A 72089-nucleotide genomic window follows, 5' to 3' on the forward strand; every position below is an offset into this window, starting at 1 on the left:
ACCCCAGGAAGGAGGCAGGACGCAGGAAGTGTTTATCTGGGCAAACCAAGAATTAGAGTTATAACATTAGTGTAGTTCAAATCACTTGCAGATTTACAATGAACCCACTTACACAAATATGGTAGTCAGAAAATGTAAACTGTGCACAAAAACTGTAAACTGTAAACTTGTACAGCACTTTCTTAAACCCAGTTTATAAAGAGCTTTACAGGGAATAGAATGAATAATAAAGCTTATTACATCCTGAGATCTCTCATCTTATTTGCAAAAAATAAAAAGAAATATAAATGAAAGTTGAACAATTTAAATAATACAATGCAAAATTAAAAGAAACATTAAAGGAATTAATAATTTAAAGTAAAAGGCAATTTACATGATTAAGTGATTATAAATAGACATAGCAAATTATAAATAAGAAAAGAGAAGACCTTTCATACAAAGCACTTAACGCATTATGAATGTTCAGAACATTTTGCATCCATCAAGTCTTTATGGGCACTTGTAATACCTTATAGCATTATTTAAAAAATATTTTGTAGTCTACTTTGAGTAAAATGATTTAAAGGATTAAAAGGTTAAAGGTTCTGATTTGAAGCGTCAGTGTCTCACTCTGTCTGGGTCAGAGCTGCTCTTTAAGGTTAAACCCTGCATGAGTTCACATGCCAGCGTTTCTCCAGGATCGCTCTGATGTGCTGCACTCGTCTGTAATATTAAAACCCAGTGACAGAGCAGTGCAAGAACAGGTGACTCGAGCACTAGATAATGCTTCATATCAAAAAGTCAAAGATGAATGCTCATTGGTAGTGTGATTTTGTGCAGTAATACATTTAATATTTTGTGAAAATAAGATAAGGCATTAAAAAACAAAAGTAATAAATCAGCGAAGGTTTAACAAGGATACACATTGTCACTGATGCAAAATGCCACCGTCACAGTATCCCTACTGTATTTCTTTCTCAGTAGCACCACCTAGTGGAGGATTTAGTGCTGGGTAACCTTGAATGATTATGTGCAAATACAAATACAAGATTTTTATAATCCATTCATATTTTAATAAAACTGATGAAGATCTTAAACTGAACTGCTGGCCGAGCCAAAGACTGTCAGATGGAGTTTTTTTATTATTTTTTTTTATAAAGAATCTAAAGTCATCTAGTCAACTGACCAGACAAACCGTTACACTGATAGAATTCAGCTGGTTACTGCTCCAGGAAATTTCTCTCTATTCATATCTGGTCTGACTAAAGAGGACGGGGGACAGTACAGGTGTAGCATCAGCAGTCATCATCTTATAGAGGTCAAACTCCAAGTAACAGGTAAACCAACCTCTTGTATATTTATAGAATGCATGAAATGTTGACTACCCTTAGTGACTGGTCTGTACCAATAACTATTGTACTATGAATAAAAATACAATCAACTAGACAAATATGGAATGCTATTCTCATCTAAAATATGAATCTGAACCCACTGATGCAACACTAATAGATCACAGACCTGAAACACTCAGAAATAAAATATGATGTTCTGTTTGTGCTTTATTTTAATCTCCCCATATTTAGTCCAAGGTGCCTGGGTCATGTGGTCAGAAACTGACCAGTGATAAAATAGTGGATCTCTAACACAAAATATTCATGGCAACAGATAGGCTGTACTTTCTAACTGTACTAGGTGTTTCTATTAGAGTATAAACACCCTGGAATTGTGGCTGACATGAGGCATATAAAGACATTTAGATTTCAGCTCTGGTTGTTTGAGCACCAAGTTTCAAGAATCATTGAGAAAATACACTGCCTGAACAAAAAAAAGGTCACACACTCTAATATTTCATTGGGCCACCTTTAGCTTTGATTACGGCATGTGTAAGCTTTATTATTCATTCTATTCCCTGTAAAGCTCTTTATAAACTGGGTTTAAGAAAGTGCTGTACAAGTTTACAGTTTACAGTTTTTGTGCACAGTTTACATTTTCTGACTACCATATTTGTGTAAGTGGGTTCATTGTAAATCTGCAAGTGATTTGAACTACACTAATGTTAGTTAGCTAATTCTTGGTTTGCCCAGATAAACACTTCCTGCGTCCTGCCTCCTTCCTGGGGTTGGTGAACCTTTGTTAGGAAAGCTGTCATGGTACGGCCCCTCCCCCCAAACGTGTGTGTGTGTTTATCCATATGGCTATGCCCTCCCTGTGTTTCACACCTGCTACTTATTGCGTATCATTAGTATGCATGTATATGCATGTAAGTCTTGTGCCTGAGTATAAGTGTTGTTGATGTTTAAACCCGGTTAGCCTGCTAACCACTTAGATGTCTTTTGTGTATCACAATAAATGTTTGTTGTGTGTAACGTGACTCTTCCTCGCATCCTGCTTTACCTCCTCGCATCACAAAAGCAGGCCTTAAAAAATGGAGCTCTGCAGCCATCACTTGTTGAAGCAGTGTGAACTGAAACTGTGACTAACAGCTCAAAGAAAACTAATCATTCACCATTCTATGAATTTCACAAAACAACTCTCAGGTCTGCTGTGTGGTTCAGTGCAGGAAAAGGGCAGCTGTACTGAGTCTCCTACATGTGCTCGGATATGTAATGTTCTTCTACTCTTTACCAGAGTGCAGCCTGCAGAAACATATAAATTAAACAGTAAATTAAGGTAATCAGGATAATCCTTTTGAAACTTTATTGTGTATTTAAAATTAAGTCACAAAATGCAGGAGTGACCAATGATTATTTGTGAAGCAAACATTGAATCAAATTCTAATGAGAAAGACTCACCGACTCACACATAAATGTACAGTTTCATATAAAATGTAGTTTCGTATCACTCAGCATTAAGAGAGAATTTCACACTCACCTTCAGTGAGATGAAGCACAGTGAAGAGAAAACACAAACTGAAAACACCACTGACCTCCCAGCACACACTGACAACTCTACACCCAGAACTCCACCACCACTGTGGACATTCACCATTCTATGAATTTCACAAAACAAACGTACATAAAGTTAGCTATAAACTTATGGAGTTTCTAACTGAGACTCCAGCATCTGCCATACCTACATAATCTCCATGTTAAACAGACATAAGCAGTGTGCAGATAATACATTAGCATTTATCAAACTCCGCCCACCAATGACATCACCTCTCCACACTGCATCCACTACCTTCATCGGCCCATGCTGTGTCCTACACCATCATCATAGACACGTGCGAAGCCTCTTCTTGTGCTAAACTACACCGTGTGCTTGGATTGGTCGTTAAACACTTTGAAGCCGTGTGTAAGAAAATTGCCAGGAAACTATCAGTAACCAAAAAAACACACTGAGTTCATTCAGATCTTTTGTTTATTTGTTTATTTGAAATTTAAATGAATAACAAAGGAAAACTATGTAGAATTAATGGCACTGTGTGTGTGTGTGTGTGTGTATTAGTTAAGTTTGATGGTGGTATATTCTCTTTTATCTGCAGTGTCTTCGACCTTTGCTGTTCTGGTTGTGTTACTGTGCACTAGAGTGGAGTACATTACATCATCCTGCAGAGAAAATATAAACATTAATACACACACACACACACACACACACACACACACACACACATATATTTCTATACAAGTTCACAATTATAACAGGTCTCAGTGTGAAGTTCTCTGTACGATATCCAGTAATCCATCTCCTGCTTATCTGCTCACCTGGTAGACAGGTAGTGCACGGTGCTGGTAACACGAGAGTCACGGGTTTGATTGAGAACACACATACTGTCATACTGATAAACATGTGAGATGATATTGATAACAACATCTGCCTTATACTGTACATGTAAACATGGACTGTGGGTGTGATAAATTGAAAGTCTGACAGAATAGACCATTTGTGCCTTCAGAATGAAGGAAGAAAGCTGAAAAGACCCTTTAAAATGGGACAGTGTTCAGTGATGTAACAGCTGAGAAAAGCATGCTACCCTGCCTGTGTCCTGCATTTTGAGGTGGCTTTTGTGTGCAAGCATGTTAATGAGCCATATGGGTTCAGCTAGAATAGAGCGAACACAGCGTGCTGTCAGTCTTAAGGGGGAGTGTGTACTCACCTGTGTCCTCACGTCTCTGCTCTCCCTCTGCCCACATCTCTGAACTACAGAATGAAACCAGACAGAATGAGGCACAGTAAGCACAACATATGTGTGTGTGTGTGTGTGTGTGTGTGTGTGTGTGTGTGTACCTCTGTATCTCCAGTAGATAACTCCAATTCCTAACAGCAGCAGCAGAACAGGATAAAGGATGAAGTGATACATGCTGGCAGAATCTGAATCTGTAAGTGGGAAAATATAAATAAGGATGGAAAGTGTGTGTGTGTGTGTGTGTGTGTGTGTGTGTGTGTGTGAGAGAGAGAGAGAGAGAGAGAGAGAGAGAGAGAGAGAGAGAGAGAGAGAGAGAGAGAGAGAGAGAATGTGTGCAATGTAACAAATAAAATGGGAATAAATGTTACTATTTCACTAAAGACACAGCCGAGGTTTCACATTGTATCTTCACATCTTATCAAAACGCATCAGAACTATGACCTCTTACCTTTATCTGGGGTCTCTGTATTGTGTGTTCCAGTAGGTCTTTGATATGATGTTGTAGTTGAAGGTATTGGTCTAGTCTGGACTTTGGTCATTGGAGTAGAGTTTGTATTGAAAGTGGGGGGGGGGGGAGAGAGAGAGAGAGAGAGAGAGAGAGAGAGAGAGAGAGAGAGAGAGAGAACATTAAATCTCTGTTCATCTCAAAACTGCATATGGACTAAATGAAAACAGCAGCAGGTTCATTTACCTGTAATATCAAGTAACACTCTCCTGACAACCTTAGTGTTCAGGGGACACACATACACTCCTTTATCCTCCTCAGTCAGCTGTCATATGAGTAGAAAGACATTTCCTTGAGAATATCTGAGCTGCTGAACTCTGCCGGTGTAACGCTGGGTCTGGTCAGTGGGGTAGATTTCTTTGTCTCTGAAGGTCCATTTAAGAGTGTGTGGTTTGGTGTGTAGTCCAGTCCAGGAGCAGGGCAGTAGAACAGACCCTCCCACATGACCTTGTAGATTCTGTCCAGCTGTGGATGTATAACTGGAGTTTTGGTGTTTATATCAGGTAAAACTCTCAGGTCTGCTGTGTGGTTCAGTGCAGGAAAAGGGCAGCTGTACTGAGTCTCCTACATGTGCTCGGATATGTAATGTTCTTCTACTCTTTACCAGAGTGCAGCCTGCAGAAACATATAAATTAAACAGTAAATTAAGGTAATCAGGATAATCCTTTTGAAGCTTTATTGTGTATTTAAAATTAAGTCACAAAATGCAGGAGTGATCAATGATTATTTGTGAAGCAAACATTGAATCAAATTTTGATGAGAGGAAAGATGAGAAAGACTCACCGACTCACACATAAATGTACAGTTTCATATAAAATGTAGTTTCATATCACTCAGCATTAAGAGAGAATTTCACACTCACCTTCAGTGAGATGAAGCACAGTGAAGAGAAAACACAAACTGAAAACACCACTGACCTCCCAGCACACACTGACAACTCTACACCCAGAACTCCACCACCACTGTGGACACACACTGACTCCAGAACTCTCTCAGCAGTACTTCAGTCCAACAGACCCTAATGTCCACCCAGCAGAGAGGAACTGGGAACAAATGAGCTTGGCCAGACCTCTTCTGTTCTTTAATGTTCTCATCAGCAATTTCACAAAACCAAACACATTATTGTATATTTAATGACATTTTGCACTATATTGGACTGTTTGCACTTGTGTAGCATGTTGTCTGTTGCACTGTTGTTTTTATGTTGCACCATGGTCCTGGAGGAACATTGTCTCGTTTTTGTTGTGTACTTGTATATAGCTGAAATGACAATAAAACCTCTTGAACTTGCTACGTACACACTCTCGTACCTGGACATGCCTAATAATTTAGTCTCTCTTTCTGCCGAGGCTCACCTATCCCTGATGTCATGATGTTATTGAGCCTACACCCGTCTCAGCTGCCATGGCTACTCCCTCCACCCACTGATGTTCCTTGCTGTAGCCCACCACACCTCGACCCGAGCCAACTACTAGATGGACGTTGATGGACGTTCTCTTGCGGATGGGTTTCGGACGCGTGCACTTCATCGGGACAAGACTAGGACATCTAGAAAACTGGACTAGACATTAATTGCTTATTTTTTAAATTGTATTATTAGTTTTTTACTTTTCTCTTAAAATTGTTATTATTGTGGTGACTGTTGTCGGCCAGAGGAGGATGGGCCCCACCTTTGAGTCAAGGTTTCTTCTTCATGCTCTAGGGAGTTTTTCCTTGCCACTGGGGGCTTGGACTCGGACATTTGTAACACTGCTTTGTGACAATTTCTGTTTTAAAAAGCGCTACATAAATAAATTTGATTTTATTTATTATGATACACCATTCAAAAATGTCATATTCATGTGACACTCTGTTTAGGAAGTTACAGATATATGGACTTAATCCCCCTGTGCTGCTGAACGGATGGCTTTAATGCAGCTAGTGAGTCATTAATATGTCAACAAAAGAATAAATAAATGAATTGAACATTTAATATCAGTCTGTTCAGAGTATGACACACCTGAGTGTGTGCTGCGTTCCCAATGCCTTTACAGATTACAGCGGAGTATCTCATTTCTTGATAATCCTGCGGAAACCCAAACGCTTGGTTAAATGAAGAAAGCTGCTGAGGTCATTAGAGTGGAATTAATGTCTGTGCATATGGAGTGATATGCAGTGTTAGCTCAGTGGTTAAGGTACTCAGCTAGTAATTAGAAAGCTGCCAGTTGCCACTGTTGGGCCTCTGTGCAAGGCCCTTAATCCTCAATCGCTTAAATTGTATTCAGTTATAACTGTAAGTTGCTTTGGATAAAAGTGTGAGTTAAATGTTGTAAATGTTATATATTGGCTTTCTGTATTTCTGAACTATTTCTGATTGCTTACTTCTGTTTTGTGCCCCTCCTGGATTTGTCTGCCTAGATATTTTGTCTCTCTGGATTTCAACCTGGACTTTAGTTCCTCTCTGTGATGCTCCCTGGCTCTGTTTATCCTATAGTACTGGTTCTGATCCTTGCCTGAGTTTGACTGTGATGGATTATCCTTTTCTGATTAAAATCACATTTCATTTTATCCTCGAGCATCTAGCTTTCTCTGAAACATCAGTGTCACTGGAGTGAATGTGACATTGTTCCTCAGAATCCCTGCTGAGTCAATTAGTGATTGACTGATTAAACCATGAAGTTCAGAGCTGGATCACAGCAGAACGTAAAGCCCATGAATCTCAAAAAGTAGCATGGTCATGTGTGTGTGTGTGTGGGGGGGCTGTCCAGCCTTCCTGATCAAGTGTGTAGTGACCAAGAGCTGAATCATACACAGAATGAACAAGTGAGGAATAAATAAACAGAAATAAACAAGTGAGCACATTTCCACTCATTACTAATAACCACCTGAGAAATAAATATAACTTCTTCAGATATTATATATACATATATGAAGAAGATTCCAAGTTCCACATCCTGAAAAGCACCTTACTTGTAAGAGATCTTCTTCACACTCCATTTAGGCATCACTGTTTGGTGCAACAGGACAAAAGCAACAAACACATCTGGCACATCTGGGTGATGCTGTTGAATGTGCATGTTCATGTGTTTTAGCACACACACCCTACAACACCAACACACTGTCCTCGTCCACCACTCAGGTCACTGGGAAACTTTCCCACACAGGTGATTTGAAAGAAACAGGTCATAGTGTTAATGATTCAGTAAATGTCACTAACGTGCTTGAGCTACATTTAGCCTAGCATGTTGCTAACTTGCTAATAGATTACATCTTAAGGTTTGGAGTGGAAATCGCAGATGTGAAGTTTGATTCCACATTATGTTCATCAGCCTTCACACTTAGGCTACCGTGTACTCTCCGTATGACTGCGTACAGTGAACTGTAATGTGTATGGGGTGATTTGGGATGAAAACCATTACACTCCTAATATTTATATTTTAGTATAACTATATAGGTAATAATGTCATATAAAGCTGTAGGAAGCCAACTGCCTCAGCTACAACAGCAAAATAAATTCACTTTGCAGAACCTTTTCAACGCAGCTTTACTGCGCTAAGCAACCACCTCCTATGACCAGCCTACATATGAACCCTTTCACACCAAGAACTGGACCAGAGTCACCTGTTTGGGATAAAAGGTGATTTTCACATTTGGTGTTTTTGCTCGAGTCTGAGTGAGACTGTTTCCATGTCACTGATCTGGTTTCACACTGTGTACAATTCTGCAGAACCATCTGCTCTACTTTGGAGTTCAACCCCGGTCCTAAAGAGAAAGTAACAGACAGTGACATCCAACTGCTGTCAGTGAACTGCACCACACACACCTTCATGATGTATGTGGTCATCAGTGGGTATAAACAGAAACCACAACTCTCTGTCCTGCTTTGGCTCTTTATTTATGAAACAGCAATAGACTCTCACAGTGGAAGTGATGCGTACAGACAAGGGACGGCATTTGACTATAAAATGACCTGCTTAACATAAAAATGTGCTACAATTTAAAGATTAAATATCCAAAAATGCTTCAACAGAGATACACAAATAAAATGAAGAAAAAACATTCTGCTGAAAAAATCCATAATATAATAAAACATAATAAATTGTTTTTATTATTGTACAGACATATGATACTTGTAGGAAATGATACTTGTAGGAGTCACAATTATAGTTGCAGACTGAGAAAATTTTAATTGACGTTTACAGCGTTTAACATTTAGATTTAGCAGTTAGCCTCCTTTCCCAAGTAGAAGATGAAATCAAGAGGAATAAAACCCGAGTACTCTGGTTCTTGGAGTGGCTACACTGTAATGTTATCAGTCTTAGTCCTGCCCCTGTCACTGTTAGTCCTCCCCCTACAATTCCTAACTTATGCCAGTCTGAAACCACACCTGAAATAACTAATTAGCAGTTAATTAGCAATTACCAATAGATACAGCAAATTATACAAAGACAGCACTGAAACCAAGACAGAAGAACATAACAGTTCATTGGCTCCCATACAATAAAAGAGTGTGTGTGTGTGTGTGTGTGTGTGTGTGTGTGTGTGTGTGTGCGTGTGTGTGTGTGTGTGTGTGTGTGTGTGTGTTCAGGTTTGTTAATTTAGTTTGATATTGACATATTCTGTATTATCTCCATTATCCATTGCTCTGGGTGCTGGTCTGGTGGTGTTTATATGGGCTACAGTAGAATATATCACATCATCCTGCAGAAAATATCACAATTACAAAATATTAGCACACATACATATAGAATAATGCACACACTGTTGAGTGGATTAATACAAGTGTTAATACAATAAATGTATTGTATTGCAGAGGTGTTAATTGTAATATACATTTAATCCATAAATGCACATGTAAATATAATTTATGCAAGCGTGTGTGTAATCTGTTTTATACATTCACAAACATTTAAACACTCACCAGCCACTTTAATAAAGACCTGCAGTCTGTAATTTAATATGTGCACATGTCTTACAGGTGTGCACCACTGTTTAGTGTGTGACCACAGGAGCACTGCTGAATGGATCCTACCTGGATGGTAGAACACTCTCAACAAACAAGTGTCTCTGCAGTGGTAGTGTCTTTAGGGCATGGATGAGTGTGTAACAAGAAAAGCAGTGTGTCTGAAGTTTATACACAAGCCTGAGGAACTGCACACAGGTATATAATGCAGCTAGCAGATAACGATGTAGTGTAAAGGTGATCCTAATAAAGTGGCTGAGGAGAGTAACCACATACATACATCACCTGCCCTTTTTAATACAAATGATAAATGTGTGTTGATCAATTTTTCTTTAGTTAATGAGTGCTTACTGAAAAGATCTTGAAAACTAGTCAGACCAAAATGAATTTTTCCAGTACGCAAAATATACCCAGATGACGTACTGCTATGGCTAAATAATCCAGTACGTGACCAGGCCTGTCTCCGTGGTGTACTGCATCTCATCATGCAACGGTGGTGGTAAATCACAAGTGGGTAGAACTTCATACGTTCGCGTGACCTCTTAGTATGGTTTGTGTTTTTTTACACACTGGATATTATGCATTATACTACTACAGGGAACAGTAAACAGTATACCGTATATAATGAGTCCAGTATGCAGCATACAGTATGTAGTAAGCTATTTTGTATATAGCCCAAAGGTTTCTTGCCTCATGTCGGTGTTACATGAAGGGATTGGCCAGCAATTACATTATTTTCCTTTTCCCCGGATGGCCAAGACATGTTTTGCTCCTTTAGTTTAAAACAAAAGCTGCTAATGTTACTAACAAACTCTGGAAGCCAACAGCAACAGCAGGTAACAGTCGTTGTAATTAAGTTGGACACTGGAGGTCAACAGCAACCCAAGTATAACCTTAGTACATAATGGTCTTCATACATAAGTTAGATCACTACATGTCCACAAAGCTTTCTTAACCTGCTCAAACCTCATCCCGATTGTAGTGACGAGTTTATTCACTTTTCTAGTTCACAGTGAGTCATACTGCACATTGACTAGTCTGTGAGACCTTTATTAAGATCTGGATGCAGTTTGAGCTGGTTGAGAGTCATCTGTGGGCATGTATTTATGAAGGTTAGATTTGGGTTGCTGATGACCTCCAATGTTTGTTAGCAAACTTAAACAGAATTGCACTCAAAATAATTTTGTCTAAGGGGAAAAATAATGTAAATTAGACTTTTCACCTAAATACTCCTTTAAATGCCTGAGCTGTCTATTAAAATATTTCCCCTCTGGTGCTCTGAAACAGACACTACAGGTAACAAAAGCGTTACTGCATGTCACGTGGTCATCACTAGTTAAAGGCCAGCAGACAACTACTGTTAGCTAGTAGGTAGTGAATAGTCAAATAAAAAAGAAATACAATTAAAAAACTTTAGTCGACTTTAGTTTTTTAGCACTGATTCAGGCACAATTTAGGTACTTGCTCAATTTTAAAAGTATTGTTTTAGCAATGACATCAGAAAAAAATCCAAATGATACACAAGCAGATTCATTTTCCAGACTGTTTGTTCACACCTTTTTATATGGTATGTCACAGAGACGTGTATCTACATGGCTGTTTCTTCTGTGCATGTTGTTCATGGATTCTAATAAAATGACACCTTTTTGATAAACCATTTTGCATGACGCTGATATGACCTGTTAGGATGTTTATCTCCTGTCCCTCTCATCCCTCTAACCTTTCTGGCACTTTTCTACTACTTTGGTTGATTCAGAAGTTACTTCTGAGTGCAGTGAGGTGTCTAAAAAGGCCCAGTAGCATAAAGGTACTGCTATAGAGCAGGTGATCATAATAAAGTCATCATCAAGCATATAGCGTACACACACACACACACACACACACACACACACACACACACACACACACACACACACACACACACACACACACACACACATGCAATGCTTAATATCTCTAGCTGCAACAGTCATAAGTGAATGACTGCTGAAAAGCCACTGGTAAACTACAGCACATTAGGCAAATAAAACTACTCTGTGAAACTACAGAATATTAAACAATTAACTGCTCTGCTAAACTACAGCATATTAGATGATGTCATACTGTCTGTCATAATTTAGCAATCAGAATCGACTGTGTGCACTGCAGTAAAGACTGTAGTGAAGTTCTCTGTGCACACAAGAATAAGGCCCTTAAAGTTTTTCCATACTTTCAGAAACACATGACCTCTCACCAGTACCTGCATAACTTTCACTGGGTCTTAACGTGCAGAAACTAATCACTAATCCAAGCTCTGACACTGTAGAACAGATCTGTGCACTGAATCAGAGTTCACTGATATTATAACATGGATGTGTGACACCCACCTGTGTCTGCTGATCTCTCCTCTGTCCTGTTTGTCCCTCTCTGTTCACTGTCTGTTCACGTCTCTGAACTACAAAATTAACTCAGTGTGAGATGGACAGATATGTATGTATTTATTTATATATAGGTTTTATCATCAAGAGCATCTCACATGTTTATCAGTATGTGTGCTCTCTGGGAAGCAAACCCATGACGGTGTGTTATCAGCACTGTGCACTACCTGTCTACCAGGTGAGCAGAGGTCTCTATTACTGGATAATATTGTGCAGAGAACTTCACACTGAGACCTGTTATAATTGTCTGTGAACTTGAATAGGAGTGTGTTTGTGTGTGTGTGTGTGTGTGTGTGTGTGTGTGTGTGTGTGTGTGTGTGTGTACCTCTGTATCTCCAGCAGATGACTCCTCCTAATCCTAATCTCAATGTCAGACCTAGCTACCATACATCGTACATTCTTTAAATTGAGAACAGCATTTTGAAGTCTGATTTCTGACTCAGTTACTGCTCAAATGGTCAAACCAGAACTGTATACATATTTTTACAATTATGGCCCCTCCACTTACTGGCTTAGAAGCAGTGTTACTGTGATTCTTATTACTTTATCTGACACCAAACCAGAGGTGATAAATCTGATTTTGAATGCTGACAGACTCAGAAGGGCCTGGATGTTGCACCAACTGCTGTGATCAGATCATCATGGTGAATCAACATACAAGACAACACACCGGGAATGCACACCTTGGGACAAGAACAGGACCTCTAGAAAGTTGAACTAGACATTAATTGCTTATTTTTTAATTTGTTACATTTATTTTTCTTTTTAAATTGTTATTATTGTGGTGACCATTGTTGAGCAGAGGAGGATGGGCCCCCCTTTTGAGTCTTGCTTCCTCTCAAAGTTTCTTCCTCTTATTTCTTCTAGGGAGATTTGTCTAGAACTGTTGCCCTTGGCTTGCTCCCTGAGAGCTTGGACTTGATCATTTGTAAAGCTGTTTTGTGACAACATCTGTTGTAAAAAGCGTTATATAAATACACTTTGATTTGAAAGAACTCATTTATAAATGAGTCACAGGTAAGTCAGAGAGTTTCGAGGTTAATGTATATTTGTCACATTGCCACATTTGTTTTAGAATTACATAGTTTCCATAATTTAAGTAATATGTGTATGAAACAATGACAAATATCACCAACATGCCTAATGTTATAACTGCCCCTGATTTGTGTGTTAGAGACTGCTATGATTGGTCTGTCAAAACAAATGAAGACCGATTCAGGTCTCACTCAAATCCTTTATTACCATTCAGATGCCTGAGTTTGTGGACAGTAAACACAGCACCACCCAAGGCCCAGGGCATGGTAAACATTGTGCCACCAGGGCAGAGGGGACGGTAAACACAGTGCCATGTAGGCCCAGGGCACAGTAAGTCCTCACGATGACATTGTTTCTTAATGGTGAGGCCAAGGTTTCTGTCAGATAGTGTAGTGGACAACATACATTCTACATAGTGCAGCTTTCACTTTATTTGGAGAATTAAGTCCATGATTGTAGACATTTATTTAATAGTCTATAGACTGTCAAACTGGTTATTTTAGCTTTCATTTTAATTGGACAGTCCAGTCTGAAAGCAACAGTACATTTGTGGTGTGAGTAGAGTTCACATCTCTAGTGGTGGAGTGACATTCTTACAGAAGGAGGACCAGTTTTTTGGCCAACAAACACGTTACTCCTGCAAACAAATTCCATATCAAATTTGAAACTGATCCACACTAATCAAACTGAACATGTGCAATTAAAATACACCCTGACTTATGTTTCATGCACTGCATTATGTATAAAAAAAAAAAATAATGCTCTGAAATTAAATGCTCCTTTAAATATCTGTTCAAACTTTTTGAAAGTCTCATGTAGCCAGTACTGTGGCTGCTGTAATTCCACATGCTCTTGTAACAGACACAGTTGTACTGCGTCTTTAAGAGGGAGCTTTATGGTAATGTGAATTGAGTAACTGAGAGAGAGTGTGTGTGTGTGTGTGTTTGTGTGAAGGGAGAACCGTCACCTTTCTGCTCGCCTTCTCTGTTTCCTTTATGTGTAAATACAATGATGGTAGCCGTGTGACCTGGCTTTAACTGATCCAGGAGAGAATCAAGTCTTTCAGATTGCCCACACCAGTGTGTGTGTCACTCCATGTTAACTCCACGCATCGCGGTTACCCCGTAGCACCTGTTCCTCACTCCAGGTAAGAAGCGTTACACTTTTTTCATTAATAAGCCTTTGAAGTACTTTGGGTGTCGTAGTGAAATGAACTGACCAAACAGCAGTGAGGGAAGTTATGTTGGGTCTCACCCCCTGAGCTTCTACATCGTTTCTCTGTGACAAAGGACGGAGCCACTTAACTAAGAATGAGACCGTCCTCACTGACAATGTGAGAATATCTGATAGATCACTGACTGATAAGGAAGAAAGAGGAGGTACCACATGACAACTTACAAAACCTACCGCATCTCTATATTTGGTGTGTGTGTTGTGTTGAGGTTAGTTAGTCAGTTTCATTTGAATGCACTTCCTCTCCACTATACGTGTAGCTGGCAGATCATTCAGTAGACCGTATTGAAGAGTGTGTATGGTGTGTATCAGCAGTCCTGCTGTAGCTGTGTGGTGTGTGTGTAACTCAGTAAGAATGCATGTGTGTTTATCTGCTCCTTGTGCTCCACACTGCTGATGGTGAGTGTTACCTTCTCTCTACAGGTGTTGTCATCCTCATACATTCATTTGCACAAAGGTATTTATATCTGGGATAAGCAGAGAGCAGCATCTTACCACTTACCCCAGATTCGGTCTATCTACCAAGAAATGTTTGAAGTCCAAATTTTGAGCTCTTTAGTTTAGAACAAACTCAACTCAAATATAGTCTTCGTAAATACATGCCCACAAACTTCTCTCAAGCCGGTCAAACCGCATCCAAGTGTTAATAAATGCCTCCCAGACTAGTCGGTGTGTCGTATAACTCACTGTGAACTAGACAAGTGAAGAAACACGTCACCGGGAAGCGACCTGGATGAGGTTTGAGGACATGTAGCTCGATATCTGACTTATTCACAAATCCTATTAGCTATCGTTGCTGTTGGCTTCCAGTGTTTGTTAGCAATGTTAGCAGCTTTTTGTTCTAAAGGAGCGAAATATGGACTCGAAACATGTCTTGTCCACCCGAGTTAAGGGAGAATAAAGTAAATTTGTTGATTTTATTTGTTAAGTGGCACTGAAATCTGCGCTGTGGTTCGGTCCGGTAGAGAGGAACCGGTGCTAATTACTTGCTAATTGCTAATTAGTTACTTCAGACCAGCATAAGGTAGGAATTGTAGGGACATTAGTAAGACTGATGAAATTAAGAAAAAGAGTATTGTGACTCTTACAAGCATCATTTTGCCCTATAAGTCTATACATTTACAAAAACAATTTGTTTTTTTGTTTGTTTTTTTATTATGGTGTAGTATGTGAAATGTGCTCACTTGTTTATTTCTGTGTGTGTTATTTATTCCTCTTGCTCATTCTGTGTATGATGCAGTTCTTGTCCACTACCCACTTCTGTATCCAGCTGCCTGTGACAGAGGTCACACCTCATTGTGGTTGATTGTATATGTGGTGCAGTCCTGTACATGTGGTGTGTGATGTATGTGTTTGGTGCTTCTGTGTGTTTGCCCAAGTGGGGAGTGTGGGTGGGTTTGGGGGAGAGACTAAAGAAAATTCTGATCTCATGAATTTTGACGTACCAATAATATCCCTTATTGAGCTAGCAGTCAAACAAGTTGGTATTACTCTATTTTACTGTGGAGACCAGAGGAGGGGCAGAGCTCACTACCTGCAGGTTAAAGAGTTGGACTGGTACTGAATAAATCCATTTCCATTAGGAGGTCTCAGCTATCAGGACTTCTCAGAGGGTTTTAGCCAGACAGCTGTCTCCCACTGTGAAGACAGTTTTTTACTTGTTATGGTTTAACAAGTAAAATGGTTTATTATGGTTTACCCCCGTGCTGCTCAGGGACACTGACTATAGTACTTGCTGACACTTCCTACAGTGTAGTGACTCCAATTAGGCTAGAGCCCTACTCAGCTTTCCTAAAACACAACCCATGCTTAACGACATGGTCAACTAAAGTGGCCCAGATCTCATCCGTGATGGTTGCTCTTCCTCCCCCTCATCCTCTTCCTCATCCTCGCTCTCCAATACTGACCTCCATTGATATCCAACCAAGATATCGAGCCTGTGGCCTCTTTATAGTGCTCAGGTTCTGATTTCTATGTGTCATTAGTAAAATTCGTCAAGTGTCTTCACCTGTGAGTACTGGGTTTGGTTAATTGATAAATGGATGCATCATTTGCATTTGAGGGTTGTCCATAAGAAACACACGTATTTCTGTTGAATGATGTGTCCAATATAGAGAATTGTGTTTAACGTATTGGAAAAAAAAAAATGTGTTTTAGAAATACAATATGAGTGTAAATCAGGGAAGGTGCTTTTGGTTTTGTATAACAGGTCAGGAGATGGGCTACATGAGTTAGTGGTTTCAATTATTGTGTCACATGTCCCCGTTTTTGTGTCTTGCAAAAAACTGTAATATCACAAAAACAGTACAGTTTCCCAGCAAGCACCTCTTCCTCCTTGCAAACTTGGAGCACTGTTTAACAATTTAACAATACATAACTAAATAACTAACACTCTCTCTCTCTCTCTCTCACACACACACACACACACACACACACACAAACATGCACAGCTGCTGCAGGATGGCCAGATCCACATCTGAAGGACTTGGAGAAAGACAATTCTACACACACAGTAAATGTACATTCAAAGTGATACTTGTAGATGCAAAAACACCCCCTCCCCTGCCCTGCCCTGCTCTCTCTCTCTCTCTCACACACACACACACACACACACACACACACACACACACTCAATCTCTTTCTCTCTCTCTCTCTCTCTCTCTCTCTCTCTCTCTCTCTCTCTCTCTCTCTTCTTGTTTGGTGTTTGGGCTTCAAGTTCTCCTATGTTGTTCCTCTTATCTTAGATGCTTAGGAAAATTTACAAATAAAAATGAACAAATGAGAAAAAAAATAAAACCATAAAGACAGTACAGTTTCCCAGCATGCATTTCTTCCTCCTCACATATGTATTACTAAACTTGGTGCACTTTAGCAATACATAAATAACACACACACACACACACAGACATGCATATGTGCATGCTTCCTTTTTGGGTTCGTGAGCTTAAAATGCTGCTGCGCTGTTCTCTGAGTGGTGTGTGAACGACATGTTTACTTCTTTCACTCACCCATGAAGACTGTCAAACAGTCTCCAAATCCTCATCAGTGTCAGTTATCCAGTTCTAAACTTCAAGGTTTAATCAGTCAAACACTAACTGACTCTGGCAGCAGAAATTCACTCCAGTGACTCCAGTTTAAAGACTTTTCTTATTTAGTCCTAAGTTATTCTGTCACCATAGTCATAGCTACCAGTTTACAGATGTGAGAATTCCCAGCATGCACTGCTTTCTCCTCACATATCTATTGCTAATCTGGGTGCTACGTGTGAAATGTGCTCACTTGTTTATTTCTGTTGGTGTTATTTATTCCTCATTTGTTCATCAATTGGTCATGAGGCTTGGACAGCCCATGCTGCTGCGCACACACACACACACAAAACACACACTGTTTCTGTTAGTGCTATTTTTTCCTCACTTGCTCATTCTGTGTATGATGCAGCTCTTGTCCACTACCCACTTCTGTATCCAGCTGCCTGTGACAGAGGTCACACCTCATTGTGGTTGACTGTATATGTGGTACAGTCCTTTACGTGTGGTGTATGATGTATGTGTTTGGTGCTTCTGTGTTTTTTACTAAGTGGGGAGTGGGGGTGGGTTTCAGGGAGAGGCTACAGTGAGTTCTGATCTCATGAATTCTGACAAGCTCATCATATCCAAGACGATACTACTCTGTGTTACCATGGAGACCTGAGGAGCGGCAGAGCTCACTACCTACAGGATAAAGAGTTGGACTAGTGATGAATAAATACATTTGGCAAGACAAGTGAGGTATCCAGGTCCAGTTCTATGGTGGGTGTGAAGACCCATTGTGCAGAAAATGTAAAAATAAAAAAAGCAAATTCATTAGAATTGAAATATGTGCGCTATAGCTCCGAAATGCAGAGCAACTTCAGAAATGCTGCAAACTCAGTCACAACACAACGGAACTGTTTTCTGAAGTTGCCTCGCATTTCCAAAATATAGTACACGTCACTTTGAATAAAGTGTTTTCTGAATTTGTATAAAGTTCAGGAATTTGCATCAAGTTTGTAAACTGTAGCACATGTGTTTACCTTCTGTGTTCTTGAAAAGAAACAGTAAATCAAACATAATGTGGAATACAAGTGTAGCAACAAGAGTGAAGGTGAAATAGGTGAGACACTGATTCAGAGATGGAATTGCACCTTAACAACCACAGCACCACAAAAGATACCAAATACAAACAGTGCAGACGGACTCTGCTTATTGGTTTTGAAAAAGTCATATCTGGGCCCATACCATGAAAAACTGAATGTCACTCACTTTATTGAGATAAATAATTTTTAAGTAATATGTAAATATTGTTACATTTTCAAAACACATTTACTCTCCCATTTCTTACAGTCCATATATGGAATCTAATCTGTAAAAATAGCCTGTTTTGAAATCACTGTTTCTCTGATGTCATGAGAACCAGCTCATTTACTTATCTCTGCCTCTTTGGCCTACAGCAGTTTAACCCCTAACACCTACATTGCAGTTCTCAGGCATATTTCAGCTCTTAGTGCTTTTTAAATTAAGCACAATACAGGGCAGCCAATCAGAACAGAGCTCATTTATCTTACATCTTAAAGGAACAGCAACAGAAACTGCCTGTTTAATTCCAAGGGATAAAGAGAGGATGGAAAATAGTTGTGTAAAATTGAACTGAGACTCTTTTTGGAAGATAACGCCACAAAAACATTGTAAGAAGACACCTAAGAAAACTATAAAATAAAGGATAAATATAGGATATGCGCCCTCTAAAGACCTTTTGGTGTATTTGGTGAGATGGGAAGGTGAGTGGCTACAGCTACAGCTGAGGAAGCACCAGGGGCTTCTGTCTGGGTCCCACTGGGCAGCCATATGCAGGGCAGCTGTGTACAGCACAGGTTCTGAACTTAGCTGAAGGGTGCAGTTTCAGCACCTTGGACAGCAGTCAGGCTGCTTTGGAGGTGAAAGATATTTGGTCTGTGGTACTGGTCTACAACTCTGAACATATTTTATTAAAGTCCTTCCTTATTTGGTCCTTTTAATGAAATCTACATCTCTAAGTACAAACCCCATCTCTAAGTAAAACTCTATATCATCTCTTGGAAACATTGAAATAAAAAATGGAAAAAAATAAATAAATAGCAAAGCATTAGCCATTAGATTAGAACATATTATTCCATCACTGATACACCCTGATCAAACTGGTTTCATCAAAGGAGACACTCAGCCATTAACAGGGTAGACTACTTAACCTAATACTGTGACGGTGGCAGTTCAGAGGGAGCGAGAGGCAAGGTTGCGCCAAAGTGCTCTTTATTTTCCATTGTCAATATGTGACGATACCACTACTAACGACAAACACTACTCTGTTCCAGTAGTCCTTGTAGCGATGTACACGTTGGGAGTGAGCAGCCCAACAGGCCACTAATGTGCTGCACTCTCTCTTGACCTGTGAGTTTAAATAGAGAGAATGAACAAGGAACAGGTGAAGGTGATTAGTAGGCAGGAGACTGGGAATGAGGCAGGTGTTTAGTGTGATCCCTAGCAGGAGTGGGCGTGTCCCTCCCGCTGGCTGCCCGGCCAACCGTGACAAATACGTTACACCTCACTCCACATATTAGAAACTGCTATGCAGAAAAGGCCGTCAGTAAAGAAAACTGGAAGTTTTTCTCCTCACATTGCGTAAAATCTTTAACACCACACCTAAGGCCACAGTCAGTACTAATATAATACCATCACAAAATGTGCATAGAGGTACTAGGCAAGGAAGCCCACTCTCTCTATTGCTGTTCTCAGTTCTTTTATTTATAGATTTATTTATTACTATTTTTGCTTTTTAGGGGGTTTGTCTTTTTACAGTTTTTATTTTATTTTGTTGTTGTTGTTGTTGTTGTTACAGTGCAGTGCACACTAGCCTACAGCCTCAATTAGTTATGTTAAAGATATTCACCATTTAGCAAACAGTTGTTAACCAGCTTTTGACAGCTTTAACAACAAAAAGAACAAAGTAACAAAGAGAAAATGTGAGAAAAAATGTTTCTACTTCCTGTGATAACTGTTGGGTTGTGATGACATTGTACTATCTACAGCCAAAGTGGTCTTTACTTTGGTGACTCCTTTAGTGGTTCTATGTCAGTGGGTGGATTTCACAGCTTCTCTTAAGTAGTTTTTTCTTAATAGTATGACAAACTACAACATGATCATAGACTGCTGCATTCCACCTGTACTTTATGAATAATATGAATGTTATCAGACCATCCTCATGTTTACCTGGTTAAATGATCAATGTTTATTTTGATCAGCATGTAGTCTAGAGCTCTTCCTGTCTGATCTGTCTAATATTTGCTAAGCTACACATTCAGTTTGGTCCTCTGATCACTAAGTGCAGGAGTGAAATGATGTGACCAAACAGTGCTGAGGGGGATCACTGTGTAGCACTACTTCTTACTGCAGGATCACTTTACTGAGATTGGGGACTGAACACTGGCAGCTCAGGAGGAAGTGATGACACTAGAAAGACACTGTTTCACTGTTAGATTTAGTCTGTATGTGAGAGAGAAAGAAGTGGAGGAATAATTTATTTTGCACTTGAACACACGTCCCCTCTACTGTGGACATCAGTGGGTGGTGAATTTCAGTGGAGTTCTACTGAGAGAGTTGTAGAGTTCCAGGTCATAGTTGTGTGGTGATTCCCACAGACAAACTGTAGTCTGGGCTACAGTTTTCAGTGTTCAATACACTGTAGTTTTGTAGAGTGTATAAGATGTGTAGCAGCGTTACTGCTGTAGCTGTGTGTGGTGTGTTGTGGAATGCAGCTGTGTTTTTATCTACAGGTGTGTTTTTACTTTCTTTTTGGAAATGATGTGCAGACGAAGTCCTGTGAAGCGTTTGAGGTTCTTCCTTATTGTACTGCTAAAGGATTCGAAGCATTGGAGCATTGAAAGCTGGTGACAAAACAGCGACACCTGGTGGTTCTCAGAAATTATAGCAGGCATAGATTCAAAACTGCGCAGCACTATAAACAATACAACAGTCCACCGCCTTCATATTTCATTAAAAAAAAAATGATGATCAGTAATGATGATTAGTAATTAAATTCTACAATAATTAGTTTAAAATTATTGTTTCCCCTTTTATGTGAAAACATAATACAAAACTGTACTGGGAGACAACAGGCTGATGTAATGAAACATTTACCCTCCCTTTTGGGTTCTATAATTTGCACATTTCCAATTTTTTAGTAAAAAGATAAAGCTTCCAAGTTATAGGACAGTGCCAAACTTATGAAACAGTCTCAACCTCATCCTGTGTATCTGTGATGTTTGAAGCTTCAAACACGATTAGTCACATGTTATTAGTAACTTTAGTGGGAATGTTAGTGGTAATAACTTTAGTGGGAATGTTAGTGGTAGTAACTTTAGTGGGAAGGGAGAGGGAGAGAAGGAAGGAGGGAGGGAGAGAGACAATCTATAATCAATATAATCAGACATCTTATAACTTGATGGTCATGCATACATCATACCAACATCTATTGGGAAACCTCTTAGTGATTTCCAGTACCATCATCATTTGGCTGGTACCATCAGTACCATCAGGTGACTGGACCTGGAGCAATTAAGTATGTCATATATAATAATAATGGAGTATGTCATATATAATAATAATTAATTATGTCATATGTAATAATAGCCATTTTACATGTACATGTGCAGCCATGTTTAATAGTGAAGGCCTTTATCTCGTGTGTTTCTGCAGGCTGCATGTTGGTAGGGATTCTGAGGACAGACGTCATCACTGCATACACAGGAGACTCAGTACTGCTGCCCTGCTCCTGTACTGACCCACACGCCAAACCTGAGAGTTTCACCTGGCAGAAATACAACACAAGAAAACAAACATGGGACATGATCACCAATAAGAGTGAACAGTATAGAAACAGAGTTCAGCTGGGTACTGCTCATTCTCCAGGAAAGCTCTCTCTACTCATATCACACCTGACTGAAGAGGATGAGGGAGTCTACAGGTGTTATCTTAACCAGTGGAACTATAAAGCCATCAGACTCACCATTAAAGGTAAAACACTGTATTTGATCCAAATCCAACTGCAAATGATAAATCCAGCTTTAAGGTTTTCTTATGTATCCACACTAGCAAAGTCTTGGTTGTCTGAGTTACTTGTAGACTTTCTGCTGTCATATTTGTTGTTGTGCTGTCATCTGTGCACATTACCAGTAACGTTTAGTTCAGTGATGGTCAAATACTCCTTTAATTGTAACAAATATCTTGTGCAGTTCAAGTAAGAATTTCTCAGGTTTTTAACACACATGCTTCTTTGTTTTGGTTTTTCTGTTCCGACCCCTCGTTTGGTTTTTCTGTCACTGTTTTCATCTTTGTCTAGTTTGCATTCGTTAACCTTTGTATAAATATCCCTTGTTTTATCGTCTTGGTTGTGGGTATCTGAATGTGCGCTCTCTCGTCCTCCCATGAGTTTATTGTTGTTTGGTAACGTTATTAGCCTGGTCGTTATTCTAGTGTTTACTGTTTAACTTCCTTCTTGCTAATGATGTGCAGACGAAGTCCTGTGAAGCGTTTGAGGTTCTTCCTTATTGTACTGCTGAAGGATTCGAAGCGTTGGAGTATTGAAAGCTGGTGACAAAACAGCGACACCTGGTGGTTTTTAGAAATTATAGCAGCTAAAGATTCAAAACTGCGCAGCACTATAAACAATACAACACTGCACCGCCTTCATATGTCATTAAAAAAAATGGATGATCAGTAATGATGTTTAGCAATTAAATTCTGAAATAATTTGTGTAAAATCATTGTTTCCCTTTTATGTAAAAACAACAGGTTGGCGTTATGAAACGTTTACTCTCGCTTTTGACTTCTATAATTAGCACATTTACAATTTTTTTTTAGTAAAAAGATAAAGCTTCCAAGTTATAGGACAGTGGCAAACTTATGAAACAGTCTCACCCTCATCCTGTGCTTCAGTGACATCTGAAGCTTCGACCATCATTAGTCACGTGTTGTTAGTAACTTTAGTGGTAATATTAATGGTAATATTAACTTTAGTAGCAATAGTAACTGATACAAGCTTCGGTACACTGTTTGATACGAGCTTTGATGCCTTAGTATTAAATGATACATCATAATTTTATTGTTTCTGCACAGTTCCTGTATCATTTTTCTCCCTTTTTGGTGTTCCATTTAGTCAGTGTTTATTTTTCATCATTTTGTTAATTTTGCCGTTGTGTCCACCTGTTTTGCAAATGAAGAACTTTCGTTTACACATGTGCATCAAGTCCTGTCTGCCTCTGCGTTACATAATCGTTCTGAAAACTGCACAGTGTGCAGATCATTAATGTTGGTGGACCAGCTGGATCAAAATCACTAATGTGTTCTTATTTTAGATTTTTGATTTAAAACATCTAAAATAAGAAGCAAGGCTTTGCTATGACAAGTTGCAAATGGGCGTAAACAAACAGTCATAAAAGTTGATTTAGTCAATGTTGATGTCAGCTTGACATTACAAGTGACATATTTGGAGCTTCTGTTACTGTAATTATTTACCCCTGTCCCACTTACCTACAACCAAAGGCAGAGGTGCAGGCAAAGGTTTAATGCACATAAAACTACAAAATGTATCTGATTCCAAATTATGCCTGTAATTACAGTTTATATTCTGAAGAGAATGCTCTACTGCATTGTCTAGCATGTGTTATGAGAATATGCATAACCACCTTTCTAAAATTCCTGTCTTAATACATCCTGCTTTTTCAGTGGTTCTGTCAGCCTAACATAGGATTTGACCTACTAAACTTGCAGTGCAGAGATTGGATACTTTACAGGAAACTGGTGTCAGCACTCTAAATATATATAAAAATATAGCTGGCTCTTCACTCGGCCTCAATCTACCAGTGTAGAGAATTTTGACTACACCTTTGGATTTCCCCTCTCTTCAGAAATTATGAGTGATTAACATCATCTGCGAGTGTCTGGACTCCATCAGTGTCATTGCAAATAGTACACGGAGAGCCGAGCTTCATAAGTTAAATGTAGCAAAGGGTTAAAGAAGGTGAAGTGGGTGGCCAGGCCGGGAACAGTAGAGTATGTCTGCTGAGGCATAGAGAGAGAGAGAGAGAGAGAGAGAGAGAGAGAGAGAGAGAGAGAGAGAGAGAGCACAAGCCCAAGGGAGAGATTTCTCCAAATGTACGTCTTCAGCCCACCAACTCTGCTCCAGCTCCACTCTCAGCTCTGCTCCAGCATTAACTCCACACGGTTCAGAATTTCTTTATTCTTATCTTGATTGATCAACAGCAGAGTTTGTCCAACACTGACTAATCAAAGAGTGACCACATACGAGCAGCATCTCTGTCATAGCACATCCAAGAGGAACCCACAGCTGGTAGAGTGATTTACTGTCCTGAATAACAATTGATGAATAACAATATCTCTGCAAGAGACCACAGATGACCACAGCAGTTGGGGCAAACAAGAACAAGACTTCATAGTTGAGAGTTTGGCCTACACATATAAATATGTTATGATTTTCTTGGTTGAAATGACATAGTATGCCATGACAAATGACGTTGTAGCTCAGTCTCTCTCAGTGTACACACATCTCAGCTACCTGTATGAGGGCATTATGGAATTTGTAGTTCATGAAGCATTTATGTATAAAGACTTGTAATTTTGCTCTTTTTTTTATCTTAATTTTGTAGCTGCTTGGGTTGAGGCTTTAGATTAGAATTTTCTGGAATGTCTATGGAAATAATGACCAATATGCTTCCAGATCCAAGACTGTTGAATAAATGTGTGATCACTGTTCTCCCTCTGACATATGCTGCCTGCTAAGGCATCTTATTTAGGTTCAATTTAAAGGCAGCATAAGACACTAAATCTGCAGTATAAATAATCTTTCACACCGAACACGAGAAAAATCTGCCTGGTGAAAAACCTCATTCACTTGAAGGGGCAAGAGCTTTACTTGCTTCTTTCTGAAAGAAAAGCAGCTGCTATTCTTATACTAATTATTAAAACAATGTCACAAGTAGTGTTAGCTGTTTTCTGAAGGACTACATTCCCCAAAATTACACAATACCAAGACCGCCCATAATCCCCTCATTTTGCTCCACCCATGTGAAAACATGAGCGAGGTGGCAGTTAGATGTGACCGACGCTTAAGTCTTCATACATGATGGGAATGGAAATCTAATTAGAATGGGAATCTAACTGGATCATTTCTGTTACTCAGACCTTTGCCTGTACAGACAACACCAGACCCCTCACTAGACACACAGACAAACTCAGTGAGATCAGGTGGAAAACTGAACAAACATCAGCACTTCAAGAATCTGTAGCATTTGTTGTATGTGCCACTTGATTGCTGTAACAGCTGGAGTGCCGCAGGGCGCGGAGCAGGACGTACAGACTCCCTCGACTTTGACAGACATTTAATAACACGTAACGCTTACGACGACGGCACTCACAAAACATAAACGGATAACACGAATACACGTAACACTGCAGGAACACTAACGACGGCAACACAAACATATACGTTTAACATGAATACACGTAGGACTAGCAACACAAACAATGACCAACACTAATGCACACACCAACAGGGGTTTAACTACACACACACACACACAACATTAAACCAGGGGCAGGTGTGTGCCATCATGGGGGCGTGGTTACAGAACAAAAAGTGACTTCAACTGCACGCGGTGGGCCGTACCACGTGACCAGTGGTGAGGGGAGCGTTCCGTGACAATTGCTGACTTAATATAAAGAATTCTAGTGAAGGCTTCCACACTGATGCGCTATCACAGAGTTACATATATTGTGTCTGACCTTTATTTAACTGTTAGTTTTATGGCATTACTTAAGACATTCACAATCATATAAACATCAAAATGGAACACTTTATTTCAGGACCAGGGCAAATGCATCACTTTCAGTACAAAGTAATTTACAACAGAGTCATATGGGAGTTTCATTTCAGCTTCATCACCCAGTTTCAAGAACAGGAAGGTACTACATGGTTTGAGGTGCTCACATCTGTTCAGATTTACTAGTTGCCTCACTTGGTAAGTGACATCTAATCATTATTATCACATACTGAAGGTCTTCTTTTGGTGTGTTTCTCTAGGCTGTATACTGGAACATCACAGGATCTCCGAAATCACTGCATACACAGGAGACTCAGTACTGCTGCCTTGTTCCTGCACTGACCTACACACCAAACCTGAGAATTTCACCTGGAGGAAACGCAACACAAACAGAAACTCATGGGACGTGATCTCCAGTGAGAGTGAACAGTACAGAAACAGAGTTCTGCTGGGTACTGTTCACTCTCCAGGAAATCTCTCTCTATTCATATCACACCTGACTGAAGAGGATGAGGGAGACTACAGGTGTTATATTAAAGACAATGAATACACGTACATAAGACTTTATATTTCAGGTAAAACATTATTAGCAACCACATTCCTAATACCAATGAAAACCTCATAAGTCGATTTAGTCTCTCCACCATGAACTTACTTTTTAAACATACAAATAAATGTAATATAAATACATTCACCACACACTTTATTAGACACACATACATCAGATATTACTAAAATTCAAAAACAGTACATTTAAAAGTAGAGAAACACCATTACATATTTATGTATCTAACATGTGGACCACATTATCCTCAGATATTAGTCACCAGACACCCTCTGTCACCAGTCTAGAAGAGTTAAACACAACTAACATTCATTTCACCTGCCCTCACTGAACACTTTCAGTACCTCTAATAAGTGAATGTGTAGGTATAATTACAGACTGTGTCCACCTGGTGTCTTACACAGTTTGTGTGTCACCCTGCACCCAGGACATCACTGGTCAGTTTCTGACCACAGATGTCCCAGTATATGTGGATACTTAACCATTCTCCACACATCAATCCCACTACAGTGCTGGAGGCTTGGTAATGGGTGTTGTGCTGGTATGAGTGGTTCAGGTGCAGCAGTGTTACTGGATTCAGTGCTACTGGTAGGCTGAGAGTGTTCTGACAGTGAAAGATATCCAGCCAGCAGTGTTTCAGTGGTCAGACACTGATCATGACTGGAGTTGGAGGATGGTTAACACTAACTGTGTAATAGACCAGATGGGCTAGAACCACTGACTCTACAAATACAAGATTTTTCTCAACCATTCATATTTATCAAATGTGATGGAGCATAAACTATTGCATAAAGAGAGAGAGAAGGAGGGAAGCAGAGAGAGAGAGAAGGAGGGAGGCAGAGAGAGAGAGAGAGAACGAAAAAAAAAGAAGAGCAGAGAGAAGAGTCTCCTCTCACAGCTGGTGCTGACACTGAGTTCATTAACACACACTAACACTAACACATCAGGACCAGTCTGAAGTACAAACAATCAGACCAAACCAAATTATTACACTTCAAAAACTAAACTACATCACCCACTGGAACACAAACACAAGCACAAAGCAAAATGCAGCGTTATCTGGCCCTAAAACGTCAGTACACGGTAGCAGACGACCTGTACACAGTGACTGACATTAAACACAGAACCACGTTGACAAAGTCCAGACTCAGAGAACACAGCCTGGCCGTCCAGACCAGCCGATAAATGTCATGGCTGCCCGGAGAACTCTGTTAGCAATGTAAATATGACACTGTTGAGACAGAGCTGCACTTCCTCACTGAATGTGAAAAATTCACCCAAATATGGCAAATTTATTTTACAAAATCTGAGACGGTCCACCCCAACTTTAAGTGTCTGTCTAACACTGAAACTGCCCATCCTACTGGGCGAAAAGAAGGAAAGCATCGCTTTAGCTGGGTGATGCATATCTGCCTGCCATAAGATGAGGGACAGTGATTAACCCACCCAAACACACACACCCTCACACACACACACACACACACACACACGCATGCACACACAGTTTATAAAAGTTACCTAACTATTTATTATTATTAACTATTTATTATTTTACATCCTTATTATTTATTTATTTCTTTCTTTTCACTTCTTCCCTTTTACTTCTTCCAATTATTATTTCAGACCAATTACAGTTTCTCTTCAAGTTCTTTATCATAACAGAATTCTTAATTTCCATAGTTGCAAATGTTGTAATGTTCATGTTGTAATTCTGCTTTGGCAATACTACAATACTATAGTTGTATATGGTCATGCCAATAAAGCTTACTGAACTGAAATGAACACACACACACACACACACACACACACACACACACACACACAGAGAGAGAGAGAGAGAGAGAGAGAGAGAGAGAGAGAGAGACTCGAATCAGAAGTCCCTAATTCATTCATTCAGAAAATGACTGAAGGACACACTGCACCTACAGAGCCCTGCAGCTTCAGACTTAGCCAACGTATCACCACCACTGACACACAGACAACTGAACACGTCTGCTTGGCCAAACTGTACATACATCAGTTCTGTAGTAGAAAATCTAAACATGTTAAATACATAACAGCCATGAACCCTCATTACTTATAACTGATCACACTTTTCTATTCTTGCAGAGGCTCCATATAAAACTGTAAATCCTTCTCCAGTGGACGCTGACACAACAAGTCCAACAGCTTCAACTAAACCTGCTACTACAATGATGTCTCCAACAGGTTAGAAGACATTCAGTCCATCATCTAGTAATGGAGGTAACACAAATTGGTTTAACGAGTGTGGGGCAAGATGCAAGCGTGATTTATCTTTGATGTGGTTTTAAATGAAAATGAAAGCACACATGAACATACCGTGTGAACGTCGCATACACAGAGTAATACATGCGATTAATGCAAAATAATTGACATTAGTGGTTGGAAAGGTTCAGGCTTTATATGGGAAATAATGAGGGTGAGACTAGACCCTATGGCCAGCTAAGTGAAAGAGGAAACACAGGACCCCTGTGTGATGGTGGTGAGGGGTGTTACAGTAGCACCCACACCCCCCTTAACACGGGGCTCCTGTGTGATGGTGGTGAGGGGTGTTACAGTAGCTCCCACACCCCCCTTAACACGGGGCTCCTGTGTGATGGTGGTGAGGGGTGTTACAGTAGCACCCACACCCCCCTTAACACGGGGCTCCTGTGTGATGGTGGTGAGGGGTGTTACAGTAGCACCCACACCCCCCTTAACACGGGGCTCCTGTGTGATGGTGGTGAGGGGTGTTACAGTAGCACCCACACCCCCCTTAACACGGGGCTCCTGTGTGATGGTGGTGAGGGGTGTTACAGTAGCACCCACACCCTCCTTAACACGGGGCTCCTGTGTGATGGTGGTGAGGGGTATTACAGTAGCACCCACACCCTCCTTAACACGGGGCTCCTGACGTGCATAACAGTTGACAAGGGAGCCCAAGCCCAGCGTCACACAGCAGGGTCTGGAGAACCTGGACAAGGACAGGTGGGAAAGGAGGAAAAAAACAGGCAAGTCCATCGGGTGAGGGGTGGAAACAGGACTTTGTACCACAACCAGAGACCTGACAGCAGGCTGGACAGAAGACGACTGGGTTCCAGCTTGGGCAGTGGGATGGACGGGAGCCCGGCTGAGAGTAGGAGCACTGGATACGGGATAACAGGAACCGAACCACAGCTGGGATTGGGACAGTTACAAAGATATGAATGGGAACAGACAAAGGCAGACACTGGGACTGGTAGGGTAACAATGAAAAGTCGTGTCAGTCTCTCTCAGAGAGCGAGAGAGAGAGAGAGAGAAAGACAGAGAGAGACCCCCCCGGGACAGCTATTCTGCTCAGCTGAAGACTAATCCACTCCATGAGGACTTGACCCAGCAGTCCCTGTTTCATTCACTCACAGAAAATGACTGAAGGACACACTGCACCTACAGAACCTGTAGCCTCACACTTAGCCATCCTATTAACCACCAGTAACACTGTGAACCGAAGACTTTTGCTTTTACAAACTGTACATACATCAGTTTTGTAGTACAAAATATAAATGTAAACATGTAAAACGCATGAAAGCACAGAACCTTCAGTACTTTCAACTCATCATATTTTCTATTCTTGCAGAGGCCCCACATTCATTCTGTTCATCAACTACCACTGAATTTAAGATGCATTTGTTTAATAATATTCTCCCATCAACTCCATAAAATGATTCCCCACTATATACTACTACTACGAATACTACTACTATTAATAATAATAGTAGTAAACGACATTTAGTTTAACATTTAGTTTAAGAGGGAGTGTTTGGAAGAGTAAACAGTTCACAGCTGTGCTAAATAAATGTATTCTGCTGCTGTGTAAGACTGGGGTCAGTGTTTGTTGTGTTGTTACAGTCTCTCCTCAGACTCTGCCCTACATCCCCTTTGCTTTGGTCACTGTGATCTTCCTCCACATTATCGTGGCTGTGGTTTATTACACCAAAAGAAATAAAGGTAAAAATTTCATTAGCAAGCTGTTATAATCAGATTGTTTTCTCATTGTGTCCATTAACATCCATTTTACCATGTGCAGAGTCAGATCCTGAATTAACTGAGTTGTTCTTGTTCATGTGACCTGCTTCAGTGTCAGAAATGAGCAGAGTTCACTATAACACTGATGGTGGAGATGGAACAGCTAGTCTGCAGTAGAGAAGAAAACCAAGAGAAATCAACAGACCAGCTACAGACCTACACACCTGTTTAACAGACCTGCCGCACACATCTGATCAGCGTTAAGTGGAAATGAAATCTGTGTTGTGGTTCGGTCCGGTAGAGAGGAACCGGTGCTAATTACTTGCTAATTGCTAATTAGATACTAGCATAAAGTAGGACTTGTAGGGGCAGGACAATCTAGAACTAAATTCTGACTCCAACAACCATCATTTTTGCTTGTCTGTAAAAAATGTATTGCCTCTGTAAAAAATGTATTGCGTTTTATTATTACATTATCATATTTTTCCCAAATAATATTTTTTTATGCATTTTATGTGTGTATTTCTATTGAAGGATTTTTTGATATTTGAATTTTAAATAGCAGCATATTTTTTTTCTGTTCTTAATCATGCCTTTTAAAGACAAATGCCAAACTGTTGGCTGTACGCATCACTTCCACTGTGTATCTATTGTTGTTTCATAAATAAAGAGCCAAAGCAGGACAGAGAGTTGTGGTTTCTGTTTACACCCACTGATAACCACACACATCATGAAGGTGTGTGTGGTGCAGTTTGACAGCAGAATGTGTGTAGAGTGCAGTTCACTAACAGCAGTTGGATATGCCATTATCTGTTAGACATCACTATCTGTGATGTGTCTATCTGGGGGGGAATTGGCACACACACACACACACACACACACACACATAAAAACATATGCACCCACGCCCATGCACATTCATACAAACAAACAAACACATACACACACACATGGCACCATGACAGCATGGTTTCTGTCACATTCACTCCAGTGACTCCAGTTTAAAGACAGTTTTCTTAATTAGTCATATTTTTTTTCTTTTGTCACTGTGGCCAAAGCAATGAGTTTACAAATGTGAAAATTCCCAGCATGCATCTCTGTCACCTCCCATATGTTTTGCCACAGCAATTGGCCAACAGCTCTGAACATGTTATACTAAAGGCTGTCCTTATTCAGTCCTTTTACTGATATCTACATCTCAAGGTGCAAACTTCATGATTAAATCCCCATGTCATCTCTTGGAAAGATTTAATCAAAAACATACTGAATGAGTGATGGAAATTAAAAAAAAAATGTTTTTCTCTATACATCTGCCCCAATCAAAAAGTCATTTTCACAGAATATAACACAAAGAAGTAGTTATTAGACATGCTGAGACTGTACAGTGTAGTAGAGTTTGTGGAGAAGCATCATCCATCTCGGTTCTCCAAGTCAGTTTCTCCCACAGGATGGCAGTGCTGTCCTGGAGTGATAAAAGCAACATGAGTCAGAGGGAAACACCTGATAGCCAGAGTCCAGTCAGTGGGAGGAAGTGGACTGCAGTGTTTACACAGGTATGGTGGACACTCCCCCACCCTCAGTCAGGGGTGATATGAGTAGAGAGAGATTTCCTGGAGAATCTTTAAGATGCAGAACTTTGCCTGTGTAACCCTGAGTCTGGTCAGTGGGGTAGATTTCTTTCTCTCTGAAGGTCCATTTAAGAGTGTGTGGTATGTGATGTTCAGTCCAGGAGCAGGTCAGTAGAACAGACCCTCCCACATGACCCTTTTGGTTCCCCCAGTTAATATGCAGTCTGTGAAAAACACCTGATGGAAACAGTTCAAAATTCCCAGGATGAGGGCCTCTGCCATCCTTTTTGAGTATCAAACAGGCCTTGACCCCCATAGTAACCCACAGATATTCCCACATCATCAGTGATAATGTTGTCATTGTTAGTTAAGTGGTTCAGTTCAATGTTATAGAGACAACATGTGGAAGCCTATTATGAACCCCAGGAACAACCATCAGCTCCGCACAGCCACGCCCACTTGCACACCCCCCCAATCTGACTCACCGGATTTCTAGCGCACGCCTGATTCCTATTTAACTGTTCCTTTGTTTTTACCCTAATGGCCAAAATGTGTATTCTGTTCTTCAGTCTCCTCTACTTCAACTTAGGAACATGGAACACAAACTTATGTAGGCCTATTCTTGGTTTAAACATAATTCATTTCCCATCACTCAGTTCTTCCATAATCTTTTATTACTTTTCCATAATCAAGTCTGACTGCTTGATTTTATTCAAAAGTATTTTTCTTTAATTAATTAAGTACTGTATTTTCTCTTTAATTACTTATTTTAGTTAAGAGTAATTTTAACCTAGGTTAGATAGTTCATAAGGCGAGACAAACAATAGTTAACTTATGGCGTCACACAACCAACCCCAGATGTCACATTATGGCCTTTCTGGATTTCCATACTTTAGAATGATGTCATGGAACGCTCCCTTTCCTGCTGATCACGTGGTACGGCCCGTTACGTGCAGTGGGCGTTTCTCGTTGACTGTGACTTGTCTTGTTTGTAACCACACCCATGTTGTTTATCACACACCTGCACCTCGCTTAGTCTCGTTATGTCTGTATGTATTTAAACCCCTCTTGGTGTGTGTATCGGTGTCAGTTACTGTTCATGTTGCCTTTGCTCATGTGCGTGTTCATGTTGTTCACGGTAGCCATGTTTGTATTCATGTATGCTGTTTACGTTACATGTGAGTGCCGTTGTTTTTTGCGTGCTTTAATAAATGTCTGTCTCCATCGAGGGAGTCTGTTAATCATGCTCCTTGCCCTGCGGCACTCGGGCCATTACAAATGACCAAGTGTAGATTTCAATAAGACTGGTTGTGGTTTTCTTATTGGCTGTTTTGATTTCTTCCCTCTATAAAGAAATGAAAGTTAAAAAAGGACAGGAAATTCTGCTATGTAGCCTCACTGAAACACAGCCTTCAGCACTTCTGCAGTATACTGAGACAGAGCTGTCAGATAGCAGCAGTGAACAGTGTAGTTAAAATGCACCTCAACAACTAAAGGACCAGACTGCTGAAAACTCATCTCTTTAATGCTTGGTAAGTTCAATTTGACAGTATTCAATTATTCCACACTTTATTAACATGGAATGTTAGCTCGCATCAGCACTGTTTTACAAACCTTTACCTGTTAGAGTTACAGCTAAATTCTACAGCCCTTCTCTTGCATTTTTAGTTTGTTAGTCATTTTTTAGGGACTAGCATTATGGTGATTTACAGTGAGATGCATGTGTGCAGTGAAATATGAAATAAATATAAAATTAATGTGTATCAGTTAATTATGCAGTTAAAGATGCAAATCTGCTTTGAAAAAATGTTTGTGTTCAAAAACAAACTGAATAAAGCTGAACAAAGACACATACGATAGAATTCTGTTCATAGACTGCAGCTCAGAATTCAACACCATCATTCCTCAGTGTCTGGTTGAAAAGAGACTGCTGGATCTGAACTCCTCCCTCTGCAGCTGGATCCAGGACTTTCTTGGTGGGAAAGCCCCATCAGTCTGGATCAGGATCACTGTCTCCAGCACCACCACACTGAGCACTGAGCTTCCCCAGTGTTGTGTGCTCAGTCCACTGTTGTTCACATTGCTGACCCTAAATTGTGCAGCAATGCACAGCTTGAACCACATCAAATTCACTAATGGCAAGACTGTGGGGTCTCATCAGCAGTGATGATGAGTCAGCGTTCAGAGAGGATGTCTCAGAACCTGTCAGTCACTGAATGTGGAAAAAAACAAAAAAGATGGTGGTCGACTTCAGGAAAGTATGTAGTTTTCACTCTCCGATCAATATCGACAGCTCCTCTGTGAAAATCATTACAAGCACCAAGTTCTTTGGTGTCCACCTAGCAGAGAACCTCACCTGGACCCTCAATACCAGCTCCATAGCCAAGAAAACCCAGCAGTAACTCCTACTTCTAGCTTATCCCCTGCCACTATCCTCACCATGTTCCACAATAGACAGCATCCTGAGCAGCTGCTTCACTGCCTGGTTTAGGAACTGACTCAGACCGCAAAACCCTGAGGAGAATAGTAAGAACAGCAGAAAAGGTCCTCAGGGTCTCTCTCCCCTCCATCATGGACATTTACAACACACGCTGCTTTCGCAAAGTTACCAGCCTTAGAGATGAGCCCACACTCCACTCACAAAAACTCTTCTCTATCTTACTGTCTCTGAAGAGGTACAAAACATGTCTGTTTTCAGTCATACTGCACAACAGTTTCTTCCCCCATGCCATCAGATTCCTCAACTCCCAGAGACTTACAACAAAAATTGTATTCCATTTAACAATACTGTGTTCTTAAATGAATGTACTGTTACCTCAGTGACTGCTGTATGCTATAAGCGTATTTGTTTATATGTCACAGTATGGTGCACTGGTTGAAGTTGCCTATATGTTAATATTTGTGCTGTATTTCATATTTATTGTTTACACATGTTCTCCTTTTATGTTGCATCACGGTACTGTAGGCGCATTATTTAATTACCTGTTTATAGCTAGAAAGTGTCACGGTTGGTCAGCTAGTTAGCAGGGGAGACACACCCACCCCTGCTAAGGACTACACATTGCACCTGCCCCGTTCACAATCCCCTGATTACTAATTATTTTTACCAAGTTCAAGTTCGGTTTATTCGTCACATACATAGTCATACACAGTATAACACGCAGTGAAATGGTGGAACACGCAGTGAAATGGTGGACCAAGTACCCATTCCACATTCACTCCCTGCTCTATTTTAACCCCCAGATTTGAGGAGACGGAGCTGCACAATAGCGGTCCTACTACGTTGAGTCGAACCATGCATGATCAATTGTCTAGAGGAAGACTAGCTCCTCTGTATTTGTATTTGAGGTTCCGTGCTTCCATCACGGACAACCTATGGAGAATAAAGATTACCTCACTGCTGACCCGCCTCTCGCTTCCATTCACCCGCCGCCGTCACAGAAAGACAATAAAAAGCCTCTTGACCACTCTTTTGACCTCTGTTTACCAGACTCTAGATCCTAAGTTATGGGCCACCCATTGTATTTCTTCTGTAACCAGGCCACATATTTGGTCTTTATCTCCTTCTGAAGATCTGTCAATTAGCTGACTTCAAGTTGGCTTTATATTGGTTTCAAGCCTCTGTTTCCAGGGGGCATAGTGGAAGTGGCCTGTTGCTTGCATTCTGTATGCTAGGATCTTGAGCTTAACTACTACAGTGGTATATACCAGTTTGTTGGTTTCAGTTATACAGGTTGTGCTTATTGCTGCATTTACATTTGTGAGCATACTGTCTGATGGTAGCTTACCACGAAGTTAGGTGAGCCTCAAGCAGTGGATGACAGTAGTTACCTTAGTCATGACCATCATCTGCATGGCCACAGCTGGACCACACAATGTCCATATTACAGTTTGGCTCTGGTGGATTCCTGATGTAGTCTGACCTTTCTTTCTCAGATGCAATATGTGTTCGGTCTGGGCAGTGATACTGACCCTTTATTTCATCCATCCTTATAGCATTATTATACTTTACATATATAACATAGAATCTAATATTATTTATCTTTTATTTACAGTGAATGGAAAGATTGTGGGGTGGGGCCTGGTGGGTGGGGTCTGCCATAAATGCTATTGAGCTCTTTCATTCTAAATAGTTTTGAAGGGCACAGATCTGCAAACTCCATCACAGTTTGGGCGTATGAAAATTACATGGAACGTAAAAAAAAAAAATATATTGTAAATCTGTCTAGTTTTATCTCTTTTACCAAATTTATTTCTCTGTTTATATTATAGACTGTTTATATTGAACAGATTTTATGTTCTATGATTTTATTATCCAGGTTTTTATCATTGTTTTTTTTTTATCTTGATTGTGTGTACTCTTATCTTGTACTATAATTTTAAAAAGTTGTATACAACTAAAGTTTACTATTATTATATTAGTACCACCAAATGGTTTACTTTAATGGCTTTATTGAAGCTTCATGTTTTAAACCATGCCACATGATCATAATAATGATCTGAGTGTAGTCCTCTTCCTCCTCTTCATCACAGTGTCTCAGTGTCTCTTCCGTGATGCAGTGATGGGCACAGTGACGTGTTCACCGTTGCCACACTCACAGCAAGCATGAGATGGAGCTTTCAGCTGGGGGGGGACGGTGAGTCTTGCAGCTGGCTGGAACAACCGTCTGTCCATCCTCATCTAAAATGGATGAAAGCAGAGAATGTTTGCACAGCGTTCATTTTAATTTTGTCAAAGAAATAACCTGTTAAACCTGCCTGTGTGGCGTTCACATTACTCTAACGCAGCATATTTACCATATGCCTTGTTTGTATGTTATATTGAACAGCAAAAACACAGGGCCTGCTATTCTCTTCAATTAATTCTCAAGTCTGCACCTTTATTTTTCTATTTAAAATGTACTTAATAATACATCTGGATTTTGGGAAATAAGGAACCACATGAGTGTAATGGTTGGGAGGCTGAGGGTGAACACATATACAAAGTAACAATGCCTCGGATGTGAGAGTGAACTGGAACAATGACTAGGCAAACCCTAATGAGAATGAGTAAACGAACAGACAGGATTAACAAATAAATAACAAGTTTAATATAAAAAAATGAACAAGAAAAACAACACAGAATAGAATGAGGGAAAGAGTCAGAAGACTAAGCAGGCTAACAGGGCGAGGCTGATAACAAGGCAACTAAGGAAACTTAACACTAAGGAACGGCTAACAGGAGAACAACGATGAAGCACAGAACCAGGTTACTTATGCTAGACGAGACTGTAAACCATGGACAGGCACAGGAATTGGGACAGACTGAGGGAAAAGGAGTGGGACTGGCAACATGGCTAGAACAGGAGGCGAGCACAGAGACAGGAGAGGAGAAATACTGGGATAGCTGCGGGAACAGGGACAGGCACAGAAGCAAAGGCAGACGTAATTATGTTAAACAAAACTGAGACAGGCACAGCAACAAAATAAACAACAGGCATGAGTGCAGCTACTGGAGCAGGTAAAGGAACACCGATGCCACAAGGCAGGGTAACAGGTTTTTACCAAGTTCACACAAACAGGTATAGATACATTATGTAGATGCAGTTACAGAAGTGTCGTAGGGCGTGGGCACCAGTGGAGCATGAGCTGAGCGTTCACGAGCACGTCTGACGTGTCCTGAGCGTCCACCTGCATGTCCGATGTGGGTGCCGAGTCATGGTTGCGTTCAGCGATGGCAGGCTCAGGAGGTCTGGAGGTGCGGCTGCACTCAGCGATGGAAGGCGTGGGAGGTTTGCAGGCGCGGCACTGGGAGGAGCGTAGGCAGGCAGGCCAGAGAGAAAAAGGCTGGGGAGGCAGGCAGGCACGGAGGGAGGGAGGCTGACAGGGAGGGAGGGAGTGAGGGAGGCTCAGGAGGCAGTGAGGCAGGTAGGCAGCCAGGGTGGGAGGGAGGGAGGCTGGGGATACATGAGGCCAGACAAGCAGCATGTGACCCATACTCCAGGGGAGGCTGGGAATACATGTAGCCACATGATTAGAATCGAGACCCAGACACCGAGGGGAGGCTGGGGCTACCCATGGCCGGTAGATCTGAATGGAGACGCAGACTCCTGGGGGAGGTTTGGAATACATTCTGTTCATCTGGCCACATGTAACCCCAGACTCCCTCCCTCCCTTCCTGCCTCCCTCCTTTCCTCCCCAGTGTACCCAGTGTTCTTGCTCTCTCCCTGCCTGCTTGCCTCCCCACCCTCCCTGCCTCCCTCCATCCAAGCCTGCTTGCCTGACTCCCCAGCCTCACTCCAGCCTCTCTGCCCACCCAGCTTGCCTGCCTGCCTACCTGCTTACCTCCAAAGCCTCCCTCCCTTCCTGCCTTCCCCACCTGCCTCCCCAGTGCCTCTCTCTCCCTCCCTGCCTGCCTGCCACCGCAGCCACTCTCCTTACCCTCCTGCCCACCCACTTGCCTGCCTGCCCAGCTAATGTGACAGTCTGCCTCCCTCCCTGTTTGCCTGTCTACCTCACTCCTCAGCCCCCTCCCTCCCTCCATCTCTCCCTGCTTGTCTGCCAGCCTGCTTGTCTCCCCAGACTCCCTCCCTCCCTCCCTGCCTCCCCAGCCTACCACCCTCCCTGCCTGCCTGCCTGCCTGTGCACCCTCCCTGCCTCCCTGCCTCCCTGCCTCCCCAGCCTCTCTGCTTACCCTGCCACCTGCCCACCTGCCTGCCCAGTTTACTTGCCTGTCTGCCTCCCTGCCTGCCTGTCTGGCACAGTGATGCATTCACCCCTGCTATGCTCACTCTCCATCACTGTGCAGCAAGCATGAGATGGAGCTTTCAGCTGGGGGCTGATGTTGAGTCTTCCAGCTGGCTGAAGCAACAGTGTGTCCATCCTCATCTAATATGCATGAAAGTAGAGGAGGTTTGTACAGTGTTCGTTTTCATTTAATCAAAGAAATAACCTGCTAAGCCTGGCAGCATAGTGTTAACTTTATTCTAATGCAGCATATTTATCTGGGGGATGGGACATCCTGCTCGACTGGGAAGCAGCAGCACATGGTATTTCTGGAATGTTGGACCAAGTTGTATCGAAAGATGTTTCGACATACGTCTTGTGATTCCACTCTTACTTGAAATGGTCATATTCCAGACAATCCATGCACCTCTGTTATCTTTTTTTCATGAAAAAAAGCCACGCCTCTCCTCCATGACACCTTCTTGCATGTTTGTAAGAGATTGAAATCATGACACTCAATGTTAGTTTTGCACAATGCCTAATTCAGAAAAATGCACAAGCAATGCTAAAAAGAAGTCTTCATCTCGGAGTCGTATAATTCTGATGGATCGGGCAATTTGGAACTGGTTCCTGATTCCCATCACTTTGCTTCATGAATGAAAAAGCTGATTGTGTGTTGAGGAAAACAGATGTTTTTATAAGTGGCTGTGAATGGATTTGCTTTTGCTATTAAAGTGTGTTATTCCTACTACCATATCTTCTCAGATTCACTATTCATTCGAGTTCTCTTAAGTTTATAGTCTGCTATAGACTGCTACCTGCATATCTAACACAAAAATTAGTGCTTCCCATTGCAGAGCCAAGATTATTCTGACATGTTAAGTCATTAAAATGACTTCATTCTGGTTACCATGATATTAAGAATGGAATGCTTTGAGAATACCAACTCCAGACAGATAAACAGAAAACCTATAGATGATGCATAAAATGAATGCTGGATGAAAATAGCTACATTTACTCACATCTGCAGGAGAACCTGTCATGTCTCTCTCCTCCTTCAGTGTCTGCTGCTCCTCCCTCATCTTCCTCAGCCACTCTCCCATCATCTCCTCATCTGCCGCCTTGTGGTGTCCATGTGGAAAGGGGTGACACTGTGATGTGGGGGAATGGTGCCGATGTCTATGTCGTTGGTTATAAGGATGGATTCTGTTTCAGCGAAAATCCATGTTAGTTTAAAACCTGCGTAACATGGTACACCACAAAGTTAGTTTTCAGCTCATGAGGCACAGCATTGGAAATACCCGAGACAACTGCCAGATGCAATTTACCCTGTCCCCATCAATTTCTGAACTGCGTTACATTGTCCCCACTACTTCTTCAAAGTGTATTAAGAAAATATTAGTATTTTCTTCACAAGCTTCATTTTGCTCCATTTGATAAATATAATTTGATTAATTGTTGTTTTGATCTATAAATCTAATCATATTATGTTCTTAATGACAATCAGAACACATTCTTGCTGATATGTTGTTGAGACGATGGTGAAATAAACGCAGTACAACTGACGTTTCTTGAAATGAAATCAAAATCAATAGAAAACAACTGTACTTCAAATATATATTAAACCATAATGTGAGTTTTGAGAAGCAGGCAAGATGGGAGTCGCATGCAGCTTGAAATGTATGGCTTTACTGAGCAGAGTAAACACTGCAGGCCACAGCCTACAGTGATCACGTAAAGCTCATCATATTATTCCTAGAGAGTAACATTCTGTCCCTCAAAGGCAATGAAACAAGAAAACGTTGGTTGGTGGGATTGAATTTTGCATCCTAATGGGGAGAAGACAATTCAAGCCAGTTTTTAAACTATGCCTTTCAGGCACCAAAAGGGAGGAAATGCTGGATGGATCCAGAAGTCCCCTTGCTGTATGGTTTCTGTAGTGTAGTGGTTATCATGTCTGCTTTACATGCAGAAAGTGCCTGGTTCAATACCAGGCTGAAACGCTTTTCTTGGTAAATGTCTAACTGCTGTCCTTACAGTTGAATGGAGGGCTGTTCTTCACAGAGCAAAGTCAGGCTCCTTAACTAATCGCCAAACTGATGAATTAAAACTCGTAGCATAATGTCTATGCAAATTCAAGTCTTTCAAACATTAGTACAGGAAGTATTAACTTTAGTGAGTGTGTCCTTATTTTGTTTCCTAAAAAGGTTTATGCTAATTAGCTCAATTTTAAAAGTTACTTTCATCAAGTCTATGGCAAAGAAAAAATCCTTGCAAGGCAATGTCAAGCATACAGAATTTGTGCAATAGGTTATGCTCTAAATGCCAATGAGAGAACTACAGAGATAAAGTAAAACTCTTCATATTATGCCCAGTTAGCAACAGTCTGTTTCTCGAAGGGTAAGAAACAAGAGAACTTTGGTGGGGTTGTCTGAATTTTGCATCCTAATGCTTGAGAAGCCATACTGCTTAGCCAGATTTAAAACTATGATTTTCAAGCCCCAAAAATGAGCAAATGCTGGAAAGCAGCATTTTTTTCTGCAACTTTGAATCAGATATTTCTGAAAAATTAGAATTGTAAACCATTTAAATTTTAAGTACATCTGCTCGTAAAACGCATTTTAGGCCATCCAACATACCCACGAAATTTGCATAAAATGGCAGCTATTTGTGAACAGAGAGAGTAATGGTATTTACTAACCGTCAAAATGATTTATTGCTTGATTTGATTGGTTGATTTGACAGCTGTCAATCATCCTCGTCATCCGAGTCATCTTAGAAAAGAAAGTTGATCCAATTATTCTAGTATAAATGTGATTAATAAACATGCTTTTAAAATTATACTTACGTGGAGATGGTGGCCTACAGGTTAGTGTGGTTGAACAGCGTGAATAGGCCTAGAATTATTTAGATGTATGTTATAAGCCACAGTGACCTCTGTATACGTTTCTGTAGACGTTGCCGTCTACTTACGATAGCTTGTAGATAATACGCATTGATTGTTAAAATGTATGTTTTATCTAGACCTGAAATTAATTACGACGCTAAGCCCCACTGAGTTAAATCATACAACGCACGATAAAGTATTTCATCCATTAGCTAAATAAATAGCTAAATACACGTCAGCCTTTTTGGTAACTTATACTAATATAAGGTATAGCATGAATTAGTTAAGCATTACTGAATTGCTTACCTGTTGTGAACTAAATGAGTGAAATACCGAAAACACGGCTTTAAGAAAAAGTCGGTGGGGATAGAAATGGTTTTCGGATAGAAGTTGTAAATTACGTCCCTCCCCCAACACCTCTCTCAGTTGTGGAATGCACTGAAAGTGGTAAGAGTACAACGTGTGATAACGGTTAAAAACCTTGTGTGATAAAACTTATAGAGTAACCACAATGGTTAGAGATCAGACAAAAAATAAATAAATTAAAACTTTGTGATGTTTTCTGAAAAGTTTGCTTATTGCCTTGTTTGAATACATCTGGCAAATAAGAATTGAAGAGGTGTTGTGGTAGAGTTGTGTGTGTGTGTGTGTGTGTTTGTGTGTGTGTGAGAGAGAGAGAGAGAGAGTGAGAGAGAGAGAGAGAGAGAGAGTCAATGAGCTCTGACTGCAGAGTGTGTGTCAGAGAGGACACTGAACAGATAGAGAAAGTGGAGACAAACTGGTGTAGTATGAGACTAAAAATTTTTATTTTCTTTAATCACATTATTTCACTATTAAAGAATTATTTCAATGATTCCTACTCAAACATCTGGGGTACAACTAAATTTAAATGAGCGGGTACGAGGGTCTGGTTTTGTGGGAGGAGTTGCACGCTGCACGGGATTGGTCAGACCGGGTGGTTGGGTAGAAAGAAAAGGCGGCAAAATTGAGGAGTCAAATGAGGAGTGTATTTCTGACCCTGGGAGGAGGTTTTTTTCACCTTATATCATATTTTGTCAGAAAGTTTTTCCTGCATGTTGGGGGGCGTGGGGGAGGGGGGGCGCGGAGGTGTAACCTCTAGAGAATCAACCAATGGGAGGGAGTGGGAGGGGTGAATTAGTTGGTGAGTGAGAGAGACACACACACACACACACACACACACACACCCGAGACCCATACGCAAGTTTGAGTATGACTACATGACCGGCAGCAGAGCGGAGCGGACATTAAAGACTGGGTGGTACGTATTCGTTTAAGACTCGGAAGTTTTATTTACTTTAATCACTGGAATATTTCACAATTACATTTTTTTTTTTAAGTCAATAAAACTATTTTTGAGGATCCCTCATTGTGTTTTAATTTATTTTCATATAATATTGTCACATCATAAATCATATAATAATAATAATAATAATTATATATATATATATATATATATATATATATATATATATATATATATATATATATATATATGGAGGGTCAAAACAAATCAAGCAATAAATCATTTTTTTGACAGTTTGTAAATTCCATTACTCTCTCTTAGGCTTTCTAGGTTTATATGGAGGCTCTGCAAGAATAGCAAAGTCTGATCAGTTATAAGTAATGAGGGTTCAGGGCCTGTTATGTATTTTGTACATTTAGCTTTAGATTTTATACTACAGAACTGATGGATTTACAATTTGTACAAGCAGAAATGTTCAGTTTCCCGTGTGTCAGTTTGCTGTGTGTCAGTGGTGGTAATACAACAGCTTAGTCTGAGGCTACAGGGCTCTGTAGGTGCAGTGTTTCCTTTCTGAAGCAAGCAAATTGCCTTTTCTTTTAAATACAAATCAATCATTTTCTGTGAGAGAATCAAATAATTGCAGATACAAAGAGGTGGGACTTAATACTGTGAATCATACACTACATGTCCAAAAAAAAAAGGTCACCACCTGGATTTAACTAAGCAAATAGTTAAGAGCCTCCCATTGGATAATTACTGCATAAGTGATTATGTTTCAGATGGAAACAAGTTATTTAACCCTAACTGATGCAGTGAGTACCTTCTCAGTTGTTAAACAACCATATCGAAAGACACATTCTGTCGTCGTGGAAAAGATGTTAATCTGTTTCAGAAGTGTCAAATTATTGGCATACATCAAGCAGAGAAAAGATCTAAGGAGATGCTGAAACTACTAGAATCAGGTTAAGAACTGGCCAATGCCTTATTAAAAAGTGGAAGGACAGTGGGGAAACATCATCTTCGAAGAAGGAATGTGGTCGGAAAGGAAATCTTGAATGATCATGCTCGGCGATCACTTAAACATGTAGTGAAATCAAATCATAGAAAAACAACAGTAGAACTCATGGACATGTTTAATAGTGAAAGTAGGAGCATTTACACACGCACAATGCGAAGTGAACTCAAGGGATTGGTACTAAACAGCTGTGTAGCCTTAAGAAAACCACTTGTCAGTGATGCTAACCAGCAAAAATGGCTTCAGTTTGCTAGGGAGCATAAATATTGGACTCTGGAGCAATGGAAGAAGGTCATTTGGTCTGATGAGTCTAGATTTACCCTGTACCAGAGTGATGGGTGCATCAGGATAAGAAGAGAGGCGGCTGAAATGATGCATCCATCATGCCTAGTGCCTACCGTACAAGCCTGTGGGGGCAGTGCTATGATCTGGGGTTGATGCAGTTGGTCAGGTCTAGGTTCAACAACGTTATGTGCCCAAAGAATGAGGTCAGTTGACTATCTGAATATACTGAATGACCAGGTTATTCCATCAATGGATTTTTTTTCTTTCCTGATGGCATGGGCATATTCTAAGATGACAATGCCAGGATTCATCAGGCTCAAATTGTGAAAGAGTGGTTCACCAGCATGAGACATCATTTGCACACATGGATTGGCCACCACAGAGTCCAGACCTGAACCCCATTGAGAATTTTTGGGATGTGCTGGAGAAGACTTTGTACAGTGGTTCAAATCTCCCATCATCAATATAAGATCTTGGGAAAAAATTGATGCAACTCTGGACACAAATAAATGTTGTGACTTGCTTGTGGAAATGATGTCACAGCGAACGCATGCCATAATCAAAGCTAAAGGCGGCCCAATGAAATATTAGAGTGTGTGACCTTTTTTTGGTCAGGCAGTGTATTTTCTCAATGATTCTTGAAACTTGGTGCTCAAACAACCAGAGCTGAAATCTAAATGTCTTTATATGCCTCATGTCAGCCACAAATCCAGGGTGTTTATACTCTAAAAGAAACACCTAGTATGTCCACAGTTAGAAAGTACAGCCTATCTGTTGCCATGAATATTTTGTGTTAGAGATCCACTATTTTATCACTGGTCAGTTTCTGACCACATGACCCAGGCACCTTGGACTAAATATGGGGAGATTAAAATAAAGCACAAACAGAATGTCATATTTTATTTCTGAGTGTTTCAGGTCTGTGATCTATTAGTGTTGCATCAGTGGGTTCAGATTCATATTTTAGATGAGAATAGCATTCCATATTTGTCTAGTTGACTGTATTTTTATTCATAGTACGATAGTTATTGGTACAGACCAGTCACTAAGGGTAGTCAACATTTCATGCATACTATAAATATACAAGAGGTTGGTTTACCTGTTACTTGGAGTTGGACCTCTATAGAAGATGACTTGCTGATGCTACACCTGTACTGTCTCCAGTCCTCTTTAGTCAGACCAGATATGAACAGAGAGAAATTCCTGGAGCAGTAACCAGCTGAATTCTATCAGTGTAACGGTTTGTCTGGTCAGTTGACTAGATGACTTTAGATTCTTTATAAAAAATGTAAAAAAAAAAAAAACTCCATCTGACAGTCTTTGGCTCGGCCAGCAGTTCAGTTTAAGATCTTCATCAGTTTTATTAAAATATGAATGGATTATAAAAATCTTGTATTTGTATTTGCACATACTCATTCAAGGTTACCCAGCACTAAATCCTCCACTAGGTGGAGCTACTGAGAAAGAAATACAGTAGGGATACTGTGACGGAGGCATTTTGCATCAGTGACAATGTGTATCCTTGTTAAACCTTCGTTCATTTATTACTTTTGTTTTTTAATGCCTTATCTTATTTTCACAAAACATTAAATGTATTACTGCACAAAATCACACTACCAATGAGCATTCATCTTTGACTTTTTGATATGAAGCATTATCTAGTGCTCGAGTCAGCTGTTCTTGCACTGCTCTGTCACTGGGTTTTAATATTACAGACGAGTGCAGCACATCAGAGCGATCCTGGAGAAATGCTGGCATGTGAACTCATGCAGGATTTATCCTTAAAGAGCAGCTCTGATCCAGACAGAGTGAGACACTGAAGCTTCAAATCATAACCTTTAACCCTTTAATCCTTTAAATCATGTACTCAAAGTAGACTACAAAATCTTTTTAAAATAATGCTATAAGGTATTACAAGTGCCCATAAAGACTTGATGGATGCAAAATGTTCTGAACATTCATAATGCGTTAAGTGCTTTGTGTGTAAGGTCTTCCCTTTTCTTATTTATAATGTGCTATGTCTATTTATAATCATTTAATCATGTAAATTGCCTTTTACTTTAAATGATTAATTCCTAATTTAATTTTGCATTGTATTATTTAAATTGTTCAACTTTCATTTATTTTTATTTTTTATTTTTGCAAATAAGATGAGAGATCTCAGGATGTAATAAGCTTTATTATTCATTCTATTCCCTGTAAAGCTGTTTATAAACTGGGTTTAAGAAAGTGCTGTACAAGTTTACAGTTTACAGTTTTTGTGCACAGTTTACATTTTCTGACTACCATATTTGTGTAAGTGGGTTCATTGTAAATCTGCAAGTGATTTTAACTACACTAATGTTATAACTCTAATTCTTGGTTTGCCCAGATAAACACTTCCTGCGTCCTGCCTCCTTCCTGGGGTTGGTGAACCTTTGTTAGGAAAGCTGTCATGGTACGGCCCCTCCCCCCAAACGTATGTGTGTGTGTGTGTGTGTGTGTGTGTGTGTGTGTGTGTGTTTATCCATATGGCTATGCCCTCCCTGTGTTTCACACCTGCTCCTTATTGCGTGTCATTAGTATGCATGTATATAAGTCTTGTGTCTGAGTATAAGTGTTGTCGATGTTTAAACCCGCTTAGCCTGCTAACCACTTAGATGTCTTTTGTGTATCACAATAAATGTTTGTTGTGTGTAACATGACTCTTCTTCACATCCTGCTTTACCTCCTTGCATCACAAAAGCAGGCCTTAAAAAATGGAGCTCTGCAGCCATCACTTGTTGAAGCAGTGGGAACTGAAACTGTGACTAACAGCTCAAAGAAAACTAATCATTCACCATTCTATGAATTTCACAAAACAAACGTATATAAATTAGCTATAAACTTATGGAGTTTCTAACTGAGACTCCAGCACCTGCCATACCTACATAATCTCCATCTTAAACAGACATAAGCAGTGTGCAGATAATACATTAGCATTTATCAAACTCCGCCCACCAATGACATCACCTCTCCACACTGCATCCACTACCTTCATCAGCCCATGCTGTGTCCTACACCATCATCATAGACACGTGCGAAGCCTCTTCTTGTGCTAAACTACACCGTGTGCTTGGATTGGTCGTTAAACACTTTGAAGCCGTGTGTAAGAAAATTGCCAGGAAACTATCAGTAATCAAAAAACACACTGAGTTAATTCAGAACTTTTGTTTATTTGTTTATTTTAAATTTAAATGAATAACAAAGGAAAACTATGTAGAATTAATGACACTGTGTGTGTGTGTGTATTAGTTAAGTTTGATGGTGGTATTTTCTCTTTTATCTGCAGTGTCTTCGACCTTTGCTGTTCTGGTTGTGTTACTGTGCGCTAGAGTGGAGTACATTACATCATCCTGCAGAGAAAATATAAACATTAATACTCACACACACACACACACACACACACACACACACACACACACACACACACACACACACACACACACACACACACACACACACACACACACACACACACACACACACACACACATATATTTCTATACAAGTTCACAATTATAACAGGTCTCAGTGTGAAGTTCTCTGTACAATATCCAGTAATCCATCTCCTGCTTATCTGCTCACCTGGTAGACAGGTGCTGGTAACACGAGAGTCATGGGTTTGATTGAGAACACACATACTGTCATACTGATAAACATGTGAGATGATATTGATAACAACATCTGCCTTATACTGTACATGTAAACATGGACTGTGGGTGTGATAAATTGAAAGTCTGACAGAATAGACCATTTGTGCCTTCAGAATGAAGGAAGAAAGCTGAAAAGACCCTTTAAAATGGGGCAGTGTTCAGTGATGTAACAGCTGAGAAAAATATGCTACCCTGCCTGTGTCCTGCATTTTGAGGTGGCATTTTTGTGTGAAAGCATGTTAATGAACCATATGGGTTCAGCTAGAATAGAGCGAACGCAGCGTGCTATCAGTCTTAAGGGGGAGTGTGTACTCACCTGTGTCCTCACGTCTCTGCTCTCCCTCTGCCCACATCTCTGAACTACAGAATGAAAGCAGACAGAATGAGGCACAGTAAGCACAACATGTGTGTGTGTGTGTGTGTGTGTGTGTGTGTGTGTGTGTGTGTGTGTGTGTGTGTGTGTGTGTGTGTGTGTGTGTACCTCTGTATCTCCAGTAGATAACTCCAATTCCTAACAGCAGCAGAACAGGAATGAGGATGAATTAATACATTCTGGAAGAATCTGAATCTGTAAATGGGAAAATATAAATAAGGAGGGGAACGTGTGTGTGTGTGTGTGTGTGTGTGAAGGGGGGAGAGAGAGAGAGAGAGAGAGAGAGAGAGAGAGAGAGAAAGAGAGAGAGAGAATGTGTGCATGTGTAACAAATAAAATGTGAATAAATGTTACTATTTCACTAAAGACACAGCCGAGCTTTCACATTGTATCTTCACATCTTATCAAAACACATCAGAACTATGACCTCTTACCTTTATCTGGGGTCTCTGTGTTGTGTGTTCCAGTAGGTGCTTGATATGATGTGGTTGAAGGTATTGGTCTAGTCTGGACTTTGGTCACTGGAGTAGAGTTTGTAGTGAAAGTGGGGAGAGAGAGAGAGAGAGAGAGAGAGAGAGAGAGAGAGAAAGAGAGAGAGAGAAAGAGAGAGAACATTAAATCTCTGTTCATCTCAAAACTGCATATGGACTAAATGAAAACAGCAGCAGGTTCATTTACCTGTAATATCAAGTAACACTCTCCTGACAACATTACTGTTCAGGGAACACACATACACTCCTTTATCCTCCTCAGTCAGTTGTGATACGAGTAGAGACACATTTCCTGGAGAATAACTGAGCCGCTGAACTCTGCCTGTGTAACGCTGAGTCTGGTCAGTGGGGTAGATTTCTTTGTCTCTGGAAGGTCCCTTTAAGAGTGTGTGGTTTGGTGTGTAGTCCAGTCCAGGAGAGGGCAGTAGAACAGACCCTCCCACATGACCCTGTAGATTCGTCTGTCCAGCTGTGGATGTGCAGTCAGTGGAACACACAGGAACCAAAGCAAATCATTATAGACACACAGTTCAAATAAACTGTCATGTAATCATAATAATAATGTGATTAAGAAATACAACTCCATGGTGATCTTTAGAATGTTAATAGTGTTGACCTACAATGAGATGGCAAAGACATTTGCAGTGTATGTTTAAAAAAGCAACATACAGTTTAGTATAAAATGAGTTTTGTTAAGTCAGTAGAAATAGAGATGTGATGCCTTTTACCTGTAACAGTGAGTTGCATGTCTGTGTATTCACTCCCATTAATAAAACACCTGTAGTCTCCCTCATCCTCTTCAGTCAGGTGTGATATGAGTAGAGAGAGATTTCCTGGAGAGTGAGCAGTAGCCAGCTGAACTCTGTTTCTGTACTGTTCAGTCTCACTGGAGATCTCAGTATAACTGGAGTTTTGGTGTTTATATCAGGTAAAACTCTCAGGTCTGCTGTGTGGTTCAGTGCAGGAACAGGGCAGCTGTACTGAGTCTCCTACATGTGCTCGGATATGTAATGTTCTTCTACTCTTTACCAGAGTGCAGCCTGCAGAAACATAAATTAAACAGTAAATTAAACAGTAAATTAAGGTAATCAGGGTAATCCTTTTGAAGCTTTATTGTGTATTTAAAATTAAGTCACAAAATGCAGGAGTGACGAATAATTATTTGTGAAGCAAAGATTGAATCAAATTTTGATGAGAGGAAAGACGAGAAAGACTCACCGACTCACACATAAATGTACAGTTTCATATAAAATGTAGTTTCATATCACTCAGCATTAAGAGAGAATTTCACACTCACCTTCAGTGAGATGAAGCACAGTGAAGAGAAAACACAAACTGAAAACACCACTGACCTCCCAGCACACACTGACAACTCTACACCCAGAACTCCACCACCACTGTGGACACACACTGACTCCAGAACTCTCTCAGCAGTACTTCAGTCCAACAGACCCTAATGTCCACCCAGCAGAGAGGAACTGGGAACAAATGAGTTTGGCCAGACCTCTTCTGTTCTTTAATGTTCTCATCAGCAATTTCACAAAACCAAACACATTATTGTTTATTTAATGTTTATTTAATGACATTTTGCACTATATTGGACTGTTTGCACTTGTGTAGCATGTTGTCTGTTGCACTGTTGTTTTTATGTTGCACCATGGTCCTGGAGGAACATTGTCTCGTTTTTGTTGTGTACTTGTATATAGCTGAAATGACAATAAAACCTCTTGAACTTGCTAGGTGGGTCCTGAGAAGACTTGCTGTTACTCTGTTATAACTTCACTTCACAGCGCATACACCCACTCTGACCCAGCTGCTGTCCCTGTGAAATGCACATGCATGGTGTGGCCACAGGGTGGAGCTGTTTCCTGCACAAACCTGTTTCCTACTCACACTGTGTTTTCTCTGTTTAGACTGACAGACTAGAAAGCGCACACAGGCTTTCGCTGGTAGTTCATAAACATGATTTGCTAGGGGTTCACACATTTTTCCCAAATTTCCAAATACAAATATTGTCATTTGCAGAACATAACATCTGGTCAAAATAACAAAAATGATGCAATGTTTACAGACCTCAAAAATGCAAAGAAAACAATTTTACATTAATTTATAAACAACACTAATAAAAATAATAATTCCAAAATCAATATTTAGTGGAATAACCCTGATTTTTCAACCACAGCTTTTGTGTGTTGGTTTGCTCTCCACCAGTCTCTCATTGCTCATTAAATTAGAATAAACAAGAGGTGATGACCCAGTCAGAACCTCATTAAATATATATGAACGTGTGTGTGTGTGTGTGTGTGTGTGTGTGTGTGTGTGTGTGTGTGTGTGTGTGTGTGTGTGTGTGTGTGTGTGTGAATGTGTGTGTGTGTGTGTGTTTCTAAGTGTGTGACCAAAAACATTTTTTGCAAAGTCACCTTTTGTGAATAAAACAAAGTGGAGAGAAAATTAAATCTCACAAGCATTCTCGTTAAGAAACACTGCATTCTCACTAAGAAACAGTCCCTAATTTACACACTCTCGTACCTGGACATGCCTAATAATTTAGTCTCTCTTTTTGCCGAGGTTCACCTACCCCTGATGTCATGATGTTATTGAGCCTACACCCGTCTCATCTGCCATGGCTACTCCCTCCACCCACTGATGTCCCTTGCTGTAGCCCACCACACCTCCACCCCAGCCAACTACTTGATGGATGTTGATGGACGTTCTCTTGCGGGAGAACATTATTATTAGTTTTTTACTTTTCTCTTAAAATTGTTATTATTGTGGTGACTGTTGTCGGCCAGAGGAGGATGGGCCCCACCTTTGAGTCTTGGTTCCTCTCAAGGTTTCTTCTTCATGCTCTAGGGAGTTTTTCCTTTCCACTGGGGGCTTGGACTCAGACATTTGTAACACTGCTTTTTAAAAAGCGCTACATAAATAAATTTGATTTGATTTATTATGATACACCATTCAAAAATGTCATATTCATGTGACACTCTGTTTAGGAAGTTGCAGTTATATGGACTTAATCCCCCTGTGCTGCTGAACGGATGGCTTTAATGCAGCTAGTGAGTCATTAATATGTCAACAAAAGAATAAATAAATTAATTGAACATTTGATATCAGTCTGTTCAGAGTATGATGCACCTGAGTGTGTGCTGCGTTCCCAATGCCTTTACAGATTACATCGGAGTATCTCATTTCTTGATAATCCTGCGGAAACCCAAACGCTTGGTTAAATGAAGAAAGCTCCTGAGGTCATTAGAGTGGAAGTAATGTCTGTGCATATGGAGTGATATGCAGTGTTAGCTCAGTGGTTAAGGTACTCAGCTAGTAATTAGAAAGTTGCTGTAAGTTGCTTTGGATAAAAGTGTGAGTTAAATGTTGTAAATGTTATATATTGGCTTTCTGTATTTCTGAACTATTTCTGATTGCTTACTTCTGTTTTTTGCCCCTCCTGGATTTGTCTGCCTGGATATTTTGTCTCTCTGGATTTCAACCTGGACTTTAGTTCCTCTCTGTGATGCTCCCTGGCTCTGTTTTATCCTATAGTACTGGTTCTGATCCTTGCCTGAGTTTGACTTTGTTGGATTATCCTTTTCTGATTAAAATCACATTTCATTTTATCCTCGAGCATTTAGCTTTCTCTGAAACATCAGTGTCACTGGAGTGAATGTGATATTGCTCCTCAGAATCCCTGCTGAGTCAATTAGTGATTGACTGATTAAACCATGAAGTTCAGAGCTGGATCACAGCAGAACCTAAAGCCCATGAATCTCAAAAAGTAGCATGGCCATGTGTGTGTGTGTGTGCGTGTGTGTGTGGGGGGGGGGGGGGCTGTCCAGCCTTCCTGATCAAGTGTGTAGTGACCAAGAGCTGAATCGTTCACAGAATAACCAAGTGAGGAATAAATAAACAGAAATAAACAAGTGAGCACATTTCCACTCATTACTAATAACCACCTGAGAAATAAATATAACTTCTTCAGATATTATATATATGAAGAAGATTCCAAGTTCCACATCCTGAAAAGCACCTTACTTGTAAGAGATCTTCTTCACACTCCATTTAGGCATCACTGTTGGTACAACAGGACAAAAGCAACAAACACAACTGGCACATCTGGGTGATGCTGTTGAATGTGCATGTTCATGTGTTTTAGCACACACACCCTACAACACCAACACACTGTCCTCGTCCACCACTCAGGTCGCTGGGAAACTTTCCCACACAGGTGATTTGAAAGAAACAGGTCATAGTGTTAACGATTCAGTAAATGTCGCCAACGAGCTTGAGCTACATTTAGCCTAGCATGTTGCTAACTTGCTAATAGATTACAGCTTAAGGTTTGGAATGGAAATCGCAGATGTGAAGTTTGATTCCACATTATGTTCATCGGCCTTCACACTTAGGCTACTGTGTACTCTCCGTATGACTGCATACAGTGAATTGTAATGTGTAATTGTAATTGTAATGTGATTTGGGATGAAAACACATACCATGACACTCCTAATATTTATATTTTAGTATAACTATATAGGTAATAATGTCATATAAAGCTGTAGCAAGCCAACTGCCTCAGCTACAACAGCAAAATAAATTCATTTTGCAGAACCTTTTCAACACAGCTCTACTGCCCTAAGCAACCACCTCCTATGACCAGCCTACATATAAACCCTTTTACACCAAGAACTGGACCAGAGTCGCCTGTTTGGGAAAAAAAGGTGATTTTCACATTTGGTGTTTTTGCTCGAGTCTGAGTGAGACTGTTTCCATGTCACTGATCTGGTTTCACACTGTGTACAATTCTGCAGAACCATCTGCTCTACTTTGGAGTTCAACCCCGGTCCTAAAGAGAAAGTAACAGACAGTGACATCCAACTGCTGTCAGTGAACTGCACCACACACACCTTCATGATGTATGTGGTTATCAGTGGGTATAAACAGAAACCACAACTCTCTGTCCTGCTTTGGCTCTTTATTTATGAAACAGCAATAGACTCTCACAGTGGAAGTGATGCGTACAGACAAGGGACGGCATTTGACTATAAAATGACCTGCTTAACATAAAAATGTGCTACAATTTAAAGATTAAATATCCAAAAATGCTTCAACAGAGATTCACAAATAAAATGAAGAAAAACCATTCTGCTGAAAAAATCCATAATGTAATAAAACATAATAAATTGTTTTTATTATTGTACAGACATATGATACTTGTAGGAAATGATACTTGTAGGAGTCACAATTATAGTTGCAGACTGAGCAAATTTTAATTGACGTTTACAACGTTTAACATTTAGATTTAGCAGTTAGCCTCCTTTCCCAAGCAGAAGATGAAATCAAGAGGAATAAAACCCAAGTACTCTGGTTCTTGGAGTGGCTACACTGTAATGTTATCAGTCTTAGTCCTGCCCCTGTCACTGTTAGACCTCCCCCTACAATTCCTACCTTATGCCAGTCTGAAACCACACCTGAAGTAACTAATTAGCAGTTAATTAGTAATTACCAATAGATACAGAAAATTATACAAAGACAGCACTGAAACCAAGACAGAAGAACATAACTACACTTCACTGGCTAGATACGATACAATACAAAAGTCTGTGTGTGTGTGTGTGTGTGTGTGTGTGTGTGTGTGTGTGTTTAGGTTTGTTAATTTAATTTGATATTGACATATTCTGTATTATCTCCATTATCCATTGCTCTGGGTGCTGGTCTGGTGGTGTTTATATGGGCTACAGTAGAATACATCACATCATCCTGCAGAAAATATCACAATTACAAAATATTAGCACACATACATATAGAATAATGCACACCCTGTTGAGTGGATTAATACAAGTGTTAATATAATAAATGTATTGTATTGCAGAGGTGTTAACTGTAATACATTTAATCCATAAATGCACATGTAAATATAATTTATGCAAGCATGTGTGTAATCTGTTTTATACATTTCACAAACATTTAAACACTCACCAGCCACTTTATTAAAGACCTGCAGTCTGTAATTTAATATGTGCACATGTCTTACAGGTGTGCACCACTGTTTAGTGTGTGACCACAGGAGCACTGCTGAATGGATCCTACCTGGATGGTAGACCACTCTCAACAAACAAGTGTCTCTGCAGTGGTAGTGTCTTTAGGGCACGTATGAGTGTGTAACAAGAAAAGCAGTGTGTCTGAAGTTTATACACAAGCCTGTGGAACTGCACACAGGTATATAATGCAGCTAGCAGATAACGATGTAGTGTAAAGGTGATCCTAATAAAGTGGCTGAGGAGAGTAACCACATACATACATCACCTGCCCTTTTTAATACAAATGATAAATGTGTGTTGATCAATTTTTCTTTAGTTAATGAGTGTTTACTGAAGAGATCTTGAAAACTAGTCAGACCAAAATGAATTTTTCCAGTACGCAAAATATACCCAGATGACGTACTGCTATGGCCAAATAATCCAGTACGTGACCAGGCCTGTCTCCGTGGTGTACTGTATCTCATCATGCAACGGTGGTGGTAAATCACAAGTGGGTAGAACTTCATACGTTCGCTTGACCTCTTAGTATGGTTTGTGTTTTTTACACACTGGATATTATGCATCATACTACTACAGGGAACAGTAAACAGTATACAGTATATAATGAGTCCAGTCTGCAGCATACAGTATGTAGTAAGCTATTTTGTATATAGCCTAAAGGTTTCTTGCCTCATGTCGGTGTTACATGAAGGGATTGGCCAGCAATTACATTATTTTCCTTTTCCCCGGATGGCCGAGACATGTTTTGCTCCTTTAGTTTAAAACAAAAGCTGCTAATGCTACTAACAAACTCTGGAAGCCAACAGCAACAGCAGGTAACAGTCGTTGTAATTAAGTTGGACACTGGAGGTCAACAGCAACCCAAGTATAACCTTAGTACATAATGGTCTTCATACATAAGTTAGATCACTACATGTCCACAAAACTTTCTTAACCTGCTCAAACCTCATCCAGATTGTAGTGACGAGTTTATTCACTTTTCTAGTTCACAGTGAGTCATACTGCACATTGACTAGTCTGTGAGACCTTTATTAAGACCTGGATGCAGTTTGAGCTGGTTGAGAGTCATCTGTGGGCATGTATTTATGAAGGTTAGATTTGGGTTGCTGATGACCTCCAATGTTTGTTAGCAAACAAACAGAATTGCACTCAAAATAATTTTGTCTAAGGGGAAAAATAATGTAAATTAGACTTTTCACCTAAATACTCCTTTAAATGCCTGAGCTGTCTATTAAAATATTTCCCCTCTGGTGCTCTGAAACAGACACTACAGGTAACAGAAGCGTTACTGCATGTCACGTGGTCATCACTAGTTAAAGGCCAGCAGACAACTACTGTTAGCTAGTAGGTAGTGAATAGTCAAATAAAAAAGAAATACAATTAAAAAACTTTAGTCGACTTTAGTTTTTTAGCACTGATTCAGGCACAATTTGGGGACTTGCTCAATTTTAAAAGTATTGTTTTAGTAATGACATCAGAAAAAAACCCAAATGATACACAATCCTACTTGCAGAAAGTACGAAACGTGACATATGCCGTTTATCAGTCATCAGATTCATTTTACAGACTGTTTGTTCACACCTTTTTATATGGCATGTCACGGAGACGTGTATCTGCATGGCTGTTTCTTCTGTGCATGTTGTTCATGGATTCTAATAAAATGACACCTTTTTGATAAACCATTTTGCATGACGCTGATATGACCTGTTAGCATGTTTATCTCCTGTCCCTCTCATCCCTCTAACCTTTCTGGCACTTTTCTACTACTTTGGTTGATTCAGAAGTTACTTCTGAGTGCAGTGAGGTGTCTAAAAAGGCCCAGTAGCATAAAGGTACTGCTATAGAGCAGGTGATCATAATAAAGTCATCATCAAGCATATAGCGTACACACACACACACACACACACACACACACACACACACACACACACACACACACACACACACAATGCTTAACATCTCTAGCTGCAACAGCCATAAGTGAATGACTGCTGAAAAGTCACTGGTAAACTACAGCACATTAGGCAAATAAAACTACTCTGTGAAACTACAGAATATTAAACAATTAACTGCTCTGCTAAACTACAGCATATTAGATGATGTCATACTGTCTGTCATAATTTAGCAATCAGAATCGACTGTGTGCACTGCAGTAAAGACTGTAGTGAAGTTCTCTGTGCACACAAGAATAAGGCCCTTAATGTTTTTACATACTTTCAGAAACACATGACCTCTCACCAGTACCTGCATGACTTTCACTGGGTCTTAACATGCAGAAACTAATCACTAATCCAAGCTCTCACACTGTAGAACAGATCTGTGCACTGAATCAGAGTTCACTGATATTATAACATGGATGTGTGACACTCACCCGTGTCTGCTGATCTCTCCTCTGTCCTGTTTGTCCCTCTCTGTTCACCGTCTGTTCACGTCTCTGAACTACAAAATTAACAGATATGTATGAATTTATTTATATACAGATTTTATTATCAAGAGCATCTCACATGTTTATCAGTATGTGTGCTCTCTGGGAAGCAAACCCATGACAGTGTGTTATCAGCACTGTGCACTACCTGTCTACCAGGTGAGCAGAGGTCTGTATTACTGGATAATATTGTACAGAGAACTTCACACTGAGACCTGTTATAATTGTCTGTGAACTTGAATAGGCGTGTGTGTGTTTGTGTGTGTGTGTGTCTGTGTGTGTGTGTGTACCTCTGTATCTCCAGCAGATGACTCCTCCTAATCCCATCAACAGCAGTAAACCCCCCACACCAGCTAAGATGGTATGACGTGTGTACAGTGAAGAATTCTCTGCAATTCCTGCATGTGGGAATGTGGGAAGCAGAATTAAAATATGATGTATTATTTGTCACTTTTAATATTATAGTGTATGAATTTCATAACAAGCATTCAATATAAATGTTTTTTTTGGCACAAAAACAAAGAGGATAGAGCATGAATGAGTCTCTGTGTCTCTACAATCTGAAATTACAAATTTTGGCATTATACTTCATTGAGAGTTGACAATATTGATATTGATTATTATTGATAATATTAGTAATTAATTAAAGTTGACATTGTCAATGTCCTTAAGACTACATTATGTTGTCGGAAACATCACAGATGAAAAACCTTTAACCATTTTCAGATGTTATTGTTGTAGTAGGTTTAGAATGAAGCTGTTGGACTTGTTTTGTCAGTGTGCGCTGGAGTTCCAGACATTTGTTAGTGTCTCTCTCTCTCTCTCTCTCTCTCTCTCTCTCTCTCTCTCTCTCTCTCTCTGCCTAGCCGCCCACTTCACCTCCTGTAACATCTCTGTTGTACTGGAACTGACAACCTTTGTTATTCTACCAATCCCAGTGTCTGCCTTTGTCTGTCCCCATTCCTGTCTTTGTAACTGTCCCAATCCCAGCTGTGGTTTGGGTTCCTGTTATCCCGTATCCCGTGCTCCTACTCTCAGCCGGGCTCCCATCCATCCCGCTGCCCAAGCTGGAACCCACTCGTCTCCTGTCCAGCCTGCTGTCAGGTCTCTGGTTGTGGTACAAAGTCCTGTTTCCACCCCTCACCCGATGGACTTTCCCCTTTTTTTTCTCCTTTCCCACCTGTCCTTGTCCAGGTTCTCCAGACCCTGCTGTGTGATGCCGGGCTCGGGCTCCCTTGTCAACTGTTATGCACGTCAGGAGCCCCGTGTTAAGGAGGGTGTGGGTGCTACTGTAACACCCCTCACCACCATCACACAGGAGCCCCGTGTTAAGGGGGGTGTGGGTGCTACTGTAACACCCCTCACCACCATCACACAGGAGCCCCGTGTTAAGGAGGGTGTGGGTGCTACTGTAACACCTCTCACCACCATCACACAGGAGCCCCGTGTTAAGGGGGGTGTGGGTGCTACTGTAACACCCCTCACCACCATCACACAGGAGCCCCGTGTTAAGGGGGGTGTGGGTGCTACTGTAACACCCCTCACCACCATCACACAGGAGCCCCGTGTTAAGGAGGGTGTGGGTGCTACTGTAACACCTCTCACCACATCACACAGGAGCCCCGTGTTAAGGGGGGTGTGGGTGCTACTGTAACACCTCTCACCACCATCACACAGGAGCCCCGTGTTAAGGGGGGTGTGGGTGCTACTGTAACACCTCTCACCACCATCCTCCTCCCCATGTGCTCCTTTGTTTGTTTTTGTTCCTCCACATGCTTTGTGTTGTTCATGCCCTCACACAGGGGTCCTGTGTTTCCCCTTTCACTTACCCCTGTCACCTGGGTCTAGTCTCACCCTCATTATTTACCCTATAAAACCCAATCCTGTACAACCACTAATGTCAGTTATTTTGCCTTAATCGCTTGTATAACATTGTGTATGCAACATTAGCACAGTAAGTTCATATGTGCTTTCATTTTCATTAAAAAAACAAAAAAAAAACAAAAAAAAACCGCATCAAACCAGGCTAAGTCACGCTTGCATCCTGCCCCACACTCGTTAAACCAATGTGTGTTACCTCCATTAGTAGATGATGGACTGAATGTCTTATAACCTTTTGGAGACATCATTGTAGTAGCAGGTTTAGTTGAAGCTGTTGGACTTGTTGTGTCAGCGTCCACTGGAGGAGGATTTACAGGTTTATATGGAGCCTCTGCAAGAATAGAAAAGTGTGATCAGTTATAAGTAATGAGGGTTCAGGGCTGTTATGTATTTAACATGTTTAGATTTTGTACTACAGAACTGATGTATGTACAGTTTGGCCAAGCAGACATGTTCAGTTCTCTGTGTGTCAGTGGTGGTGATACGTTGACTAAGTCTGAAGCTGCAGGGCTCTGTAGGTGCAGTGTGTCCTTCAGTCATTTTCTGAATGAATGAATTAGGGACTTCTGAGTCGAGTCTCTCTCTCTCTCTCTCTCTCTCTCTCTCTCTCTCTCTCTCTCTCTCTCTCTCTCTCTGTGTGTGTGTGTGTGTGTGTGTGTGTGTGTGTGTGTGTGTGTGTGTGTGTGTGTGTGTGTGTTTGGGTGGGTTAATCACTGTCCCTCATCTTATGGCAGGCAGATATGCATCACCCAGCTAAAGCGCTGCTTTCCTTCTTTTCGCCCAGTAGGATGGGCAGTTTCAGTGTTAGACAGACACTTAAAGTTGGGGTGGATCGTCTCAGATTTTGTAAAGTAAATTTGTCGTATTTGGATGAATTTTTCACATTCAGTGAGGAAGTGCAGCTCTGTCTCTACAGTGTCATATTTACATTGCTGACAGAGTCACTGTTCTCTGGGCAGCCATGACATTTATATCAGCTGGTCTGGACGGCCAGGCTGTGTTCTCTGAGTCTGGACTTTGTCAACGTGGTTCTGTGTTTAATGTCAGTCACTGTGTACAGGTCGTCTGCTACAGTGTACTGACGTTTTAGGGCCAGATAACGCTGCATTTTGCTTTGTGCTTGTGTTTGTGTTCCAGTGGGTGATGTAGTTTAGTTTGTGAAGTGTAATAATTTGGTTTGGTCTGATTGTTTGTACTTCAGACTGGTCCTGATGTGTTAGTGTTAGTGTGTGTTAATGAACTCAGTGTCAGCACCAGCTGTGAGAGGAGATGCTTCTCTCTTATTTTCTTTTTCTTTCTATCTCTCCCTCCCTCCTTCTCTCTCTCTCACCCTCCTTCCTTCGCTCTCCATTTCTCCCTTTCTCTCTCTCTCTCTCTTTCTGGGAGTGAATTAATTAAGGTTTCCTGGGTCGAGTCTCTTCCTCTCTCCCTCCTTCCCTCCCTCCCTCCCTCCCTCCCTCTTTCTCTCCTCCCCTCTCTCTCTCCCTCTTTCTCTCTCTCCCCCTCCCTCCTTCACTCTCCATTTATCCCTTTCTCTCTCTCTCTCTCTCTCTCTCTCTTTTTGGGAGTGAATGAATTAGGGGCTCCTGGGTCGAGTCTCTTCCTCTCTCCCTCCTTCCCTCCCTCCCTCTTTCTCTCCTCCCCTCTCTCTCTCCCTCTTTCTCTTTCTCCCCCTCTCTCTAGAGCAAATGAGAACAGTAGTAACTAAATAAGGAAACTAAACAAGTCGTGTGTAATATGGGTATATAACTGACTAGAACCTAAACAGGACAGAAGACAAGAGTCATTAACTACAGGTATGAAATACAAATACAAACAGAAGATGTAACTAGAAACAGACAGAAGTAGAACTGCAGATCCTGCCGCTGGATAGATTTTTTGTTTTATGTAGTACAGTAGTTATTGGTACAGATCAGTCACTATATGCAGTCAACAACATTTCATACATTAAATACACAAGAGGTTGGTTTACCTGTTACTTGGAGTTGGACCTCTATAAGATAATCACTGCTGATGATACACCTGTACCGTCCCCCGTCCTCTTTAGTCAGACCAAATATGAATAGAGAGAAATTTCCTGGAGCAGCAACCAGCTTAATTCTACCAATGTAATGCTTTGTCTGGTCAGTTGAGTAGATGACATTAGATTCTTCTATAAAACTCCATCTGATAGCCTTTGGCTTGGCCAGCAGTTCAGTGCAGTAACAGGGCAGCAGGACAGACCCTCCCACGTATCCACTCAGCACTGTGTGAGTCTTCACAACATCCTTACAGACTAGAGAGAGCAGAAACACTGACATGTTACACTACTGTTATGAAATAACCTGTACAACCAGTGACATTCATCTGTGAACCATCATATGAAGACAAAACAAATCCATCTGTCAGATATTTAACATCAAAAAGATGTTCTGATATTCTGTAACTTACAGAGTTTAGGCAATAGTTTATGCTCCATCACATTTGATAAATATGAATGGATTAGAAAAATCTTGTATTTGTAGAGTCAGTGGTTCTAGCCCATCTGGTCTATTACACAGTTAGTGTTAACCATCCTCCAACTCCAGTCATGATCAGTGTCTGACCACTGAACCACTGCTGGCTGGATATCTTTCACTGTCAGAACACTCTCAACCTCCCAGTAGCACTGAATCCAGTAACACTGCTGTACCTGAACCACTCATACCAGTACAATACCCACTACCAAGCCTCCAATACTGTAGTGGGACTGACATGTGCAGAATGGTTCATTATCCACATATACTGGGATATCTGTGGTCAGAAACTGACCAGTGATATCCTGCGTGCAGGGTGACACACAAACTGTGTAAGACACCAGGCGGACACAGTCTATAATTATACCTACACATTCACTTATTAGAGGTACTGAAAGTGTTCAGTGAGGGCAGGTGAAATGTATGTTAGTTGTGTTTAACTCTTCTAGACTGGTGACAGAGGGTGTCTGGTGACTAATATCTGAGGATAATGTGGTCCACATGTTAAATACATAAATATGTAATGGTGTTTCTCTATTTTTAAATGTCCTGTTTTTGAATTTTAGTAAAATGTGATGTATGTTTGTGGTGAATGTATTTATACATTTATATGTATGTTTGAAAAGCGAAGTTCATGATGGAGATCCACCAGGTGAAATCTACTTGTGAAATTTTAATTTATGTGTTTCTGAATAATATTTTACCTGAAACATAAAGTTTGATGTCTTTGTGTTTATTCCCTTTAGTTTGACACCTGTAGTCTCCCTCATCCTCTTCAGTCAGGTGTGATATGAGTAGAGAGAGATTTCCTGGAGAGTGAGCAGTACCCAGCTGAACTCTGTTTCTGTACTGTTCACTCTCACTGGAGATCACATCCCATGTGTCTCTGCTTGTGTTGCGTTTCTTCCAGGTGAAACTCTCAGGTTTGGCGTGTGGGTCAGTACAGGAGCAGGGCAGCAGTACTGAGTCTCCTGTGTATGCAGTGATGTAGTCTGTCTTCTGATTCTCTGCCAAACTGCAGCCTGCAGAAACACACGAGATAAAGGCCTTCACTATTAAACATGGCTGCACATGTACATGTAAAATGGCTGTTATTACATATGAAATAATTAATTATCATTATATATCACATACTCCATTATTATTATATATGGCATACTTAACTATTATATATGACATACTTAATTGCTGCAGGTCCAGTCACCTGATGGTACTGATGGTACCAGCCAACTGATGATGGTACTGGAAATCACTAAGAGATTTCCCAATATATGTTGGTATGATGGATGCATGACCATCAAGTTATAAGATGTAAATGTCTGATTATACTGATTATAGATTGTCTCTCTCCCTCCCCTCCCTCTCTTGGCCTCCCTCCATCCATCCCTCCCTCCCTCTACCTCGTTCCCTCTCTCCCTCCCCCCCTCTCCATCTCTCTCCCTCCCTCCCTGCTCCCTCCATTCCTCGCCCACTCACTCTCTCCCTCTCTCCCTCATTCCCTCTCTCACTCCCTTGCTCACTCAATCTCTCTCCCTCGTTCCCTCTCTGCCTCCCTCCCTGCCTCTCTCTCCCTCGTTCCCTCTCTCCCTCCCCTCCTTCCCTCCATCTCTCTCTCTCACTCCCTCTCTGCCTCCCTCCCTCCCTCCCTCCCTGCTCCCGCCCTCCCTCCATCTCTCTCCCTCCCTCGCTCCCGCTCCCTCCATCCCTCCCTCGCTCCCTCTATCCCCCTCTCCCTCCTTCCCTCTCCCCCTCCCTCCCTCCTTCCTCCCTCTCTGCCTACCTCACTCCCGCTCCCTCCATCCCTCTCTCAATCACTCTCTCTCTCCCTTGTTCCCTCCCTCCCTCTCACTCACTCTTCCTCTCCACTCCCTCCCTCCATCCCCATCCCTCCCTCACTTTTCCTCTCCACTCCCTCCCTCTCCACTCCCTCCCTCCTTCCTTCTCTCCCTCTCCCCTCCCGCTAAAGTTATTACCACTAAAGTTACTATAACCACTAAAGTTACTATTACCACTAACATTACCACTAAAGTTACTAATAACGTGACTAATCTTGTTTGAAGCTTCAAACATCACAGATACACAGGATGAGCTTGAGACTGCTTCATAAGTTTGGCACTGTCCTATAACTTGGAAGCTTTATCATTTTACTAAAAAATTGGAAATGTACAAATTATTTGAAGCCAAAGCCAAAGGAGAGTAAATGTTTCATAACGTCACCCTGTTGTCTGAAAGTATAGTTTTGTACTACGTTTTCACATAAAAAGGGAAACAATGATTTTAAACAAATTATTGCAGAATTGAATTACTAAACATCATTACTGATCATCATTTTTTTAATGAAATATGAAGGCGGTGGAGTGTTGTATTGTGCAGTTTTGAATCTATGGCTGCTATAATATCTGAAAACCACCAGATGTCGCTGTTTTGTCACCAGCTTTCAATGCTCCAATGCTTCGAATCCTTTAGCAGTACAATAAGGAAGAATCTCAAACGCTTCACAGGACTTCGTCTGCACAGCATTACCAAAAAGGAAGTAAAAACACATCTGCAGATAAAAACACACCTGCATTCCACAACACACTACATACAGCTACAGCAGTAACGCTGCTACACATCTTATACACTCTACAAAACTACAGTGTACTGAACACTCTGAAAACTGCAGCCCAGACTACAGTCTGTCTGTGGGAATCACCACACAACTATGACCTGGAACTCTACAACTCTCTCAGTAGAACTCTACAGAAATTCACCACCCACTAATATCCACAGTAGAGGGGAAGTGTGTTCAAGTGCAAAATAAATTATTCCTCCACTTCTTTCTCTCTCACATACAGACTAAATCTAACAGTGAAACAGTGTCTTTCTAGTGTCATCACTTCCTCCTGAGCTTCCCAGTGTTCAGTCCCCATCCTCAGTAAAGTGATCCTGCAGTAAGAAGTAGTGCTACACAGTGATCCCCCTCAGCACTGTTTGGACACATCATTTCACTCCTGCACTGAATGTAGCTTAGCAAATATTAGACAGATCAGACAAGAAGAGCTCTAGACTACATGCTGATCAAAATAAACATTGATCATTTAATCAGGTAAACATGAGCATTGTCTGATAACATTCATATTATTCATAAAGTACAGGTGGAATGCAGCAGTCTATGATCATGTTGTAGTTTTCATACTATTAAGAAAAAACTACTTAAGAGAAGTTGTGAAATCCACCCACTGACACAGAACCACTAAAGGAGTCACCAAAGTAAAGACCATTTTGGATGTAGATAGTACAATGTCATCACAACCCAACAGTTATCACAGGAAGTAGAAACATTTTCTCTCCTTTTCTCTTTGTTACTTTGTTATTAAAGCTGTCAAAAGCTGTTTAACAACTGTTTGCTAAATGGTGAATATCTGTAAAGTAACTAATTGAGGCTGTAGGCTAGTGTGCACTGTGCTGTCACAACAACAACAAAAAAAACTGTACAAAGACAAACCCCCTAAAAAGCAAAAATAGTAATAAATAAATGTATAAATAAAAGAACTGAGAACAGCAATAGAGAGAGTGGGCTTCCTTGCCTAGTACCTCTATGCACATTTTGTGATGGTATTACATTAGTACTGACTGTGGCCTTAGGTGTGGTTTTAAAGATTTTACACATTGTGAGGAGAAAAACTTCAGGTTTTCTTTACTGAAGGCCTTTTCTGCATAGCAGTTTCTAATATGTGGAGTGAGGTGTGACGTATTTGTCACGGTTGGCCGGGCAGCCAGAGGGAGGGACACGCCCACTCCTGCTAGGGATCACACTAAACACCTGCCTCATTCCCAGTCTCCTGCCTACTAATCACCTTCACCTGTTCCTTGTTCGTTCTCTCTATTTAAACTCACAGGTCAAGAGAGAGTGCAGCACATTAGTGGCCCATCGGACTGCTCACGCCCAACGTGTACATCGCTACAAGGACTATTGGAACAGAGTAGTGTTTGTCATTAGTAGTGGTATCGTCACATATTGACAATGGAAAATAAAGAGCACTTTGGTGCAACCTTGCCTAGCGCTTCCTCTGAACTACCACCGTCACAGTATTAGGTTAAGTAGTCTACCCTGTTAATGGCTGAGTGTCTCCTCTGATGAAACCAGTTTGATCAGGGTGTATCAGTGATGGAATAATATGTTCTAATCTAATGGCTAATGCTTTGCTATTTATTTTTTTTTTTTTCATTTTTTATTTCAATGTTTCCAAGAGATGATATAGTTTTACTTAGAGATGGGGTTTGTACTTAGAGATGTAGATTTCATTAAAAGGACCAAATAAGGACGGACTTTAGTAAAATGTGTTCAGAGTTGTAGACCAATACCACAGACCAAACATCTTTCACCTCCAAGGCAGCCTGACTGCTGTCCAAGGTGCTGAAACTGCACCCTTCAGCCAAGTTCAGAACCTGTGCTGGTGTCTTCTTACAATGTTTTTGTGGCTTTATCTTCCAAAAAGAGTCATAATTCAATTTTACACAACTTTTTTCCATCCTCTCTTTATCCCTTGGAATTAAACAGGCAGTTTCTGTTGTTGTGCCTTTGAGATGCAAGATAAATGAGCTCTGTTCTGATTGGCTGCCCTGTATTGTGCTTAATTTAAAAAGCACTAAGAGCTGAAATATGCCTGAGAACTGCAATGTAGGTGTTGGGGGTTAAACTGCTGTAGGCCAAAGAGGCAGAGATAAGTAAATGAGCTGGTTCTAATGACATCAGAGAAACAGTGATTTCAAAACAGGCTATTTTTACAGATTATATTCCATATATGGACTGTAAGAAATGGGAGAGTAAACAATGTGTTTTGAAAATGTAACAATATTTACATATTACTTAAAATTTATTTATTTCAATAAAGTGAGTGAAATTCAGTTTTCCATGGTAGGGGCCCTTTAAGGACATGGGCCCAGATATGACTGTCAAAACCAATAAGCAGAGTCAGTCTACACTGTTTGTATTTGGTACCTTTTGTGGTTCTGTGATTGTTAAGGTGCAGTTCCATCTCTGAATCAGTGTCTCACCTACTTCACCTTCACTCTTGTTGCTACACTTGTATTCCACATTATGTTTGATTTACTGTTTCTTTTCAAGAACACAGAAGGGAAACGTGTGCTACAGTTTACAAACTTGATGCAAATTCCTGAACTTTATACAAATTCAGAAAACACTTTATTCAAAATGACGTGTGCTATATTTTGGAAATGCGAGGCAACTTCCGAAAACAGTTCCGTTGTGTTGTGACTGAGTTTGCAGCATTTCTGAAGTTGCTCTGTATTTCGGAACTGTAGCGCACATATTTCCATTCTAATGAATTTGCTTTTTTTATTTTTACATTTTCTGCACAATGGGTCTTCACACCCATCATAAAGCTGGACCTGGATACCTCACTTGTCTTGTCAAATGTATTTATTCATCACTAGTCCAGCTCTTTATCGTGTAGGTAGTGAGTTCTGCCCCTCCTCAGGTCTCCATGGTAACACAGAGTAGTATCGTCTTGGATATGATGAGCTTGTCAGAATTCATGAGATCAGAACTCACTGTAGCCTCTCCCTGAAACCCACCCCCACTCCCCACTTAGTAAAACACACAGAAGCACCAAACACATACATCATACACCACACGTAAAGGACAGTACCACATATACAATCAACCACAATGAGGTGTGACCTCTGTCACAGGCAGCTGGATACAGAAGTGGGTAGTGGACAAGAGCTGCATCATACACAGAATGAACAAGTGAGGAATAAATAACACACACAGAAATAAACAAGTGAGCACATTTCACATACCACACCATGATAAAAAAAACATAAATTGTTTTTGTAAATGTACAGACTTATAGGGCAAAATGATGCTTGTAAGAGTCACAATACTCTTAATTTCATCAATCTTAGTAATGTCCCTACAATTCCTATCGTATGCTGGTCTGAAGTAACTATTTAGCAAGTAATTAGCACCGGTTCCTCTCTACCGGACTGAACCACAGCGCAGATTTCAGTGCCACTTAACAAATAAAGTCAACAAATTTACTTCATTCTCCCTTAACCCAGGTGGACAAGATATGTTTGATGTCCAAATTTTGCTCCTTTAGTTTAGAACAAAAGCTGCTAACATTTCTAACAAACACTGGAAGCCAACAGCAACGATAGGTAATAGGATTTGTAAATAAGTCAGATATCGAGCTACATGTCCTCAAACCTCATCCAGGTCGCTTCCCGGTGACGTGTTTCTTCACTTGTCTATACCTGTAGAGAGAAGGTAACACTCACCATCAGCAGCGTGGAGCACAAGGAGCAGATAAACACACACCTGCATTCTTACTGAGTTACACACACTACACACACCGTACACACTCTTCAATACAGTCTACTGAATAACTTCACAGCTACACTTATAGTGAAGAGGAAGTGTATTCAGATGAAACTCTGACGAACCTTTATTCGCATCTCTCTCTCTCTCTCTCACACACACACACACACACACACAGATATATTTGGTATATCCTCTTGGTACTGTTGCTTTCAGCATCTGCATAACAAAATCCTTTTCTTACTTGCAATAATGTGCTGGTTAAAAGTATGAATGTCTTTATCTCAATAAAATATACATCAATCTTATAAAAGGAATGCTTGCCTTTTTCCTTTTTAGAAATTATATCAGTCTTATCTACCGTTTTTTTTGTGTTTGTTTGTTTTGTTTTTTATTCGTGTTTCCATATAATTTAAGTGTAGTATAGGTCCACCTAGTGGATTGCGGTTTTGACAGGATTTTATAAGTGTAAAATGCACTTGGAAAAAATACCTTCCAGTATGTTAAACTGAATAAGTTTTGGTTTGAAATTTTAATTACACGTAAACTCATAAGAGTTTACTGAGTTGTTCACCCAGTCACACATCCACACCGTCACGGAACGCTCCGCCCCCCACGAGTCACGTGTGTTTTGTAACCACGCCCTCCGGGACTGCACACACCTGCGCAGGGTTTACTGTTGTTTGTCTGTCTATTTAAACCTGTCAGTATGTGCACCTCTGTTGGTTATTGTCGCTACATGTGTGATAATTTCGAGCTCTGTAGCCGCAACGTTAGTTTGTGTAGTCACGTGTTAATGTATATCTGTTCATTGTTTAATGTTAAGTGTAGAGTCATGTTTATTGTGTTATGTGTGAGTGCCCCCTGTGTCGTATGTGTTTAATGTTAATAAATGTCTTGCACCGTCAAGGAAGTCTGTACGTCCTGCTGCACTCGGGCCAGCAACATTACACACACACACACACACACACACACAGGTCTGCAGTGAATGTGTATATTTGCCTTGAGTAGCCCCACACACACTCATCTGTTGTACGTGTGTGTGTGTTGTGTGCTGTCCTCCTCCATCCTCTTTAGTGCTGATCTGTGACTGTCTTACTGTACGTGTGATCTCCCTGCAGCAGGAGTGAGACATTACTGACCACATGAAGAACTATCTGACTGCTCCTCAACAAAGCCCAACATACCTAAACACACTGTTTTTAGGACTGTGGGGTGTGAGTGTTTGAGCATGTGAGAACTGAAACCATGACAAATACTTCAGCTCACACACACGTCTCTCTTTCTACTTTTAGTTGTTCATATTTGTCCTCCCTCCCTCCTTTGGTCTGTGGTATTCTGACTTGTTCCTGCATGCAGATTGTCACCAGGCTGAATATTCATGTTCACAGGAGCAAATAAGCACAATGAATTCATGCAGAATCTAAACTCTAAACAATGAATTACAAATTTTCAGTTGTATACATTTCAAGTGCTTGTGTGTGTGTGTTAATCTGATACTAGCGTGTTGTGTTTTATCTGCATGAGCGATCTACAATGGACAGTAAAGTACATTACATCATCTTGTTGTCACACGATACCAACATACACATATACACACACACACACACACAGAGAGAGAGAGAGAGAGAGAGAGAGAGAGAGAGAGAGAGAGCTGGAGCGGTTTGTAACGCTAATATGAAAACAGCAGGACTGATGAGGTCACTGGCACTGATGATGTCAGCGAGTTTACGGAAGCAGTAGTGGAGTTCATTGGGAAAATGGTGGATGATATGATCCCAAGAGCCACCATCAAGACGTTTCCTAACCAGAAGCCCTGGGTGGACAAAACCATCCGCAAGGCTCTGAATTCTCGAATAAAGTGAGGGGTAATTATGTTAATGGGACAGGTCGGCAAAGAATGAAATTTACTTTATTTTCCCTTAACCCGAGTGGACAAGACATGTTTGGAGTCTAAACTAAAGGAGCACATTTTGGTCCTTTAATTTAGAACAAAAGCTGTTAATGTTGCTAACAGACCATGCTTTTACTCAATATATGTACAAAATTTCATTTTAGACATTTATTATATATTTCAATATTACTTTATTCATGTATTGCACTACTGTAAACCACAGAATTTGGTAAACCTATTTCAAACACCAAAACAGTTCCCAATTAGTAAAGGGATTTTTTCACATGAGATGAAAAATGTCCATAATCCATAATATTACTTTATACAGTGATCTATGTCAGATTCTACCTCATTAGGAAGATAGCTGAGATTGTTCTGAACACTATGATATCAAACAAGTTATTACCTTTAAGGTGAATTTAGGAATATATATCCAGAAACAGACATTGCTCTGAGCCATCAGATGTTTAAATGATGGTGTTACACCAAAATCTGTGACCACTGAATTCTGTCACTGTAGAACCTGCAGCACACAGATCACCATTTCTGACAGCTGTGACCGCACTGTACCATCATAATAAATAAGTTTAACACCAATCAGAATGTATTTTAGGTGTTGTGATTTCTGATGGCTGGGTGCTGCTGCTCTCTGCTGATCAAAAAAATTAATTGTGTTTTATTATTACGTTTATGTATTTTTCCCAGGGAATCATTTTTCTGCATTTTATGTGTATATCTCTGTTGAAGGATTTTTTGATATTTGACCTTTAAATAGCAGCATATTTTTTTCTGTTATTAATCATGTCTTTTAAGGTCAAATGCCAACCGTTGTCTGTACGTATCACTTCCACTGTGAGAGTCTATTGCTGTTTCATAAGTAAAGAGCCAAAGCAGGACAGAGAGTTGTGGTTTCTGTTTATACCCACTGATAACCAAGAACATCATGAAGGTGTGTGGTGCAGTTTCACAGCAGAATGTGTGTAGAGTGCAGTTCACTGACAGCAGTTGGATGCCACTATCTGTGATGTGTCTATCTGGGGGGAATTGGCACACACACACATGAGAAACATGCACCCACACCCATGCACATTCATTCATACATACATACATACATACATACATACACATACACACACACACACACACACACACACACACACACACACACACACACACACACACAGCTGCTTCAGGATGGCCAGACCCACATTGAAGGACCTGGAGAAAAAACATAATTTTACACACACCCTAAATATACAAAGTGATACACAACTACTACCCCACCCACACACCCACATCCACACTCACAAATACATGCATGCTCCTGTATATGCATATATGCCTATATAACTACCAGTTGACAGATGTGAAAATTACCATCATGCATCTCTTATTCCTTACATATGCTTCCTCCTCACATATGCTCCTCCAGTGCTGATGCACACAAACACATACACACATTCATGCCTATTCTAACACAGTCATGCATGCTTGCACACACACACACACACACACACACACACACACACACACACACACACACACACACACACACACACACACACACAAACACACAAACACACGTCCATGCTTCTTTTTTGGTTTTGTGGGCTTTAGGTTCTGTTGTGATCCAGCTATGAACTTTGTGTTTTAATCAATCAATCACTACTGTCTCAGGCAGTATGGTTTCTGTCACATTCACTCCAGTTTAAAGTTTTCTTAAGCAGTCTTAATTTTTTTTTTCTTTTGTCTCTGTTTTCAAAGCAATGAGTTTACAAATGTGAAAATTCCCAGCATGCCTGTCTTTCACCTCCCATAAGTATTGCCACAGCAATTGGTCAACAACTCTGAACATGTTTTACTAAAGGCTATCCTTATTCAGTCCTTTTACTGATATCTACATCTCAAGGTGCAAACTTCATGATTAAACCTCCATGTCATCTCTTGGAAAGACTAAAACAAAAACACTGAATGAATGATAGAACTTTTAAAAAAAATGTTATTCTCTATACATTTGTCCCAGTCAAAAAGTCATCTGCACAGAATATAACACAAAGAAGTAGGAATTAGACATGTTG

General features: G+C 40.5%; 2 long non-coding RNA genes and 1 other non-coding gene across 3 annotated transcripts; 2 read left to right on the top strand and 1 right to left on the bottom strand.

Annotated features, from left to right (window-relative positions):
- The first annotated feature begins 22249 nt into the window (after positions 1-22249).
- Positions 22250-31333, top strand: LOC145660212 (uncharacterized). The gene is made up of 3 exons (XR_014126408.1): positions 22250-22300; positions 30578-30676; positions 30807-31333. It is a non-coding gene; the product is annotated as an uncharacterized LOC145660212 (long non-coding RNA).
- Positions 31334-40077: 8744 nt separating this feature from the next.
- Positions 40078-41901, bottom strand: LOC145660213 (uncharacterized). The gene is made up of 3 exons (XR_014126410.1): positions 41816-41901; positions 41669-41741; positions 40078-40173 (listed from the first exon to the last, which is right to left on the bottom strand). It is a non-coding gene; the product is annotated as an uncharacterized LOC145660213 (long non-coding RNA).
- Positions 40898-40970, top strand: trnav-uac (transfer RNA valine (anticodon UAC)). The gene has a single exon. It is a non-coding gene; the product is annotated as a tRNA-Val (tRNA).
- Positions 41902-72089: the final 30188 nt, after the last annotated feature.

The sequence above is a fragment of the Electrophorus electricus genome, chromosome 2, assembly GCF_041902795.1.
Source record: "Electrophorus electricus isolate QZ-2024a chromosome 2, ASM4190279v1, whole genome shotgun sequence".
Classification (NCBI taxonomy): Eukaryota; Metazoa; Chordata; class Actinopteri; order Gymnotiformes; family Gymnotidae; genus Electrophorus; species Electrophorus electricus.